The sequence below is a fragment of the Thermobia domestica genome, chromosome 8, assembly GCF_964235325.1.
Source record: "Thermobia domestica chromosome 8, izTheDome1.hap1.1, whole genome shotgun sequence".
Classification (NCBI taxonomy): Eukaryota; Metazoa; Arthropoda; class Insecta; order Zygentoma; family Lepismatidae; genus Thermobia; species Thermobia domestica.
The window spans coordinates 15,551,843-15,623,931 of NC_137461.1; the positions used below are offsets into that span (position 1 = coordinate 15,551,843).

General features: G+C 36.1%; 1 protein-coding gene across 1 annotated transcript; it reads left to right on the forward strand.

The window, feature by feature from the left end:
* The first annotated feature begins 10,868 nt into the window (after window positions 1-10,868).
* Window positions 10,869-50,177, forward strand: LOC145691798 (uncharacterized). The gene is made up of 14 exons (XM_081767112.1): window positions 10,869-10,926; window positions 12,139-12,186; window positions 15,137-15,208; window positions 21,174-21,239; window positions 23,465-23,533; window positions 24,307-24,411; window positions 27,820-27,885; window positions 30,172-30,231; window positions 39,055-39,126; window positions 41,506-41,562; window positions 43,280-43,342; window positions 46,056-46,100; window positions 48,346-48,399; window positions 49,853-50,177. Exons 1-14 carry the CDS (start codon window positions 10,869-10,871, stop codon window positions 50,029-50,031), a joined length of 1,014 nt encoding a protein of 337 aa, XP_081623238.1. The 3' UTR covers window positions 50,032-50,177.
* Window positions 50,178-72,089: the final 21,912 nt, after the last annotated feature.

Here is a 72,089-nt window from a genome sequence, read left to right on the forward strand (position 1 = left end):
ATTTTAATTATCTTATCAATATTACTGGAAGTTGTAATGGATTTGCATCACTTGCGGTTTTAGCAGAGGTCAAGGATGAATAAGGATGTTTAATCGATTGAAGGGAACCGCTTCGTGCTATCTATTAAGGTGGATCACCACCCGGAAGTCAGTACATATTTTAGCTCATTGCCTTAACTACTGCGCAATGAAACGTTTACATATTTTAAATATTGTACTATAAGATAGAGTAATGTTTCAGCTACAACACAACACACTGACTCATTTGGTTGTGTCTCCTGATATCGAAAAATGTAACAAATAAAAGAAAATATTTGAATCGTTTTACAATGAGCACACAAGATGGCACTTGCTATTAGATCTTACTAGAAGTACTCAGTTTTATGAAATGTTTATTTGTATGTGGAAAGTATTTTAAAGTAACGATCTTCTCACGAAATAGATATATTGTTTGACCGTTTTTCGTGTTATGTTAGAAATTTTATTTAAATGTTAATTTACATTTACGGAAATAGGTTTCGAGACGAAATTTGCGCAGAACGCCATACTGCGTTGTTGCCAAATTTGTACGTTTACTGTGGTACTCACAATAAGAAAATTCCTGGATTCTAGCGTTGCAGTTCGAGAAGCGGAATTACGGTAAGGGTCAAAAACTAATTTCTCTAGTAAGTATCCAAGCATAATTCGATTTTACTCCCTTTATTATCTGGCATCAGTAAACACTCGACACTATCTGGCAACGCCACACTATTCAAGCAGTGTTTAGCATAGCACTGAGAACACCTTGTGATCCATCTTAACATTTTTACTGTATAGTGATTAACGTTAAAACCGGAAATGATTTGGTATTTAGCACTTCCGGTTTGAGTATCGCACCCATCAACGAACTAGTTTCCTCACTTTCGACTCTATGTTCTTGCCAAAATTTATGGTAATCCACCAAGTAATTCTTGAGACCTTTCTGTCTCCCGCACTGACAGACAGGCAGAGTATATACATATCTTCTTTTTCTAACCCCTTTTATTTCAGGTAGTTGGGTCGGCTTTTCAGATGACTGTTTTCCACCTGTTTCAACCTTGCATCATATCCGCTGTGACACCACACCGCACCATATAATTCTTGACTCAGTTTCTCCACTTTCTTCTTTGGCAGGCCTCTGCTTCGTTTCCCATTCAGTTCTATAGCATCCACTCGCTGAGCTACGTACTCTAAGGGTTTTCTTCTTACATGCTCAAACCATTTCAGCCTACTTTGTTGTACCTTTTGTTACTACTGGTCTCACCTTTACTGTTCCCCGAATCACTTCATTCTTAATTTTGTCCTTCCGCGTGATTCCATCCACCCACCGCAACATCTTCATCTCCACAATATCCAACTTCTCTTCCTCTTTCTTGCTCATCGCCCAACATTCCGCTCCGTATAATAAGGCAGGTCTCACTACTGTTTTTTCTAAACGTTTAAGAGCCTGACATACCAAAAATATTACAAAATTTACCATTTTTCTTTTGGTTTTTTATATATATATATATAAGTGAAAGGAGATAATGAAATGCAACTTTCCACAATCACAACATAAAATATGAACCTGAAGAATTTTCGGTGTTGCCATCCGTAGAAATTACAGTGTTGCCAGAATAATATTTCCCTAAAAATGTAAGTTAAGGCAGAGACTAGAGGAACGAACTCAACTGTATTTGATTACGTATCTTGTTGTTTTGGTATCCTGTGAATTACTTTTTTAAATAACATTATTGTTTAATATTAATAACTGTCTGTTAAAACTATTTTGTTTATTACAAATTAAATACAACTATTATTTAAAAATTAGCTGACAGGATTCAAAGACAACATGATACGTAATCATATGTAGTTGATTTTTTCCCTCTAGTTTCTGCTTTAACTTAGATTTTGGGGGAAATGCTATTCTGGCAACAGTGTAGTTTCTATGGATGGCAACATTGAAAATTCTCCAGACTCATATTTTCTGTTGTAGAATGAGGGCGGATTTTCATGCAAGCGTCCGTTACTTGCGATTTCTATGTATAACCAACAGAAAATTGTGTTACAAGTAGAACCGTATTTAAATAACTTTCTCAATTGGCTATTCAGCCACATCGCAAGCAAAGAACGCAACGGATGCTTGCATGAAAATCCACCTTTACATTATCTATGATTGTGGGAAGTTGCATTTTATTATCTCTTTTCAGTTATGAAAAACAACCAAAAGAAAAATGGTAAATGTTGTAATATTTTTGGTATGTCAAGCTCGTGAAGCAGTGATCGCCAAACCGTCGTGTTGATCGCGAGCTGCTAGTAGCTCGCGGGGACATTTTCGATAGATCGCGTTAACGCTTCGGTTGGCTAACTTTGATTCCTCGAATGAACTGACGCTAACGACAGGAGACGCTGATGACAACTGCGTGTTTCTGCCGCGCAACTGCCATTGTCAGTCTTATCTCACAGTTGATTGTATACGCGTAGGGTTGTGTAAGTTATGTTTTTCGTGTGTATGTTAGACATTTGCTAACGTTATGTTTTTAGTGTGTATATTAGACATTTGCTAAACGTTACGTTTTTCGTGTGTATATTAGACATTTGCTAAACGTTATGTTTTTCGAGTGTATATTAGACATTTGCTAAATTGGATAGTTTGATTTCATATTTAGTGGAAGCATAAGTCTATAGGTAATAAAAAATGTAAGATTTGTTTTTAAGTTGGTGGTTCTTCTGGTTGGTAGCTCAGAGTAGGTTTTAAAAACGACACGGTAGCTCAGAAGCCTTATAAGTTTGGCGACCACTGATTTAAAGTGTATTGGATACCCTACACTTACACAATACTCTTGCAGCTTCACTCCATGTTTCCCAACCCCTGCTGATTATGAGCTGGTCAAGGAGACTATAATTAATGGACGATATCAAAACAGAGAAATCGTACGTGAAGACGAAGAGGTTAGCGGAAAATCATAGAGCATGGAAGATTCTCAGTGGCAGCAACTGACCGGCTAATAATGGCAGAATACCTATGATGATGATGTATTACCCGAACTCCTTGGGCCTTATGCATAGTCGTTTTGACGTATGTTTAGCATCATACTAAAGGCTTGACTACTGCAGGAAACATACGTTAGTAGAACTCTTTAGTATGACAATAATCACGCGTCACAACGACTCTGAATAAGGGCCCTTGTCTTTGATAATTTTGTGAAGTCGATATTCGAAGAAACCGTCCCTTCTTAATGCCCATCTCGCTGTCCTGCTATCTCCCAGTAAGCAAGTACTTCTACAATAAGTCTGGCCTTAAGTTTTCTTGATATACTAACCTTAGAAATCCTCTCTGCGTATGGCTTTGCCAAGTGTAAATTTTAAGTCATGCTTGACAGACGTATCCATTTAAAGGAGTTTTAAGGCTAACCTTATATTATGTACTATTATCAAGTTTGAAACAAGCTAGCTAGCATTCGAGGAACTAGCAAGTTTGCTATACCCTTGATTAACTCTTCAGCTATGTAAATGCAAACTTCTGGAAGCCTACAGACTTAACTTTGAAGTTTTGACTAAAACTATTAAAAATATACAATGCTATTAGGGCTGTGCCTGTTTTTGAGTCTTCGATCTTCGATGAGAATAGTAAACATCGAATAAACAAACAAAGTATTGGGTCCAGTGTCGTATCATGACATAATTTTTCGGTAGTTCACAGTCGTTAGAAAATTCTATTCTAGAATTCTTTCAGTATTCTAAATAAGAAAAACTAAATAATCATTATAGACAGCAAGTCGAACAACGAGCGAACGTGAAATTCTGTATGAAACTGGGCAAATCCGCTACAGAGGCACTTGAGATGATTCGACAAATATACAGCGATGCTGCAATGAGTCATTCGACGAATATCCACCCGCAGATGACTTTAGACCTGACGTTAGAACTGGCTACTAACGGCGAAGCCCCTGGGGGACAAATTCGTTGCACAATGCCGCGACTGTCTAAAGACACGATGAGCATGCACTTGGTCGAATTGCGGACCTGCTTCACCTTTCTCCGTCGTGGATATGATGAACTCTTTCTACCTAAACACTATTGCTTTATCTCAGGCTTGCACACGTATAACCAAGTTTCGTCACCAGTACTGATCCTCGACTTGAATGATAGGTCATCCACGGCACGCTGACGGAGTTCTTGGCAGATTTCAAAGAGGTGTTCGTTCTGCTCCAAGGTCAGCAACCTCGGAACAAACTTGGCAGCAGCATGACGCATGTTCAAATCACGTGTATGTGTATTCGTGATCCAAAATGCTGTTCGTAAGCCGAAGAAAAATTGTCCAACGAACTTATTCCTAAGCCGATTTGTTCTCGAACCGAGGGTTTCATGTGGTCGGCTGTATTACCTTATTTAACCCTTTAACCGCCATAAGGCATTAACGCTATGCCTACTGTTTTTATAAATTTGTGCCGTGTGGCACATACAGATGTCTCACACCTTTTGTTTCCGAAGATTATATACATGTAGTACGCAGAATCGGTCCAAATAAAATGAGGAAAATCAAATTACGTTTTGGCCCCAGGGATATAGTTTTTGCTAATACATTGCGGCAGTGAAAGGGTTAAGAGGAGTTTGTAGATATTACGAGGTTCAACTTCTATTTTTCGTTATTCATTTGATTTTTGTGAATGACTAGCAAAAATAAAAATAAAAAAATAATTAGAAGGCAACAGCTATCATACGAGTTCGGAGAACTAATCTGATCTTAACCAAACTTTGTATACCATACCTTGTAAAGTAGTCCTCCATTCCCATGATACGCACATACAATATTTTTCCGCTCAAACCCTTGGTTCCAGAGTAATTACTCATCAAAATTCGGGTTTGGAATTAGCCAAAAAAATTGTCTAAAATTTTTACTAATTGCTATTTAGAACCAGAATACAAGAAAAATATATTAAATATTGATTTTAGATTAACTGTTAAGTGAATGTAATGTGGACTTACAATGGAGAGATTTCAAAAATAAATGAGATGTGAATTTTCTCCACAGTACCTATTATTGGTTTATATTTTTATGATATTTAATTTATCCATACATATATAATTTATACGAGACACTTAATCTATAAGATGTTTATAAAATACTTTCAATAATGATGCATACCAGGGTATTTCCAAAAGGTTTTGACCTAGCGTTGAAATCAGTGCCGTATATTGGTTTGACGGCTTGGGCTACCACTAACCTTTATAACCTGTACATAACTGATACTTCTTCTTCTTCTTCTTCTTCTTCTTCTTATTATTATTATTATTATTATTATTATTATTATTATTATTATTATTATTATTATTATTATTATTATTATTAGAGTTTAGTTTCTACGTTATTATTCAGGCTTAAAAAAACAGAAAACCTTAGAGCATACTTTCCTTTTATTAAGTAGATAAATATGATTTGCTCTTTAGAAAAAACTTTTTTTTTTATCTTATTAGTTATTACGAAAAAGGATCGTACATTTCTACCTTCATGTGCTACGTGAAGTGTCCCTATATTTTGCTTTGGATAGGTGGGTAACTCTACGAATCAGAGTAAATGAAAGTTGTGCAAAAGAACGCTGAAATAGGTGATTAGCCAACGAAGAAGCCTCAGTTTGTAAGAGCCTTCGCAACGTAATGCAAATAAGTAACAGGTATGCCAACAGCCCACGAGCGCAAGATACTGTAAAACAAAATTTGTTTTGCGTTGACGCAAACCGTTAGGGAACAGGGCTCACGATGTCCGTGACAATTCCAAGCGACTTACAAAATGCACTGTCATTACTCGTATAACTTCCCTTTACCCTTCGCGCAAGCCCAAGAAACCGATTACTTTGTAGGAAGCTGGTGCTACCTGGCAGCCCGTTCGTAAGCTGCGGCGGGAGGTGGAGCGAAGAATGAGCTGATAACTACACGATTCTTGGTGAAAGAGAAGGTAGGTTTCCGCTGTGTTGCCAAGTCGAAGATCTCTTAAGAAGCGAAACAGACTCCGTGTAAAGAAACTAGCGGATATTTCTAAATTCATAAGGTTCTCACAAACTTGTATCATTGAAAGAAGATACTAAAGTATAAAATTTATCAATATAAATTAGTTTTTATTATAATACCTTTATTTCGTAATATTCTAGAGCTACCGCCTGTAGCACCGGGAGCCCATCAAATACGCCACTGGTTGAAATATAGCGCCACTTGTAATAATCCGTTCATGACATCTAGTGCCATCTATGGAAGAAATAATGTACCAACTTCAAGTGTCTAGCTGCTTCAGTTCGTTGAAGTCAGTCATTTGATCCGTTGCTGTGCGTTGAACTCGCATACTCCATGACAATGCTTCAATCTACACCACTGTAGTGCTAAATGTAGACTGTAGAATAAGTGTGCAATCTCCTCGAATCCACTGTCTTTTAGTGCAACGTGTGAAGTGGAACATTGTTATCTAGTGTGCAAGCTTAAATGGCCTAATCATTGCGAAATTAAAATGCCGCTAATTTTACAGTAATTATGTGATATCTTCAAATAGATGAAATATAATCGAAATGTGGAACAAGAGCGCGCTAGACAATATTATTTTGGATGATGTAGCGTTATCACAAGTCACCTAGTAGCTTTTCCGTTTGCAGCTGTTTAGAAACGCAAAATAAATGCCGATTTTCTAAATGGCTGGAAGTCAAACGCAGATAAGTGAGTAGTGCTAACGGTATCTCATGCAAAATAATATTGTCTAGGGAGCTCCTGTTCCACATTTCGATTATCGTTTATCTATTTGAAGATAACACATAATTACTGTAAAATTAGCGATATTTTAATTTTACCGTGAAGGTGCCTCTTAATGCACAGCGATTGATTCAAATGACCGCCTCCAACGAACTAAAGCAGCTTAGACAGTTGAAACTAATACATTATTTCTTTCATAGATGTTACTATGTGCCATGAACGGCTTGGTGTGATATTTTATTATTAGGCTGGAAAATTTTGGAAATACCTTCATATATATTTATTATTTATTTTTTTTCTTTCCATATGATTCTAAAACCAGTTGCAAGATGGATATTCTTTCTTGTGTCCATAGTGCATTTCAAGTACATCAAAACAGGTATGTGATTATCATTCTTTTTCACAGATGTTCACATACGTATAAACTACTACTAGTACATCCTTTATTTATTGCTTCTATATTTCAAATTAATAATTTTCAGTTACATTATTCAGTGGTATTTATTTATCTTACAGAATTATGTTCACGGATTTTTATAAAAGGACAAAAGGTAAAATTATTTATTATTTATGTCAGTCTTGATGCTGTAATATATCTTATAAATACGTTCATATTGTATTGTATTTCGTAAATTCAGTTCTCAGAAATTGTTTTATTATACACTAGCTGAAATACCCATTCTTTGCATAGAGGCTGTATTTGGAAGTCAACGCCTGTACGAGTATCACCATTCATCTCAGCGACCGCGAAAACTATAGATTTGACACAGTGGCGTAGCACACTTTTGCGGGCCCCCCCGCAAAGTATAGAGAAGGGGCCCTAGTTGTAAAGCCGATAGAAGTAAGATTGAAGTTTTACTTCTTTAAATCTTTATTCATCGCAAGACTTCGGGGCCCCCCCGCACTGCGGGGGTTGCGGGGGCAGCTGCTACGCCACTGATTTGACACTAATATGGGTAATTTGGGATTATTTTTTACAGGTCTTGGTATCTCCCGATGACCGCCCGCCCGCAGCCGAATGGGGTGAATTTTGAACTTAATGTGATCGGAGTTTCACCATTGATCGCAGCGACCTTTGACACTAATATTGGCCATTTTCTACTACTTTCACGTGTCCCGGTAAACGCCCCCCTGAGACTCTCCTGGTTCGAATTAAAAAAAAAAACTCTTTGTCTTGTTCTGGGGTCTGGACGAAAGTACCCGTGACCAAAATTTGGTAACTCTCAGTTCTCTCATCTGGTCCCCAGGATGCACACACACACAGACAGACAGACACACACACACACACACACACAATCAATCAAACTATTTTATTTATATTAAATTACTAACATTGTCTTATTTCGCAAAAGAGAGTGAAAGTTTTTCACTAAGTTGTGACATTTCATCAACTCCCTCTTGACTTATTTTAATCTCAACCAATACGAGCTACTCTTACACTTCCAAAGAAATATATGACATCTTTTTTTATCTAGCTTCCTCCGATATTATTTTTAAATAAAGTTTAGAGTGAATTCACTCCCCTTAACTACGAGTTCAACCCGAAGAAATAGAGATGTTTGAAACCCAGGCTCGATTTCCGTGGTAGTTCGTGCGGTTTGTATTCCTCGTTAAGCTATAGATCTACGTTTCATATAGACTCGGTGCCGAAATGACCGCAAAACTCTGAACCACTCAACCAACCGAAGAGATTGATTGTTAATGATAGTCCAGTGCAAGGAGCTGCCCTCTGGTCCGAAGAGTCCATGGTTCGATTCCATATTATGGGAGTTGTGGTGGATAATATCGGGTTCTCGTGTTTCCTTTCAAAATTTCATTTCACTAATTCATTCATAGTTACTCATTTTCATTAATAATCAACTATAGGGCAAAATTATGAAATGCAAAACTAGAAAATTCGAAGAGACAGAACGCAATGAGATGTCCCGAAAGTAGAGCACGTTATATTACATGAAAATCAAGCACCTTTTGAGAAAAGAAGTAATTAAAAAAAAAGAACTTTTTAAATGTTTGGTTAATTCATTCCCTTCTGCTTACTGATTTCAGTTCAAACAGATTATTGTACATTTATAGGTTGCTATTTTCATAGGTAGTATGCGTGCCTTTAGCGTAGGACTCTTGGGTTTCAATTTACAGTAGCAAATCTCATGTTAAGCCGCAGGTCTTTGTATCACATTGTATGAATGCTGAAAGGTACGCGCGAAAACAATAGATGTGCCGACCATGCATTGACACATTGCAGAGTGCTGCCACTTGCTTTGTTTCTGTGCTGTAAACAGTTGAAAAACAAATCGCGTTATTGTATCCCTGGCGTTATTGTAGCCAGTTACCTTATAATTAGCTGCCACAATATGAGATACATCAGTCAGAAAGATGAGTTAGCAATGAATCTTTATTGACTTCAGTTACCTAGGAGCAATGTTGCAAACGACAACTTTATTTCAGAAAAGATACTTTATAAAATGCCAACTACTTTTCACTGTTATTGTTTCTCTCTTAACAATAGTCCAATGCACATCAATAAACCGACTCTGAAGTTCAGCTCAATGTTTTTGTTTTTGCTTCTGAAAATACAGCTAACAAAAAATGCTCTCTTAGCCTTAAAATTAATTTTCAACATATACTGTATTATATTTCTATAGGCAATAATCAATAGTTTTTGATATTGAATGTGTAAAAGATCCCATTAAAGAAATATTCCTGTTCTCTGGATATTTACAATGCATGTATACCACAATTTTTCTTAACGCTGATGTTATGTTTAGCGTATTCATAATTATGGCAATTTTTTTATTTTTATACTTTAAGCACATTTCTTTGTTTTCTTTATTATAGGCACGCCAATCAATTCTGAAATAAAGGATGACATCACTACGACATTACCAACGGATTCAAATTCAACCATAGCTTCACCAACACCGGAAACAACTTTGTCAGTTAATGAATCAGATTCAAATCCACACTTTTCATTACCGCCATTGTCTACTTTGCAATTGGCTATTAACAATGAATCACATCCTCTGTTAATTGGACAACCTACAACGGAACCTGTACTCTCTTCGCAACCGATCACTAATTCTGTTACACATCAGCAGTTTATACCTGAACCAGTACCTTCTTTGCCACCAAAAACTAGCTTTATACCACATCCTAGCCCGATTCAACCATCTACGCCGGGATTTTTACCTTCTTTACAACCGACACTTAGCAATGTACAGCGACCAAACCCACCTCAGCGGCGTATATTGATTAGGCGTCCTCAGCCAGCATCATTGTCGGTTTCTGTACCTGAGTCGCTTCCTATATCACGACCTGCACTACCGCCACATCAGACAGTGTCACCGCATTCACGCCCAATTCAACGTCCCATACTGCAGCCAGGAATTCATCCCACTTCAGGCCTCATAAATAGTAAGTGCATTTTATCAAATTAGAGTATCATTAGGCCGTGTGCTTTCAACTGGTTTCAGCTGTGTAAGTGTGTGAAAGTGTTACCGCCTCTCTATTAGCACAAACATATTTTGTGTGTGTGAAGAATATTGCAAATTGAGCGAGTGGTAAATAAGCAATACAAAGAGTTGGGAAATCACTTTTAAAACTTTAGCTTAGTTAATTGACTTATCTTATGTTAATATAGAGATAAGATACATTATACAGTAAACCTTTTCAATTAAGCGTAAATTTTATTTGAATGTAAACAAAGATAAGGAATTAAAGATTCTTCTGGAATACATTTTTTTTTTAGGAAACAAGCATTTTTTTTAAAGAAAAAAACATAATTATACTCACAATCTTAGAGGAAACATAAAGTGAATCTTCACTTGTAGTTTTAAATTTTACGTTTTTAAATCATTAACAAAACATTTTGCACTTGCATTAATCAACTCAAAGCGCGGAAAGAAATTTTCACTGGTAAAAATCAATTCAAAACATGAAAAGAAATTTTAAAATGATAATGATAATAAGCCATGAAGCATAAAAGTAATCAATAAAAACATGCACGTAAAATTTACAGAAGTAATAACCAATAAAAACATGGGCAGAAATTTTATACTGATAATCAATACAAAAAGTTGGGAAGAAATCTCACATTGGTATTAGATACTGTAAAAAATATTGAAAATTTTGTGTACGAAATGGCGTTTGTGCCAACCGCTCCAGTGGATCATCTCAAATGTCATTTGATAGCTGACAGTCTAAGCTTATGGATGCGCAAGAAGTGTTGAAATTCTTGTAACAGACGTAAGGTTGAAGTTGAGGGAACCTTCCGCAAAATTATTCTACATTATATAATTTTAGAGTAATGCCACAGTGGCTCAGTGCCATAGCTCTTATCTCTGGTGCGTGGAGTCTGTGGTTCGATTCCCGGCCAGGTGAGTTTGTGGTGGACAACATCATGTCCGTGAGTTTTCTCGGGTACCCGTTTTCTCGCACTTTCTCATTCCATGAATTCTTCCATCATCATTCGCTTGGCTTTATCGTCGTCTCCTTAGGCTAACAGGGTATAATTATGGGACGTTTAAGTCCAAAGCTTAATTTCATTTCAATTTTGAATTTTTCTCCATGCCTAACGAACTCTTCCATTCGTTGGCCATCATTCTTCCGTAATGCCTACATTTCAGTCCTCGACGGCATATCTTTAGTAAGAGACTGCCTACGAGAGAAAAGTTAAGGCTGTCTCATCTGGAGAAAGAGAAAAAAAAGCTGTCCAAAGAATGATGTATCCTCTCGGAAAGTGTCAGTTTCCATTTTAAGTGCTTTATTTTGTCACGAAAATTCTGTCTCAACTCGTCCTGTCATTAACTCTGTCTTTGGTTCCGGCGTAAGAGCGTCGAAAGTATTAGAGTAGTGCAGATTCTCACTTTAAGTGTAGATCTTGTCCTATATAACCTACATGCTTACAAAGGACATACATATTTATCATTCCATACGTACAATAGTCTCTAAACGAAACATTCAATGAGATTTTCGTTGTTTATTTTTCTTTTCTCTTTCTTTTTGTAAGTGTTAAATTACAGTCTCAGAAAAGATGTCTATCTTCTACCTAAATGCTTCTTTCGACTTTTTTAACTCCTTATGTTTATTTGCTGTTTACAAAGTAAGTAACTGTGGTCGACAACATTGTGCCCGTGGGTTTTCTCAGAGTACTCTCTCGTTTTCTTCCCCATTTTCATTGCACCGATCTTCCTTAGTTTATAGAGCTTAAACGTGGGACGTTAAACTAAAAGATTTCGTTTTCATCTAATTCATTTTTTAAAAATAAATTGTGGTTTTCAAACATACAATTAGCATTTAGTGAACATCTATTTAATACGTTGATATAAGTTTGTGAAAAAAGCAGCGATTTTGCACATTGTTTTTACTATGTGCTGTAAACTTACGTCTTATTGCTTCTTATTTCTACAGGCTATCCAAGCTTAGAAAGCAGTAGCTATAATGAATCGTCAATTCTTCGTAAGTAATTTTAAAGTAATAATTAATTTAGCATCAAACTTGAAACATATATTTGAGTGTAACGCTAACAAAGAGATTTTGATTTTAACTACTTTACGTATTAAGAAACAAACTGAGCAATTCTAGATATTACTTATAGGGCGAAAATGATTGTAGCACCATTTCAAGTTACAAAGTTAACAACTGAAGCGCTTAGAGGACAAAGGTGTTGCGCAACAAATTGCAATTTTCGCTAAAATTGACTTTCACAACTATGTCTGTTAATATACATCTTTCATCGTTTCCAAATCTCTTCACTGGGACGTGGCCTTACTAAATGATGCGTTATGTAGTATGAGTAACGTATAATACGTGCACGAACCGTCACAGTTCAACGTTTCGAAACATGTAACATAACACCTCCATCCTTTAAGCGCTACAACGTTCAATAGTAATGAGGAATACAAGTAGAACTGTTTTTCTATAAATGTTGAATATCTGAACTATCTTTAATTTTTAGACCATTGACTTATATGCGGAAGTATCTTTATCATCAATAATATTATCTATTTACAGACCGCATCTCAAAAAATGACCGACAAAAAAAAAAAAAAAAAAAAAAAAAAAAAAACTGATACAACAAGAAATTTATTATGAGTTATATACATACACATATCTTGAATATTTATTGACATAACCATCACGAACCTCCAAACATTTCTACTAGCATGGCCCAAACTTCCATATACCTTCTGTGTAAAAGTCTGTCACCTGAGAATGGAGCCAATCCAGAATTGACATCTTGAGCACTTCATTGTCGTTGAAACGTTTCGATATAAGCCACTTTTTCAGGTGAATTAATAGAAAGAAATCGCTGGGGACTCTAAAGGTGATGAATAGTTCACATCAAAATCACTGAATTATCTTAACAGTACGAGCACCTATGTGTGGGCAGGCGTTGTCATGAATCGTAAATATTCCGGAGCATATGGTTCATTTTCCCCGATTTTGGATGGCACATTGCAGATTATTCAGCGTTTAGTAATATACATCCGCTGTAATATTACTTTCCGGTTCCAAGAATACCACAACAACCACTCTTTTAGTCCAGAAACCTGTTGCAATGATTTTGTGAACCGATGGTGTTTTTTAAAATTACTTTGCTTTAGGAGAACCAGTTTGCCGCCATTGCATTAATTGCTGCTTCGACTTCCCAATGGCGTACGATACACTATCCAGGTTTCATTCCACGTCACTATGTGAGAAAAGAGGCCATCTCCATCCTGTCTCCAGTGGTCCAAAATAATGACTTGCAGCTGTCATTCTTTGCTGTTTGTGAGAGTCTCTCAGCATTTCTGGCACCCACCTCGCACACTCTTTGTGGTAACCCAGCTTGTCACTCACAATTCGATGCACTCTTTTTGCAGACGTTTCTGGAAACTCTTTGTGAATTGGTGAAGGAATCACACTTTCTTGTTAACGTCTTACACCAGAATGTCCGTATGAACACTAGCTCTTCTGCTACGCTTGTCGTCATGAATATTTGAACGCCCTTCTCTAAACTTTGTACTACCCTGACGTCTGCATAACTCATAACTGCCGGTCGGTAAATAGCACATAATTCCGATGGATTTCAGCTGCATTGTGTTCTTTGGCGTTCAGAAGTCGTATGACAGATCTCACTTTACATTTGGCGGGATTTTGTATTACAGCAGCCACAGGCCTGCAACCAGAGGGGGCCTGACTTTCCCTAAACTTTTCGTCGCCCCTCCAGACCTCAATACAAAATGCTATTATTAATACAAAAAAAAAGTACTTATAAGATAATTTTTTAATGACTTGCCCCACCCCTAACATACCCATGCCCCCCAAACCTCTGTAGCTGGTTTTGGGCCTGGACAGTCATTTCACTTTAGTGCTGCCTGCACACACACACACACACAACTCTAATCGGACGATTATATCACTGTTGCAGGTACGGAATAATAGGCCAACCCATATAGTACGGAATGGTAGTACTTAAACTAAACCTAAATTAAACTTTTTGTGCTACTTAAATTAAACGTGATTAATACTATTAAAATTAAATATAACAAAAATTTAATTATTACGAATCAAGATTAAAAATCATACAATGTTACTAGAATTTTACGAAAGGAAACGTCCAAAGATGAGATACATTTCAATCTTGTAGGTCGCATTGAGGTAAACAAAATTCTGAGATAATGGACGTGAGTGTAAATCCTTACGCATAGCTTTAGAGAAAATGGAGAGAAACTAATTATATTATGAGCCTAAGAATTGAAGCATTCTAGAATGTAATATAATATAAAACGGGATAATTTTATCAGGGTTAGCAACCATGCTTATAACACTAAGGAGCACGAAATAAGCCACAATATGAATGGCGGTTTTTATCAGGGAGATGGAAGAATTTGGTAACTAAGAGGGGAGAAAAATGCTATAAGAAATAACTTTAATTTTATTCTAAATAAGTTTACAAAGAAAAGCAACAGGGATTTTTAGCGGTTACTGGTACGGCTCTTCGACAGTTGTTCTTTCAGAAAAAATGTTCCGGGGGGGGCACACGTAGTGTTCCGGGAGGCACTTCTGATACTATATTATTTATTATTATATTATAGGCGTATTATTTTGGTTTCGTCCGGGGAACACTCTCAGAGCTCCGGAGGCAGTGTTCCCCCCTTCCCAATAACGTGTCTGGAAGAAACACTGCTCTTTGATATGTTAAAACTAATTTTCCTTATTACAATTGGGTAAAAATTATAATTTTAGTACTAAGTTCTACATTTTCAAGTCTAAGGACGTAATGCCAATCTTTCACCCGCCTAATTATTGTCTATTCAAATGTCATGTTGTCTGTCAATAAATAATTACTTAAACAACTAACTAATGGAATCGTAATAGTTTAGTACATAAATTAAATTACGTATTTTAATTTACAATATTTCAGAGCTCTTCAAAGCTTTCATCAGCAACGAACTCGAATACAAATTTCAGGAATATTTGAGATCAAAAACTGTTGGTAAGTTCTTCAGAATATTTTATAAATCACCTAAATACTGTATTGTTATGTGTTATGTAATAACATTCTTGATTTCTAATTAATAGTAATATTTTGGCACTATTGTATGTACGGTTGGATCGGAAAACTTGCTAATCTCACTTGATATTAAAGAGTAATTGCTTGATGTAAAGATGACAAAACGAAATATCGTTACACTGCAAGTTCTGGAGAATTTTGGTTATTTCTGTTGAGAAAATTGATCACCAAGAAGTTTATTGTAAAGCAGGGGTGCCCACAAGGGAGGGCTATGACGCAAACTGCGTCGTTGAAATATTTTGGGGGGGTTAAAAATCTTTATAAATATGTTTGAGAGGGTGTCAAAATTAATCGAAAAGATTTTTTTTTCAAAGAAGAACACCTACGGATAGGCAATTGAGGGGGGGTGCGTCATGGACATGAGGGGGGTGGGCACCACTGTGTAAAGGAACCAATTTATCATTGTTGTGACTGATCACTACGTATGTTAATTGATTTTAATTTCCATAGAACTTGTACCTACGTTGTAAGAGCTTATTGTTGTAAGCTAGGCTAATCCTCAACTCAGTTTTATCATTGGTACGCTATCGTCATATTATTTACATATTTTTATTTCGCCTTTTTTTAATTTTGCGTATGATCGTACCAGTTTATTTCAATAATTTTAGTTTCAGACTTTTATGTTATTTTTGCTCTTAGATGTTTATTTTCTTTAGGCGATCCCAGCAAAGAGAGTTGAACGAATCTAGTAATTTTCTTTTTAAAAAAGTAAGGTAAAGCAGAAGTCTTTTTGTTTAAATATGCTACAATCTTAGAAACTAATAAAAACAGAAGATAAAAGACAATAAACACCAACCAATAAGTAGTTGAGTGCATACTAACTTAAATCTAGCATCAGGCCCGTTGCCAGCCCAAAAATTTAGGGGGGCCCGGTAGAAGTTAGGGGGGCCCGACCCAATCATATTATACTTCATCACCATATTATAGTTCATTTGCAAGCCTACCGTGAAATTTTATGGGGGCCAGCCAAAGTTTAGGGGGGCCCGGCCCCCTTGCCCCCCGTGGATACGGGCCTGTCTAGCATTTTAGATTGTAGCCTTCTCAAGTATCTAGCAATTTCATTACAAATGTTTGCAAATAAACCGATTGTACCAGGTGACTTTTTTTTTTTTTTTTTTTTTTTTTTTTTTTAACAAAAATGCAGATTTTATAAAATAATTTTCGAATGTTCGTAGCTCAAGCCTTAACAGGTCTAGGGACATGGAAGAAGCGGGACATGCAGAATGGAATAAATATTTGGAAAATATATAACTTTATGAACATCAAGCCAACCATTGCGACAGGGGTTTGGGTACAAAACCTCGCGGCCAAAACCTCGCGGACCAAAACCTCGCCTGGCCAAAACCTCGCGGCCCTAAATATCGCCAGGCCGAAACCTCGCCTGGCCAAAACCTCGCCGCCCGAAACCTCGCGGGACAAAATCTCGCCGGGCCAAAACCCCGCCTGGCCAAAACCTCGCCGCCCAAAACGTCGCGGGCCAAAATCTCGCGGGGCCAAAACCTCGCCTGGCCAAAACCTCGCCACCGAAAACCTCGCGGGCCAAAATCTCGCTGGGCCGAAACCTCGCGCCCCAAAATATCGCCATACCCAAAATCTCGCCTGACCAAAATGTAAATGTTCCAACAGATGATAAGGATGACGGTATAAAAGACGCTGTTTCAGAAGAAGTATCACGGGTATTTGACCAAGTCCCGCGATACCATATGAAAATTATATTTCTGTATTAGAGGATTTCAATGTGAAGGTAGGGCGACAGGATGTTTTTAAACTGGTTATAGGGAAAGAAAGTCTGCATAAGGAAAGTAATGACAACTAACGAGGTTAGTTTCGTGAACTTTGGAACATTCAAAAGCTTAAAATTTTAACAAAAATCTAATAATATTTATGAAAATATGAAACAATATATGAGTTTTTACGACGTCCCTTGATTATGTCCTATAGGTTAAAGGAGACTTAGATGGCCAGGATGAAGGAAATAATCGAATAAAGAAAGTGGGAGGAAACGGGAATAACCCGAGAAAGCCCACGCACACGATGTTTTGTATCTTATTATTACTATTATTATTATTATTATTATTATTATTATTATTATTATTATTATTATTATTATTATTATTATTATTATTATTATTATTTGTAATGTGGAATTGCATATTAGGAAACACATTGGGTAAATTTTAAAGAAAAGTTTCATTCGGTGCGAGGTTTTGGCACGGCGAGATTTTGTCCCGCGAGGTTTTGGGCGGCGAGGTTTTGGCCACGCGAGGTTTTGGCCCGGCGAGATTTTGCCCCGCGAGGTTTTGGGCGGCGAGGTTTTGGCCCGGCGAGATTTTGTCCCGCGAGGTTTTGGCCGGTGAGATTTTGGGCGGCGATGTTTCGGCCGCGAGATTTTGTCCGTATACCGCGACGGGGGCAAGCAAAATTAAAAATTCTCACATCTATATATAGATAGCGATATCTGTGAACAAAAAAACTTTAGATCCAAATTGAAAGTGACTATGTTTGTGACTGTTAGTCTCTTGAACCACCGGAGCGATCTCGGTCAAATTTTTGACGTAGATGCAGTTCTGGCCTGGCAGTGTTTTTAGTTATTCACTTTGACGGTAGAACTTAGGAGAGGGGAGGAGGGTGAATTATAAAAAAATAAATAAAACTTAGTAACTCTTGAACGAAACCACCAATTTCGATCAAATTTTCAACATAGATGATGTTCGGGCCTGGGATGGATTTTTGCATTTCACTTTGACGGAACAACGTAGAGTTTACGGAGGAGGGGGAGACATACGAAAGTCAGTAAATATAAAAATGAAAGTGACCTTGTTCGTGAGTTAATAACTCTTGAACCACCCGATCGATCTCAATCAAATTTTCCACATAGATGAAGTTCGGACCTGGGAAGTGTTTTATTATTTCATTTTGATGGTATAACTTAGGGAGGCAGAGAGGAGGAGGGCAAATATATGAAAATGAATAAAACTTAATAACTCTTGAACCACCCGACCGATCTCGATCAAATTTTCAACATAGATGACGTCCGAGCCTGGAAAGTATTTTTTTTTATATATATATATATTTTCACTTTGACGGTAGAATCTAGGGAAGGGGAGGGAAAATGGAGATTAATATATAAAAATAAATAGAACTTAACTCTTGAACAACCCAACTAATCTCAATCAAATTTTCAAGATACATGGTGAGGGGAGAGGGATATATAAAAATTACCGAAAATGACTAATATCAAAGAGCGCTTTAGTAATAGTAAAAATGAAACATATTACTATTTTTCCTTAATTTAACGTAGCGAAATCGGGATGCGTCTTAGATTCGAGAACTCTTAAATTCGAGTAATTATGGAGAAGTTCTTAATTAAAAATTTTATTAACGTGTTATTAAAACTACTTTGCTAGACATAAAATATTTTAAATTTTGTATCATATTCAATCATTCAGACAACAGTAATGTCCTGCGCTAGAGCGGGATGTGCAGGTGTGCTAGTTTCTATGAATAAAAATTGATAAAATTGTGCCCCCCCCCCCTCTGTGCCTGGAGAATTACGTATATGATGCACATAAAATGTATCATATATAAATATATTCCTTGGGATGTTCCAAGAAGCTTATAATTGTACTATGTTCATGTGATTCGCACAGTTCGGCTGCAGTTCCCAACTACAATATGGTGGCTCCGGGCTAATACCTAGAAAGATGCATAGCTTCAATCACTTATGTCCACAGCTCATTCTTTAATTAGCCTAGAGTCAAGTTAAGCTAACAATATGCAGTTCTAAAGCGAAATGGGTCTGATAATGAGATACTTAATAGACAGTCGGTAACATTGGAATTCCTTACCTGAAAGTGTTAACAAATAGATACTTGTTAAAGAAAATACTAAATACCTTACATACTGGCCTCTTATTTAGAACCAAAATACAGGAGCACTTACTTTGGCTCCTATGTTTTGTTTTATCTTATAATACTATACTAGTTTCTCTTTACCGACCATTGGAGCTCCGGGTAATAAATGACTTAGTTTATGCAGAAAGGAGTTCAGTCATCAAACTGGCGAAATTGAGTTAACATCGAATTTTTGTTCCTATTGGGTACACCTATCTATAAAGAGCTTCAGTTTCATTGGTTTAACAGTTTATAAACAGATGTCAACTTCGATTATTCTACTCAGCATGGGCTTGAGTTAGTGACTGAAGCCCTTTCTGCATGGAGGATTATATTTGTTTTATATGTTAATTACAATAGCTATTGATTTCGTCCCGTTGGGTTGGTAGACCTGCAATATCTTGAACCTTGCAAACAAACGTCTTAACACGGTTTTGTGTTAAAAAGAGCAAAATATAATATAATTTAAAATTACATGGATACAGGGCTTCCTCTATAATTTACATGTGCTTCAGTCAACAGCGAAAACCATTTTATTTTACCATGGCATTGAGCAAAAAAATGGTTTTCCTATACAGCATTCGATTAATAAAATGTTTATCTCCACGGAAAAAGAAAATAGTTCATCTTGATTTTATAGTTTCAAAACTGCAATGTTTTTTCTTATTTTTCTCAAAACTAAGTTTGTTTGACTGAAGCCCTTTCTGCATTAACTGATTCAAATAAGGTCAGTTATACGCGGAATCAGCTAATGATATTATGGACAGTGTTGATAATACGCTGACACGAAAAGTCCCCAAACGAGTGACGAAATCATTCCAATTTGGGTTAAAATGTTGATAACAAACTTGTGCCCGTAATACTTTCGACGCAATTAACAATCAAATACTTACATCATGTTATCTGCAAAAATAAATAAATAAATACTGTTCAATCCAGTTACGAAACTACTCATAACTTAAAAACCTAGATAAGAAATGAAGGCTGGTCAAAGGGAGCATTCATTATTAGTCATCTGTTTTATAAATTCGACAATATATCACATAACATCTCAGATGAAGGAAATAATACGTTGCCGAAACTATAACTATAACAAGAGTTGGTTAAATAAAGTTTGGTTAAATGTTATATTTATTTAAGATGTTTAAAAATGCACAAGAATTAAAAGTCCACAAACGAAACAAACTTTTCACTTACTTGACTTCAAGCTTCTACAGTTTATCTGTTTCTATTATAGTTGAAATATTTGTGTTTCTCATTGGAAATTGTGCATATTAAACGACTTTGAAGACTGGAGCTGTTATCCGTTAGAGGATAAAAGATGGATGAAATGTGGAGGGAAGCCTCCCTGTATAGTTGTCTAACTCACAATCGGTTGCGCTGATTAAAGCAAACGAAAATAAACATGTATCAAAACTGATTCTAATTAATAGTCCTTGATTACAGAAGGATAACTCATTCATAGTTCAAAAGTTTCTGGATTTGAAAAAAGTCGGCAAATTGTCACTAGAAAAATTATCAAAAATGCCAGTCAAGAACTGATAATTTGCTTTCTTGAAAGCCGAATCTCCTAGATTTAGTGAGTTTTCCTCCGGATTGGTAACACTGGGCATGGATCTTGACTTGTGGGGCCCAGCAACTTGCCGTTCAAAGGGATCACATTTGAAGATTAAATTATCTTATCCCATATGATACGATACACACCTTTAAGAAATTCTCTTAAATGAAACGAAAATATGTTAAAGCCATTGCAGCGTAATGTCTTCTATTAGGGATTCCAAGAAAAGTTTCAAGTCACGGCGCTGGTTGAAAACACGCCGTAAAGTCATGTTTTCGGGCAGCAAGTATATTTTTTATATTGAAAGAGCTGGGTCTCATTAGGAATAACCTTTGATGTATTGCCTCTTGGGCAGCTCTAGCTGTTAACAATTCAGTATTAAGGACAAGTCATGATGTGTTCAGTAAATATTGTATTTATTTATTTGCTTTTCCAGATTATGGAAATGACTCACCAAACACCAGGCCTTATCAGCAAGATGCAGTATATCCTGACTATTATGGTAAGCTGCAGTAGAAATATTCTTGCAATTTTGTGTTCATATATGAAAATTACATTTCAGAAACATTTTCCAGAGACGTTTTTTCTCGAGAAACTATATTGAGATGCTTTTCTTTTTTTTCAATTCGTTTTGTTATGAGATCAAGCAGAGCCAACAAAACAAAACTAATTAATTTAACTGGAATTGACAATATATTGTAATATACTACACTAAATAGTAAAATGTGCACAGTATACGTAAGTACACAGTATATTCCGGTTAGGTAAGTACACAGTATATTCCGGTTGCAAACGTTGGTACTGAACAGACAGAAACAAAAATCTGCTCCAAATCTTAACCAACAACTTGTTTCCTCGTATTTAGCACCACATGACTTGTAGATGTTTCCAAAATATAAAAAAAAAATTTAAAAAATTGAAGAAAAGTTTAAAATGACAATTTATTCAGTACAAATTTGAGATTTCTTTGTTCCATACTTTCCTCGGTACTTCAATCTTCTAGTAACTCTCAGCTATTTTTTCTTTTTATATTTCTTCGCCCATCTTTACAAATATTTGACTAAATAATATCTGGAAATAGTTCAAAGTTACGAAAAGATACGTTCATGTAGGCAATGTGCATGGAAAGTTGTAGTGTCACAAAATATTTTTGATGGAGTAAATTTTTTTTCATAGAAAAGAACTATAGGAAATCTTATCTATATTACTAATGTTTACTAATGGATATTACTAATGGAGCACAAGGTGGATCATTTACTCTGAAACACCTTTCTAACTTTTCAGCTAAAAGGAACAAAATTACAAGGGATAAAAATTTGTGTTTTCAAAAGGTTTTATATGGAAAGACTGTTTAGATAATAATCACAGTCACATACATAGTTTCTAATGGAGAAAAATAGGATAATGTCGTTTCCTTCGATTTGGTATATCAAACCGTTTCAGAGATATGAAAAACATACGTAGACATTGCTATACTTTTCAAGGTGACTTATTGGTGAAAAATTCTATAAATGGTTGATACTGTATTTTATTTGTTTGATATTGTAGCAACAGTTTTTGGTAGTTGGTCAAACATCAAACAAATTCAACAGGTTTTTGCAATTACATAATCTTAAGCAGTGTTGCAAATACTAATGTTTGTCATATTTATGCAACAGTTTAAGATGTCAAATTCTTGTAATTACATTGTGATAATTATGTCTGTCGAAAACTACTTACGAGATTCGATGTGATATTTATCTAATCATATTTTTGATATAAGACCTTTTGAAAACACAATTTCTATTCCTTGTAAATTTTCTCCTATTTAATCATAATATTGTCTGCTGAAAACATAATTTCTGTTTTTTGTAATTTTTCCTATTAAATTCATAACATGTTGAAAACATAATTTCTGTTCCTTCTAATTTATAATCCTATTTATTCAAATTATATCTCACGGGATTATAGTATACGGCACTAAGGTACGTTAGATGTTCAGATGCACTGTCGTCTCACAAGCATTGTTATTATTGTGCGGACTCCTAAATTTGGGTATTTGTGGTACTATAGCATCCTTAACTCATAACACTGGATAATAAATATAAATTTGTGAGTTTTCATTTAATATTGGATCTGAAATACATAATAATCTGATACAGTGCCATTTGATAAAAAAGACAACTCTATATTCAGGATGCTTAAAAATGTAGAAGGTAGTCAAGAAACTGAGTAATATAAGGCCAAGTGAAAGTGATGGATCCGGTTTCAAAAATTTATTCTGTCAAATTTAATCAACATATGTTAATGTAAGACATGTGCTAAGAAAGGTAACCTGTCGAAGTTTTCTCCAAACATATCACAAGTATTTTATGTGATGATCTCGTGTAACACGTCACACATCAAGCTGGTAGTCTATTTTCTGCCAAATATTTTGTAGCATATTACTGCCAATATCTGTAATTCGTTTCATGCTCTCTGCTGACTCTAAGCAAGTGGAAACACTATATGGAAATTAAACTTTGAAAGTAAGCCTTTCGAAATGCATGTCTCAGAATAACATGTGTTTAAGTAGATTTTACAGAATGAATTTTGAAATCCTGTCCATCATTTTGATTTGTCCTGTACTGTAAGTTTCAAACACTTTTTTTTTTTTTTTAATTTAAAGATTTACATTTCCAGGAACAGATATAAAATAAATGTATTTGTTTGTTGCCTTTCACTAATGTAAAATCTCCTCCTTCTCAGATTACGGAAACGAAGAGTCGGAACTAGAAACTCCCCGATTAATATGTACTGACGAGGAGAATGGAACAGGTAAGAAATATTATTTTTAAAAAAAATATTGTATTTGCCTTCAAATCCACACAGAGGTTTCGAAAATACTCGTCCACTCGTTGGACATCGGTAACGCAATGAAACAAGTCACCACATTACAATGAAATAGTATGTTAACTTTTAAAAGTAGTGTATTTTTTATCTCATTATTAAGAAATTCTGTAACACTACTTGTCCTGTTAAGGAAACTGGCTAATTGTTTGTGTCTAATTGAAACACCTTGTAATCTAAATATTGTTATAATAATGGATACTTAAGTGTCTTCGCTAGGAATAAGCCGCCTTCGAAGATACCATCCTTGGGGTCACTTTCATCGTGACGCCATGGAAGGATATATTTTAAAATAGTTGTATTAGATTCAGAATTCGACAATTAGTACAAAAACCGTTATTAGAAATTTATCCAGCCGTGGGCACTTATTATTAGAAGCAAGATCATTAGTTCTTCATCTACCTGTACAATCATAATCTAAACTACCCTAAGACCTAATTTCGCATTTATAGATGAAAAATTCTTTTTACGCAGTCTTTGCATTTAAAGATGAATAGTATTTATAAGTTGATTTTCATACAAGCAATAATAATGATATTTATTATGTATTATGTTAAGAACAAAGCCTATGAAGCATAACTTTCTCAGCATAGTAGTAATGATTTATTATATACCTAGAAGTTTTTTTCTCGGAGTCTGTTATGGATTAATTATATTGTAAAAATAATTTTAATTTCTATCTTCTCCTCTTTCTCCTCTAGAAGTTCCGTGTGAGTATGAAGCTGATTTCTCTTATTATCCACCTCCTGCTCCTGTTAGTGCATTTGGTATTCCAACTCGTGGCTTTCGAATAGGAGGCGGTGGACGTAAGTCTTTACACACTAATAACAATAAACTAACACATTATAGAGCTTAACCTTCCACTTGGAATGAGACCTTTGCATTCTATATGTGTTCCTGGTACTCAATTTAAAATGTTTGAAATGTATGTATCTTGAGTACTTCAATTGTATAGAAACTCAAAAGTTTTACATTCAAAACTTCTTTGAGAAATGAAACCAAGATGTTAATGTATATTTATTATTCTACATACTGTGCTCTCCTGAATTAATTTCGTTTTAATCTTTATATATATATGGGCCATAATAACACCTAGACTTTTAATAGCTTTACTCATACCTTCAATGTCAATTTTGTAGGCTGCACAAATTTGCACTTACATGGCTGCAGACCTAACTAAGGCTATAACAATCTTGCTAGTTCCTCGATTGCAAGTTTGTTTCAGGCTTGACAACAATACATACTAAGATAAGAATAGAATTAAAATTATTTTAACTGTACACACCTGTCAAGCATGACTTGAAGTTTACACTTGACAAAGCTGTACACAGAGAGAATCTCTAAGGCAAAGTCTACCACACAAGCATTCTTACACAGCCTTATTCTTATATCTAGGCTAAGCATACACGAGTTTATGCGTCAAAGCTATCTGGACTCGAACCATGATTTAAAATTTACACTTGACAAAGCCAAACACAGAGAGGATTTCTAAGGTTAAATCTATCAAGAAAAGTTAAAGGTAATCTTACACTTACTATAGTTATGCTTGCTTACTGGGGTACTTTATATAAATTACGAACACATTGAGGAGTTGTCAGTGTATACTTGATTGATTGACACTGTTTCTATTACCTTATTTAGAATGTCTCAAGAGCGTAACTTGAAGTTTGTTTCTTTTTGAATAAAAGGAGTGAATGGAGTAATTGATTTTGGCATTTATCCTCACTAAAATTACGACGTGCTCGACATTTAATAGTACACACTAGAAATACATTTAATAGAAATACAGAAGTTAAAATATTCTTTGTGGAAAGTTTCGAAACAATGTAATGGAAATAAATGGATAGTAAGGTGCAACATTAAACAAGAAATTTCAAATTGCTATGCTGTAAAACTACAAAACTCAAGATGTACCACTTCGTTTGTTCTCCGACAACTCAAGTCTCATTAGTGATTATATATTGTGTTGGAACCACATTTAAGAACGCACAGTAAGTCGGATCAGAGTCAAAGTCAGTACGCAAGAAAAAGCTCGTAATAGTAATACCTCTTAACCACATGGCCCGTGAGACTTTCCGAACATATCCTAAGGGATGTATAATGTAGAAAAAGCATACGTAACTCACGATAATAGCATATATAACCATTGCGAGACACACCAACAACACTTCGTGTAGGTATACGATCATACATACGTTGAACGTCTGATGTATAGTTTGTGGTAGATATAAACGTAGCTGGTCTTTGTCGGAACTCTGCTGGAGATCACTAGACAATACACTATACGAAGGTGAAGGTTCTTAGTAAAGCTTATATTCAGATACTACTTGACCAGAGTACAGCACTCTGAGTCATCCTGTTGGTATGGAGATATATATTGTCCTACTTCTGGATGACGTCAAGTAAAATGTCCAGGATAAGATCGGAGCACACGATTGAAGGGGTCGCGTATGTATGAACTAGTCATGCTCTCCTGAGTTCAGACGAGAAGCAAGAATATTGTCGAGTCTACAGTTTATTGCTCACAATACTATAATACGTGTATTACGAATGCAGACTCAGCCTGTATTTTCCCACTCATCCCAATTTCTACGGACAAGCACACGATTGTCACCATCTGAGGTAAAAACTACTCTACCTTCTACAGTATTATTACCCATGCCAGTGCAGACTCTCTCAACTACTTAACGTAAAAGCTACGAAAACGTGTTTAAGCATCCTGCGACAGGAACGCGGGAATACGTGAGATATCCTTCCAAGAATTGATTGTCTAGTGCTTGTGCGCTGATATAAAGAGCAGTGGTGCTTTCTATTGTACAGAGACTCGTCTTCCTGTCAAAGAAATTTGGAACCATCTTTCTGCCCACGCGCTTCTCTGTGCGTTGCGAGGCATCTGGGGACATGTCTGCTGTGGAAACCTTTTACCTTCCATCACCGATAGACCACCGACACGTCTCCAGTCATACTATGCACAATTCTACGACATGATCACACGGCCTTTCATAGCTCCACTATCAAACCACAGCTTAAAATACCAAATGACGTTGGGAAAATGTTAAATGAAGATATGTTAATATGGAAATGTTCTTTACAAGACAAACTTAACACTTTTGATAATATCGCATCCAAGATATAGTTCTTCTGACTCATCCTACATGTTTATGCCTTTAACTCAGATGAATTTGTAATGACTGGAATTAAAGCTAATAAATAGTTCCACATAGCGGAAAATAACGCACCCATTTTTACCTTTTTATTTTTTCTTTTTATGTTAAGATGGATGAGTCACAAATGATACATCTGTTTTATTTGCAGAGGAATTTTCTCTGACGCCATTTAGCGTAACCGCAGGAGGAATCTCAATCTATGTTAAACAAGGAAGGTATAATCCGTTGAAAAAAGATCCCAGGTTTGGAATAGGCATTCAGCTATTTATAAGAATATAATGTATGTATTGAATACAGGACATGCAATGACACTTCACAATCCTCACTTGCTATGTTTTTTTTTTTTCTGGTGGTAAGCAACAAAACGCAGAAGCGGTACCTTTATTTCTTTGGAGGTTGTTTAAAAATAATAGAGTTCTTGTAGTATTTTTTCTTCTTGTACTTATATAATGAATTTCTCATTTAAATCGATTTAAAGAGTGGAAACAAAGTATCTTATTTGCATATAAGAGATAGTAGATTAATAGATGACAACACCTTCTAATTTCGTCCACTTGTTTAAGTTCTGACGCGTCTTTGCAGCCAATCAAAACGTGCTGAATAACATGTAGCTTGATGGCGAATACCACCACCTGATTTTTTTTTTAAAACGGTAGTCGCTTGTGACAATCCTCGGTGAGTTAAATAAGTTTCTTTCGTATGTAACAGATAAAATTACAATGTCAAACAAATCAGTTCCATTGCTTTTGATTAAAAAAATGTCTGAATACTTTTACTCAAGGATGTCATAAGATAGAGGATCTGCCCATACGTATCTTCATCATATGAAGTCAATGAAGCCAAAAAACAACCGAACATCGTCTGAGCTGACACGTCTGATTAACTACTCTCCTTTCTGCCATGATTGTTGGCTCGAAACATTGTGATATTAGTGGCGCGGAGTGGACAGAGTAGGTGTGGCGAAGCTATGACGTATTGCTTCACGATTTTGTTGTTTGGGCAGATCCTCTATTTTATAACATCCTTGCTTTTTCTTCTCTTTTCCAGGTTTTGGAATTCCCAAAATTCCGAAGTGGTTCTCGTCTAGTAAGACGCCTGTGAAAACGAATAGCAGTAAGCAATCCTTTTGTTTAATTATTTCAGATAATTTTGTGTACAGTTTGTCGTCGACTTACAACTCACTTCGGTTCTGACTGCTCGACCGATTCGATTTAGGCCGTAAATTGACCGCGTAAATTGACCGATGATAAAGCCTACTATAGAGTACAGCAGGGTGCAAATTACCGGACAATCCCCCCCTCAATTACATTTTGATGCCTTCAAATAAATCCACTGAAATATCCTTGCCAAGATGCTAGTTTTCCTCTTCCCAAGCCATATTTAGTGATAAAAGCTTTGAGTATATTGTTAAATTCCACATTTTTTAAAATTAATTTACGTAGGTCTAATTTTAATCTGTAGCTATATTCTGAAATGAAATATGTAAACTGTTCACTTTTGGTCTCTTCTAATTTTATACTCATAGCCAAGCCAACATACAAATTTTTCCCTCTATTTTCACCGTTGCCAAGTTTAAGTATTTTACTATGCCTATAGTTGTGACTTGCAACCGTATCCTCATACCTTTCAATTCTTCATCGGATGTGAATTTGAATATACTAACTACGTATAACAAAGTCATGTATTTATTTGCAAACCTGCTTACCTGTTGTAGACAAGTGGTATGCACTTAACGTGAAGCTGTCGAGGTATGGTGTAATAAAAATGAAACGTAAAATGAAACGTATACGATAAAACGTATTAACTACAATAACTAAAATAGCAAAAGAGAATTTCGTTTTTGTAGCTAAGTTGATTAATTTAATAAATGTCTGGTTTATCATTAATCGCAGAAAATCACATGTGTCTGTGTCTGTTTTTAAATTATCCCATTTTCAGAGCTCTGTTGAAAATAATTTTATTCCACACGCCATTTAATAGATTTCCAAACCATGCTATGCAGAAGTCTCGGAAGGCTTATAGGACGGCTTTATCCGTCCATCTGTAGACAGAGTAAAAACGGGAAGAGATATCGAGATGTGATTTCTCGCAATTGATTCAGTGTCCCAAGAAGAGGTTTAATCTCATTCGTTAACTTTTCGTTCAAACGAGAAGTGCTTGAGATAAGGCATTTCCTGTTTCAACATTTAACGTCCTAGCAACAAAAGATTTTCTGCAAATATTTCAGGATATTAAAAGAATACACCATCACAAGCCGAAAATCTCTACCAAAACCGGAACCGGTTGAAATTTACTACAACTTCCGGCTTAAATGCTGATTTCCATACAGAAAAACTTTTAAGAGATATCAAGACGCAGCTTCTCGTTTCGCTTTTACAACTAATCCTCTATTTGTGGCCCCGCCTAACGATGTCGCCTTTGGTGCGAGCAGTCCCGGGTTCGATTTCCGGTGAGGGCACTAGGTCGCAAAATGTAAAAAGCTTTTTCAGGCCAGTCATCCTGAATGAGATTTTCCTGGGTTTTCCTTATTCACACCTGGCAAATGCCGGAGTGGTACCTCATTTATGGGTCCCAGGTCGCTTCCTTCCTTCCCTTTCCCTTTCGATAGTGTGGGACGCCGAGGGACGTCATCCCTGAAACGTGACGGGCTAAATGGCCATAGATGCCGAAAGCCCAGAAATCTAAATCAATACTGATTTTCGTAGATTCCCAAGAGTAGGTTCTGTCTCCTCACTTACCCAACTATTAAATTCAGAACTGGTTCCAATTAATGATTTGTAGCTTCAGTCTTTATTGCCATAGAACAAAAATAGTAGGACATAGAGTAATGGCTTTTTAATATGGATTCAGTGTCTATAAAACACGCTCTATCTTTGATCTTATTAATCTATTGAACTAGTAGTTATATATGCACTAGTACTTTAAGTTTGAGTATTGAATTACCATAATTCGGAAGTCTACCGTAGTTTCTCATAGTGAAACGAAACTCATTTATAATAATAATAACAAAAACCACCTAACCTAAGCTATACAACGGTCTTAAGTGCGAGTGGTCGGTTACGTCGGTCTAAGTGAACGATAAGCTGTTGATCTTGCATTAAAATTATTTTTTAAAATTACGCTTCTAGACACTCATGTACCGGTACAATTCTGTGCGTAGGTAATAACCAAGAGTAAATGTTTCAGAGCTCTACCTCATGCATATTAATCATGATATATTGTTAAAGGTTAATATACCATAATTCGTGGATGAAAGTATTCAGAACTTAAATGACTTTCGGTATATTATTTTCTCTGGTTTCTCACTATTCCAATGGGACTATTTTTTGTAACTTTTTAAGCTATTAAAGTAATAAAAGAAATAAGTTAATTAGTTTTAATTAGCAGTATTTTTTCCAGGGTTCTCAACACACAATAACGGTGGTAATGATCAAGACTCAAGAGCATCTGCTTTAGTTGGTAAGTATTGCATTTAAGTGCATTTTCCTATTAAGTAAACATTAATTCCTTATAGGCTATCATTTGGTATTTGCTACTTGATAGAATTTACTAGAATATACTTTATAAGGAGTTTGCTTTACTTCTTTAGGTTAAATCACAGATAGTGTGCCGTACCCCTGCCATGCTCCGTCCATAGCACGGCCGCAACCATTCACAAGTATGCCGTACCGCTACTGCTTCTTCATCATTTCCCTTGGTTCTAGTCAACTTCGTGTCGCTTCGTGTGATCCGAAAAAAGCCGAAGGATCGCGGCCGATGAGCCACGACCAAGGTGATTTCTCTTCAAGGTGGTTTGTCGGAGCACGGCATGGAAACGGCACAGGCATGACACGTCATATGTGAATCAAAAAAGACAACCCAATGAATTTTCAATGAGAAAATCTGAAAATAAACTTGGTAGATCACGGCTCGGACGGTGCGTGACATGTGAATGGCAAGTAGGTGTGAATTAATCATCTATATATTTACGCTGTCAATTCATGTGTCCATCTGTCTGGAAGACAAAACCCATCAAGTACTTTTTGATAAATGACTATGTATAGAGACTTTTATGTTAGGCAGTGTTGGGAAGTAACATAACGCAAGTAACGCGTTACTTGTAACGCGTTACTTTTTAAGTAACGTTTCCTAGTAACGCGTTACATTTTTTCCAAAGTAACTGTAACGGTAACGCGTTTCAAATTTTTAAGTAACGTACCTAGTTTGCGTTACTTTTTTCGCGTTACATTTCGGATGAGTAACTACAATATATGTACATTTTTTTCAGAAACAAATGTTTCTTTCCTGTAAGTGAATTTCTCAGAATGAAACAATCGAGCGTGAACTACGTTATGTCAGTGACCGACAGTCACAGACACACAGAGAAACAGATAAGTTCGTAGTGCCACTTGCAGTTTTTTGAAGATGAGGACAGCCTTAGGGAAATCACGTGTACTGATTGCAAGCACCTGGAAGATTTTGTCGTAGATTTTGCCAGCTCCAAATCAATACATTCAGTGAGTGAACTAGAAGTGAAATGGTGTCGGTAGTCTATTTTACTTTGATTGGTATTGTTTTTATAAAGATGGAGAACGAAAATATTTTACCGTTCGCACATTTGAAAGAATACTTTTTTCTTAAGAACTGAGGATGATGGTGGACAGAATTTAAAAGTAAAGTGTCTGAAGTGTCACGGCAGAAAATATTTATCAACAACTAGGGTGCCATAATTAACGATTTACAATAAGGGTTTAATATGAATAAACTGTGTTCTGATGAGCAGGACTACTTTTTTAGTAGAAAATAGTTTGCTGATGGTATGCGATATTGGAATTCTTTCAGATCAGTTTGCTTATCCTACAGTCCAGTTGATTATAGAGTAGTGTAATGTTTCTCTATAGTCTTTATTGTTAATTTTACATAACAACATTGTTATTATTATAAAATTAGTTTAGCAGAAATGTTAATAAGCAACCACTTTTCTAACGCATAGGGATGAGCACGAGTCAAGCTAAAACTCGACTCGACTCGCATTCAAGTCGAGTTTCGAGTCAAGTCAAGGGTAATATCTTCGAGTCGAGTTCCGAGCCGATTCAGTTTTTCACGTCGAGTTTAGAGTCCAGTCGAGTTCGATACATGGCTCGTTCGTTTAAGTCGTCTTGAAATCATGGCCTACACTAGAAAACGAAAGCCATGAGAAATGTAAGCTAAACAGTAATATGGAATACTTTTATTGTTGCTCACGAGAGGGGACACTGCTCGCATCTCGTCTCGTCTCGATAGCGAGACCACAAGAGATTTTTTATAACAAGCTCAGCTCGGCTCGGCTCAACTGAGAAGATGGCTCGAGCCGGCTCACTTGGGGTAAACCATCGGCTCGAGCTGGCTTGGTAGGGATGAGCCATTTGCTCGGTTCGGCTCAACTGAGCCGAGGGCTGTAGCCGAGTCGGTTGGGTGAGCTGTTGGCTCGGCTCACTTCTCGGTTCGGGTCGATAGTGAATGAGGTGTGAGCCGAGCTGCTCGAGTCCTTGAAAATTCTAAACCCGGGTCGAGCAGTTTTGAAGATATTTGGCCAGTGACCTATAACTTTTAACATTGTTTGGCTCGAGCCCGAATACTCAACCTAAATTCAGAAGCTCGTGAACAATGTCCTTGAATCCTAGACTTCACGACTACCGAGGATGGCAATCAATTAGTTTTTTTAGTATTCAAATACAAACCGCCTATCTTTCATTTTTATATACAATGTTGTTATAATAATAATAATAATAATAATAATAATAATAATAATAATAATAATAATAATAATTATTATTATTATTATTATTATTATTATTATTATTATTATTATTATTATTATTATTATTATTATTATTATTATTATTATTATAGTGGTAGTAATAGCAGTACGGAAAATTGAAGTCATATTTTTTTCACATTTTTAAAGTTTCGGACCTAAAAGTAACGCGTTAGTAACGCGTTACTTTCGAAGTAAAGTAATAGTTACTTTTTGGGGGCAAGTAACGCGTTACTAACGCGTTACATTTTAAGAGAAAGTAAAGTAACTTGTAACGCGTTACATTTTTACAAGTAACTTACCCAACACTGATGTTAGGAATATATTTCGTTGATAGTGGTATTGTTCAATTTGGAAGCGACAGAAACAAATCACTTCCTTTTTTTTCTTTTGTTTGCTATAGAATGAAAAACGGTCATAAACAACAAGTAAAGATTTTCTGCAACCAATTAAGCATTACAAAGATATATTCTATCCTTCTAATCTCTCTACTTAAACTGGAAATGGTAGAAACCTACCACAACTTCCGGTTTCATTATTACTTCAGAAAATATGGCTTATACCCTAACCAAACTCTATCATTTGGTGTACGTATTGCACTCTTACTTGCTTTTATTTTATTTCTGGGAAGAAATGAAAGTTTAATTATTAAATATTTACAACTATTATATTTTAAAAACATTTTTATATGCTCTATAAATTCGGAACAACAATTCCATATTTTCGCACACTATTTAAGTAGTTCTGTTCCTGCTGTAGCAGCGTCATAAATGGAAGCTCATTCCTGCTATCTACACACACATTTATGTAAAAATAAGTTGGAAAGCAACAGCGAGGTCATTCAGAGTTGAATTTCGCCGCATGATATCGCTACTATTAGTTTGATATCGAGCAAAAGATTGTTTATCAGATTTTGTAATTAACTTCATTGCGATTTCTTATTTGCTTAACTAGGTGACCTGAAAGGAGACGATTAATAACAATACATTAGTTTTAAACACGCTTCTTTCAGAAGTCCTCTATTATGGTGAAGTTAGAACAAAGCATTCTAACTATGGAGTTTGTAACTTTGCATTTGTTGAAGAAATGGATTTAGTATTTGCTGATAAGATAAGATGAGACGAGACAATTCTTCCAATAGAAACAGATTCAAGTTTCAAGATAACACATCACTTTCAAGGCACCCTTTAGTAACCCTGCGTAGCGTATTCGCTAACGCTATCGGTTTTGAGGTAAATAATCACGGGTCCGATTCCCAGTAGAGACATTCCGTCAAAGAGGTGTGGAGTGAAGTTTCTCATGGCTTTTACTCATACACACTAAGCGACTACAGGGACGTACCTAACATAGAGCTCCCAGATCATTTACGTTCTTCCCCATTTCTTCCTTCTTTCCTTCGTCTAGTAGTGTGCTCACCGAGAAACGTCTTCCCTCATATGTGACGGATTTAATACCACAAATTGCAGTAATGCCGCGAAATGTGTATAAGTAAAATAAAATAATTCAAGACACCATTTTGAGATAAGACAGTCTTAACTATTGTCTCCTAGGCAATCTTAATTGAACAGTTTAGAAAATCGGCAGCCTTAACTCTTATCTCATAGGCAATCCTAATTGAACAGTTTAGAAAATCGGCAGCTTTAACTACTGTGTCATAGGCAATCTTAATTCAACACTTTAGAGAATCGGAAATTACTAATAGAAATACACAGGGTGAAGAATTTATACTGTCCAACAGTGATAATCTAAACAGGGAGACAAGCAAAACTTTGCTGGAAGGAATAGGAGGAGACACCTTTGCACATAATAGGCAACAACACTCAGTGAACAGTGTTGTCAACCCGATATAAAGTTTCTTTAAAATAACACTACATCAGATTATTCCATATTTCAAGTCTACATGTTAAATAGAAACGTAGACTACCACAATCCTGGGGGAGTTGCTGGACTCCCAACAGGCACCTTCGCAGGTGGCGGATAGGGGAAAGCCTACCAGATACAGTGGGTACCGGAAATTTCCTGGGTGGACCAAAACCAGCACTGCTGCCTTGCAGTTAATGGAGAGATCCACAAAGGCTAGGGGAAGAGGACCCCGAGAGAAAACTCCTGGTCCTCCAGGTTGGGGGTTGTGCATAGGGCTAACGACCCAATCACAGAAAAATATAATTCGTTCAGAAACAGAAACCAGAGCCTCGGAAAAATGAGAAGGATTCAATGGATATTACTAGGAAATGGCAGAAGGATCTGAGTATAGCGACGTGGAACGTCCAATCAATGTTAATACCAAGTAAAGCAGAAGAAATAGCACGAGAAACAGTCATGAAGGACATAGATGTTATAGCACTTCAAGAGATAAGATGGGCAGACACGGGAAAAATTAATAACGAAAATTACTTTACCTACTACAGCGGAACACAAGGAAAAACTGGTCAATTTGGTACAGGCTTTATGATAGCTAAGTATGTCAGAAATAACGTACTGAAATTTTCAGCAATAAACGAGAGAATAAGTAAACTAACTTGTAAGGATGAAAGGAAGATTCAGAAACATCACCATCGTAACAGTACATGCCCCAACAGAAGACACAGACACGGCAATAAAGGAAGACTTCTACGAGAAACTAGAAGAGACGTGTAACAGGATTCCCAGATACGACATAGTAATAGTAATCGGAGATTTCAATGCAAAAGTAGGAAAAAATGATGCACGAATCAAAGTTAAAGAAAAACATTCACTGCAAGAAGAAGGTAACGACAATGGCAACCTACTCATTCAGTTTGCAATAGAGAACCATCTCACAATTAAAAGGACATGCTTCCCTCACAAGAGAGTACATCTAGGAACGTGGGCGTCACCGGATGGCACGACGGTCAATCAAATAGATCATGTTCATAGATCAGATAGATCATGATATATCATAGATTAATCATAAGATAGATCATTAATAATAGACACTCCTCATCTATAATGGGCACAAGAAGCTACAGAGGATACAACTGCGACACAGATCATTATCTGGTCAAAGTTAAACTTAGAGAGAAGAATAGTAGGAAATTGGTATATAGGGAAAATAGGAAAATAAAGTGGAACATAGACCAACTAAAAATCAGGAAAAAGAAAGAGGAATATAAACGAAGGATAAGGATAAAATTTGGCACATCAATCAGGAGAACAAAGAATATCAACAGTGCAAGAACAATGGAATAAAATCCAAGAAATAATAACAGAAACAGCAGAAGAAACGGTAGGACGACGGAGAAAACCAAAAAGACAACAGTGGCTCCACGAGGAATGCCAAGAGGCAATAGAAAAGAAAAACGAAGCAAGAAAGAAAATGATACAAAGATCAACGAGAGCAAGCATAGAAGAATATAAAGAAATGAGAAGGCAGGCAAACAAACTATGTAGAAAGAAGAAACGAGACATGGTGAAACGACGAATAGAAGAAATTGAAGAGATGAGTGGAAGAAACGAAACAAGGAAATTATACATAGCAGTCAAAAGCATGAACAAGGGATTCCAGTCACAACTGATTGGATGTAAAGACGAAAAAGGAAACATAATATCCGATGAACAGGGTACCATACAAAGATGAACGTAATACTTTTTAAAAGTAGCTAAATCCAACATCAGAAACAGAAGAAAGAGAAATACTACAATTGAAAGTAATGGAGAGAGAAAATATCGTAGAGCATCAACAAGTAGAAATACCAAGCGATGAAGAAGTAGAGAATGCTATCAGAAAACTTAAAAGCAACAAAAAGCCCGGAGAAGACAATATAACAGCGGAGCTAATAAAATATACGCACAGAGTTGATGAAGGAAATAGGCATCATGATCAGACGAATCTGGGAAGAAGAAACAATACCATCAGACTGGAAAGTGGGGATACTACGTCCAATACACAAGAAAGGAGACAAAACAGACTGCTCAAATTACAGGGGAATAGAGCTACTGAATACAGTCTATAAAATATTTACAAGCATACTTAATAACAGAATAAAGAGATTTACAGAAGGAATAATCTGAGAGTACCAGAGTGGATTTAGAATAAACAGAGGGACTACAGATCAGCTATTTGTGATGAAACAGGCAATAGAAAAATGCAACGAACATGGAATAGATATACACATTCTGTTCATAGACTTCAAACAAGCATTCGACAATATAGATAGAAGTGGTCTTCTGCAGAGACTAGAACATTTCAAGATCCCTCCGAAACTGAGCAACTTGGTTAAAATTATCCTGGAACAAACTACAGCAAAAGTGAAAATAGAACACAGAAGAGGAGAAGAATTCGAGTATAAAAGGGAGTAAAACAGGGAGATGGGCTGTCGACAACATTATTGATAATAGGCTTGCATATTGCAATACGAGAAATAGATAAAAGAGGCACAATTAAAACCAGCCAAATATGCGCCTATGCAGATGACATCGCCATCTTGACGAGAACGGAATACGAACTCAGGAAGCTATACAACGAACAAGAGGAACTAACGAATCCACTGCGCCTGCAAGTAAACATTGAAAAAGCAAAATACATGCAGATAACATCAGATAAAAATAAGAGAAGAAAGGGAAGGTTTGTAATAGGAAACAAAACATTTGAAGAAGTAGACAGATTTAGATATTTAGAAGTGACAATAGACAACAGGAATAACATGACAGCTACAATCAAAGAAAGAACTCTAGCAGGAAACAAGGCGTATTATGATAATGCGCAAATACTCAAAAACAAAAGCATTGGCAGGCAAACCAAGATGAAGACTTACCAAACGACAATTAGACCGATAGTCATCTTCAGCGCAGAAATATGGACGTTATCTAAAGAAAACGAAGAAAAACTACGAATATTCGAAAGGAAAGTAATTAGTAAGATTTTCGGACCAATCAGAGACAATAACGAATGGAGAAGCAGAACCAACAAAGAAATAGAAGACATCTTAAGAGGAGAAGATATTGTACGGTTTATAAATGCGCAACGGCTGCGCTAGAGGGGACATACAGAAAGAATGGAAGAAGGACGACTAGCAAAGAAGATAATACATGAAAAGATATTTTCCAAGAGAAGAAAACAAAGATGGTACGAGGATTTAAACAAGGATCTGAGAATATTGAAAGTTAAGAACTGGAAAGGATAAACAAAGAACAGAGAAGAATGGAGGCGCCTGGTGAATGAAGCCAAATCCCACCCAGGGCTCTAGAGCTGTATGGTAAGGTAAGTAAAACTAATCAGTGTTACAATCTTAGGACGCTATAGTATTATAAGCACCCAAAGTTTGGAAGCCTGTACCACTGTTACAGTGTCACGTAGACGGACGTTGCAATACACATCTAAAGTATCTTAGTGCTGGATTCCGTGTTCATAGCATGAAGTATTTCGAATAAATAGTAACAAAGTTACAGTGGGTTGAAAATTTGAATTTCTTTGAAAGGTGTTATTTCGAAAGAATGCATATAAGTATCATATGTAAGTGTGTGTGTGTGCGTTTCAATAGACAAACAAAACATTCTACCGTTTACAGCAATTAAACGTTTCAACCGTTCTGAGATATGACACACATAGGTAAAGTTTGCAACATTGCTTTAATTATGTAATTATGACAAAATTTTAAGTACAACTACTAAAATCTATTGCTATAATGTAATAAAAGAAAGGGAAATCCACAGCCATTTTAAATATTTTTTCACATATACGCCATTATAAGCACTATCGCGATCTTTTTAAATGTTTATAATATCTCCGGAATAATTTGAGATATCGATGTACTGTAAATCGCAAAATAATTTGTAGGTCCATTGCAAACCATACAACTACGTAGCTATAATACTTACCTAAGCATTTAAAAAAAAAGTAAAACCTTTTGCAAAGCATCAAATATTCCACAACTTGTATCTTCGTTCCTATTTATTCGAAACATGTCACAACACGATCATGATATTCAACTCTAAAGTACTTTGAGTGTCCATTGCAACATACGTGTCTGTTCTGCAGTAAATATGGTAGAGATTTCCAAACTTTGGATGTTTGTGATACTATATCTTTCTTAGTATGCAACAGTGTATAATGATTGTGGTGTTTCAGATTTTCGTTTAATGTGCATGTTTGAAATATGTAATAATCTGACAGAGTGCCATTAAAAAAAGATAACTTTATATTTAATTGGCAACACTATTCCATGGGTGTTGCTCCTTAATATACACGAAGATATCTCCGTCATCATAGTTATTTCGAGTAAATTTTCGCTTCTTTCCCTCTTGCGGTTCTCCGTTATGACGGTTGGATATTATAAATGCTTCATCCTGTATAGGTTTAAATGTGAATTTTAAAAATTTTACTTTTATCTTTTGCTATGCAGTAAGATTCGTATATGATAACATAAATGTAGTCTATGTAAGATTTCTATAATTGTAAAAAAAAAAGTAATTTCCTTCACTATTACTATTTGACCTTGAACTATCAGATAAGAATTTTATTTACAGTTTTTCTTAATTTCTTTAACTAGATGGAATAATTGAATTTATAACGAATTCAGTTGGTGACAAAGCGAAAGACAAATTGGAGTCGAAATCTGAACGTAAGTAACTTATTTTCTTAACTTACTTTTTAGATTTTCCTTTAAAATTCTACAGAATATTCAAAAGCTCTTTGCGTTTGGTAAAATTATTGTAAAACAGTAGTGTGGCCGCACACACTGTTTGCAATACTAAAAATGTTGTAAAAACTATCGTTTTGTATAGTACAAGTATGTATTCCATTTATGGGTGATTCGAAGCAATACTAGAAAGAGATAGTAATTATACAATTGAGGTTACCCAAACTAGTGTGGGAGCGGGATCAACGAGTCGCCCATTACCTGAAGTTCGCAATCCTCAATGAAACTTAGGCTCGCTTGATCTTATTCTCATTGTTAGAATGAAATGTTCATTTACTTCTAAATTATCGAATGAAGTGTTGCTTGTGTATATCAGAAATATTTTGTGTGTTTATGAAAAATGAATTTGGTTTGTTGATATGCGTAGAACAAGATATTGAATTCTTGAGAAATTAGTGATGGAAATCATTAAAACAGATTATAAGTTAAATTATCCCCATTTATTTTTGTCTATATGAGTTTTCCAGTTCCAAATCGGCTCTTGCCTATTTACAGAAAATCCCAGAAAACCTGGGAAAAAACTGTAGGATCTGCATGTTTTGTAGAACTGGAAATACTTCATGTAAAAAACCTGAACATCCTAAAATATATCCAGTTCTTCAAAACGTATCGATCCTACAGTTTTTCTCGGTTTTCTGGGATTTTCTGTACAAAGACAAGAGTTGTTTTGGAACTAGATAATTCAATTTCTTGTAGATTCTTGAATAATAAATCTCTTAATTTGTAAAATAGAAATAGTAGATTTTTTAGTATATGAATTTACTGACCGGATAACCTGTCTTTACACCATTTAGCTAATATAACAATTCTGGAGCAATTACATTTTCGCTACAGATATGAGTAAACCAGAATTTCTATCCTTGGTTTGTCATTCAAAGCCAGTAACCTTTATAACTGATACACGAGCCGTTGTCTCCGCTATTCATGCGACGTATGATTTGATAGCATCTTCAGTGCTGGAACCATATGACGGATCACTAAGAATTACACGTAGTTAGAACGGCAGACATTAGCAGTAATCTTCGATGTTTGCAAGTACCACAATTGTCTGTTCGGTAGAAAATTTAAAATAGTAATGGATTCTCAGCTAATCAGGTGGATCTTAAGTACTAAAGGTCCGCCGGACACTGCTTTGCCACGGATGCAGGAATTTTTTTTTTTAAACCTTATCGAATATGATTTTGATACTGTGTACAATAAGAATGTGAAGATGGCCAATTTCCTTTCTTTTTTTCCATTATCATGTATCCACAGAAAAATACGATACGGATCATTCAGTAATATGTTAGTGAGCTGCACTACTAGGTAGAGTGTTCTAACGAAGAATGAAGTGGTACAAAAATCAAAAAGTGATGTAATACTTGAGTAGGTTAGCTGTTGGTTATTGAAAGCTCGATCTAATAAATTAACCGATTATTTAAATTCAGAAATCCAGAAGAATTTAATGATTATATAATCATTATATTCTTCTGGATTTCTTAATTTAAATAATCGGGTAATTTATTAGATCGAGCTTTCAATAACCAACAGGAACCTACTCAAATATTACTTTACAAGATTAAAATGGGCCACCATATATATATATATATATATATATATATATATATATATATATGTTGGTTTTTACGTACTGGACGTTTTATCTGATACAAGCATCATGTCTTGGCGGTCATTATGAAAATTGTGACCCATATGAACAATCTTTTGCCACAACGCTGTTTAGTATATGAAGATCTATCGAACGAGATATCAATTGACCCATATTTTAGTTTAAAATTCCTAAGTTGGGCCCTGGACTTCTATGAAAGGCGGCCCTGGGGGCACCGCGACAACATTATTCGATTTGCCCTATGGAATTTCCTATTTGATTTGTTATTTGGTTCATTTATGTTCAGCCGTTTTCATATTAGTGGTACTGGACCTTTATCTGATACAGGTAACATATCTTGGCGGCCTTTTTGAATACGGTGACCGATATGAAAAATCTTTTGCCACATCGCTTTTTAGTTTTTAAAGATCTATCGAACAAGGTGTTACTTGCCTCATGTTTCTATTTAAAATTTTAAAGTTGGGCCCCGGGCCCCCACGAAGAGCGGCCCTGGAGAGCAGCACAACATCACCATTCGATATGCCCCATGTTATTTCCTATTTGAGTTTTTGTTTAGTTTACTTATGTTTAACCGTTTTCTAGATATTTCCGTAGAAAGATTAAAATGAGCCACTATATATATATGTATATTGAAAATCTTGTAAGTGGTATTATATCTGTTTGTAACTCAGTAATATGTTCTTATTTTGCAGAGGAATCGAAAGACAAACATGAACACAGTGACTTCTCTAAGATTTTTAACATAACAGGTAAGTACAATACATTAGGTGTGCTTTTCAGTGAATTAACATCACTAAAAGTTAATATTTTATCGCTTCAAACTAACAAAAGAAAACTTACTTGAATTTCTAATTTTTGTATGTAGGAATTAGTACCATTGATAAATTTTCATTCCCCAGTTTCTAGGAATAACATTTTAATGTTTTATCTATATGATTTCCTTCAAGAGTCACCAATATATTTCTCGTTATTAAAATCATTTTTCACAATACAGTATACAACAATTCTACTTATAGAGTACTAATCTAAAATCTATGTACTTAGTAAGACATGAAACTGCGGTATTAAAATTGGTGTATGCGTTAAAAAAATATTAATTATCAGCTTACGTGTTCGTTCGTAGCACAGATTGAACAGCATACAACCTGCAATACAGCAGAGTAGTGTGTGTTGTATAACTTCAAGGCTTATGACATATTCTATACTTTGGAACCAGCAGAATATCGATCCCACTTCGAGTGGAAAATCAAAAGAAAAAAGGCTTCGTACTCGATTATATTTGGTCATGTGTCAGTGCACAACATTTGGTGGCTCTGGGTGGCTCCTTTTATGTGAAAATCTAATGACAGACACAGACAAAAACACACATTTTTTATATTAGTACACTAATTAAGAATACGTTCTATAGTTGATAGGAAACAAGAAGATATGGGAATCTTGAAAAATAAATCTAATTTGAATACTATACTATTAATACTATTCCAATATTTTACTACGCTATACTATACTATTCTATTAATTATGGATAACATTCCCCTGAGATCACGGTAGCCCTGTGATAGAGCGTTTACCTCATGGTGAGGTCCTTGGGTTAACACCACCTGATGCCAAGTTGCTTTTGTGGCAGGCGGATACTGTGTGCGTAACTTTTCTCGGGGTTCTTCTACTACCTTCATTCCACCATTTCATTCATTAACATCTATCACCTTCTTTAACCTTGAAAAATAAACATGGTACGTTCAACTTTTTAAAAAATTGCTGCATTCGAATTTTTAAAGAAGAATCTTGCTTTCGCAATTTTCCTCCTGAAAGATACTAAAGCTGCGATAAGAAGCAGTTTCTGAAATCAATATATAAAAGTTAAAAAAAAAAAAAAAGAAAAAAGAATGTGCATAGAATAAATTCTGAAAATCACGGGCAAGAGTTAGTGGGAGGCTCTCGATCCAAGGCAGAAGAACGTTGTGCACAGTTCACAGAAGTATTATAATCTATAGACGTAAAGAAAAGCTTACAATTCATACACCCCCGTGCAAAACTCAAAGTATTCTAGTATGTTTTTACGTTAGATTATGGAAAGAAGATATTCATTTTTTATTAAATTATCACATTATTTTTGTACATTATCCTAGTTTCTTGTTTATTTCTCGATCTAAGATTGACAAGCAGCCGACCGACTTTCCACTGCTCTGCTTGTGACGTCGAAAGAAATGACAGCGCCACATTTTCACAATTTTGTCCAAAACTGATTACTTGTTATTTGAATTTGAACGGAAAATATAGAAGGAAGTATGTCTGGATATTTCTAATCTGCGATAAAACTGTGTATACGTTAAACGTAGAAGGTGCTAATTTTAGACATTTTTAAGGTTATGAAATATTTTATCCTTACAGCCTTACCGTCAATCTGAAGAGAACATAACTTCTAATTCGCTATAAAGGAATTATAGGATTTTATCCTTATTTCAGATGTGGAAACAGGAACCTCAGCCAATAGTACAGACCTCGCTAAATATGTGTCAAGAATTGTCAGTAAGTATTAACAAAATCGATACCCATGCTTTATATTTAGTGTAATATAGAATATTCGTTAAGGCTTATGGTAATAAATTTGGGACCCCCACCAGCTTACGAAATACCATCACGTCACCAGCGGCTGTGTTTGATGTATTAGGTATTATATCTGTTTATTAGCTATCGTCAAATACCTTAGTTTCCATTCAAGGAGAAGGTAATCAGGCACAGTTTAATCAAGTTTGTATCATTCTTTTTGACAAAACATTGAGTTTACTCGACTATTTCAAGAACAGGAACCCACAAACAACCATAGGCTATGCATCAGTAATATTCACCTGATTATACCTATATGAAAGGAATTGCAATAATTCTAGTTTTACGTGCCGCCCACTCCATATACGGTGTATACGAAGTGGTCTTTTGTAGATATTGTAAAAAAGTAAATATGTTACTGAAAATAAGGCATATAACTCTGCTTTATCAAACTGAATTGCATTGTGATAAATAGTAAGAAACTAAATATTTGCAGGAACTCTTTAAAACTATGATGGCCACTGTAGTTCCAAACATAACTAAACACAGTAAAAGTCATGCAAACTACAACATTAATTTAAAACACCTTTCATTGTCAAAGCTGCCAACTACAATTAATAACTTATAACTTTATTAAAGTAGAACATCTTGTTAAATTTTCCGTTCCAAACTACGTTCCAAACAGTACTTAAGGATCAGTGTGACTAAGATCCTCATATAGAGAGTAAAAAAAGGTTTATGTGATACATCGAAATATGAACTAGTTACATACAACAATTATCTAAAAGATAGGGAGAATTAAGACAATGGGATAATATCTTCCATCCCTTATCCGACAGTTTCCTGTATGGAAAACTGAGAACTGTTCTGTATTTCAAACAGTTCGACTAAGTTTCAAATTTATATTTAATCTTCTCCTTTGCCTTATTTTCTATGTTTCTTCCGTGCTAAGGCATTAGCAACATCAACTACTAAAGTTGTGTTTTGTGTTAGTTCTTTTGTATACCTTTCGAAGCATTTTTGGTAGTGAAATTCACAGAAAATTGCGAAGCTTAAAGTGAAGAACTTGTTTGAAGTAGTCAGAAAGCTCACAGAAGATCAAAATCAATGCTATAACTAAAAGCACAGCAAGCAAAGCTTGACACAAAGATCACTGATATACTTAAGGCTGTAGAACTGGTGATATATCAAATACAGGGTCTTCTAAAAGTCCTGCAAAAAAGTAAAAAGCTGTAACTTTGTAACCATTTATTGTATTTGTACAAAACGTTTAGTAGACTAATAAGAAAGTCTGAAATTTTGTTTCCAAGCATTTTTTTCAACGCCAAACCTCCAGATGAGCACCATTTGCGTCTAAACATTGCTGAAGTCTTTTCGGGAATCCAAGAATGGCATTTCACAAAACTCACTTCTTATGTCACAGTCTTCTTCCGTCAATTCTTGTACAAGTTTCAACTTGTAAGGCTTTGCCTTTATTTTCTTACAAACGATATTGTGTAGCGTTGTCATTGGCACTCGCAGCTCCAAGGATCTGCGTTTCAATGATTTCTTTGGACTTCGCAACACGCTTTCCTGCACGGACTGAATCACATCAACACTGGTTGTTGGCCTTCCGCTACGAGGCAAGTCCAAGACACTTCCGGTAGCTAGGAACATATCGTACCATCTCTTGATACTTGAACCTGCAGGTGGTTGTTTCTGATATTTTTGTCGGAATTTTCTTCTCACCAAAACACTAGATTTTAACTCACAAAACCACCCCACACACTGCGCTTTCTCTTGAGTAGACGCCATCTTCGTCACGTGATTTGCGGTTATGACGCTAACGTTTACATCCGCTCATTGTTGCCAACAAAAATTTTAACATTTCCACTAAACATTATAAACAAAATACAAAATTGTAAGTAGTACTTTCAAAGTTACAGCTTTTTACTTTGTTGCAGGACTTTTGGAAGAGTCTGTACATTTGACTTGTCAGACTTCATTATGTTGGACTGGAGTGAAAGTAACATAGAAAACTTATTGCAGTTGAGAAGCTCTGTGTTGAGCTCTACAGATTCATATTAAGACCCATTGCTAAATAAACCCAAGCCTGAAACGTCCAAAGATTCGCCAAAGATTTCGAAGAGAAAGAAAAACCAATGATTGTCTGTTGTTGTAAAAGGTTGATGATAAATAAAAAAAGCAGAGAAACAAATCGGGAAGCGGCTTCGTACGATCGCCAGTAGGAAGGAAGTTCTAAATTGTTTTCGCACTGCTCAATAAGTGTAGCGACCGTGGAAGAATGTTTGGAAACTTTCCAATTTTTCATGCAGACCCAAAAAAATGGCATTGACATACATGGTGAATATATCCAAATTTATGCTATGAAAACAAATCGTTGCTTTACAAATTCAAACCGGAAGATTCGATATAACTCTGAACCGAAGTAAACGGGGTGAAATTGACGATAACTCTAGATAGACCATTGGATGGCCTCTAGAATGTTTTATTTTGTTGTCCTAATTCTCCGTACCTTCCTTGGATAGTCGTAATATACACTTAAGATTTAGAAGTGGTGATAGTCTAACCAGGACCGACCATCTCTAACCACATCTTAATTATATTCATGTCATGTCTTTAAAGAAATATTTGTTGTGTCTTCTAAAATCTCACTTCATATTACTGATTTGTATGCTATCTCTTGTTTGTTTAGATTACGCAGCACAAGTCCTTCGAAATCTCTGTCAATCTCAAGATGGTAAGTATGCTAAATATTTGGGTTAAAACTTGGTTTTATTTTTGTTTTATAATCATGTACTATGTACAGTTATTTGATGTTGAAATGGTTGATATTCACTAATTAATGAGCAGTGATGTAATGCTAGAACTTCTGATGGATATATGATCGATTGTATTTAACAATATAGAATTTACCCACCCAATGTACCCATCCTCGCTCTTTTGTAAATTTAAGATGGTTATATACTGGATCATAAAAATATTAACTATGAATTACGCCTGATTGTATCACTGTTAATCAGCACTGAGGTTTGGAAAATAAGGGGTGAATACTATTATGAGAGGGAATCAAAAAGTTCGTGCAATCCCCTAGAAGAAATTCACGCGGGAGAACTCTGACACCATAATGATGAAAAATGAAATGAAATCTTTAAGTTTTACGTCCCACGTTTATGTCTGATAGGCTAGAGGAGATGGCGATGATGAGAGATGAGTGAAATGGTGGAATGAAGAAAGTGGGAGGAAACTGGAGAACCCCGAGAAAACCCATGAGCACGGTGTTTGTCCACCACAAAGTTCACTTGGCGGGGGCTGGGATCGAACCCGGGACCCCAAGCACCAGATGTGAACGCTCTACCACTGAATCACCGCACCCCCCACCATCATGATATTAGTCGTTCTCTATGTAGTTACCATGCCTGGCTACACATGGGTGGAATGAGCCAACAACAGCGACCGTTTTGTGACCAATCCATGATATTGCATCTTCATTTCCTTTCGTAACTTAGTCAGGAGATGGGAATACTAGATTCTAGTTTGCCCGCGTGGTAGGTAATCTGGCATGATGACCCCTTCACAGTCCCAGAAGACGGAAGGCATCACCATGGTGGAAAACTTCTGTGTTCATTCCTTTCAAGGGGTGTGGGAAGATTGGTGTTTCCATTCTTTACTCATTTGCTTTGTTTCTGGGTCTTAAAGATAAATCCAACTTTCATCCATTGTCAATAGTCTACAAAAAAAGTCCTCTTCATATACTTCACAGCGAAGCAATATTTTTCTTGCTGCGTGCTCGCGATTTCTATTCTGGTTGACACTTTCTGAACATGCAGCTGGTAGTGAAATTCCAGGAAGACCCATAACTAATACCTATTGCACACAGTTTCAATAGATAACAGTTTCAATAGTTATCTTCCTGTCTTCCATTATGATCTCAATTTTCTCCATCGAGACGGCATCATTAGTGAAAGATGGTCTTCCAGATGTAGAGGCGTCCGCCGGGAGTGGTCCTGTGTTCAGTTTGGAATTGCCGTGTCCACTTGGATACCATCTCATAGGATGGGCTTTCATCTCTGTAGACTTCTCTAATCTCTTCGTGGATCTACTTTGCTAATTTCTCCTGAAAATGGAGAAACGTAATAGCGCTCTGTGCCTCAAGATTGTCAATAATCGCACCTCCAGTGATTTGCCTAAAAAAAAAAATAAAATAAAAATGTGTTGTTCAAACGAGTACAGAATTAGCATGGTTAACATACAAGGACCTAATTATAAATGCATGTCCGAGGAGGTTCGTAGTTCGTAACCTCCTAGTTGATTGCACAAACTTGATGATATCCCCTCTTATTAATATTCACTAAAGATTTTGTAAATGTGGGATCTTTTCTTATAAATTGAAATGAATATTTTTCATAATTTTTTGTAATAAATATGTTTTTTGATATCTGAAATGGTGAATATCAACTTTTTTGTGTGAATTTTTCCTTCAATCAATAATATCATCTCGGTAAAATCAATGACTCTCGAGGAAACTCACATAGTTAAAAATTACCCTTTAATCGTTTCATATTAAGATAAGAAAACGTACTTCGTGTTCTTGTATGACTTAAATTTTATCGATGTCTCCTTCCTCAGGAGCCGCCATTCATAAAGCTCATATCTACTACAATTATTTGACAACAATTATTTTGTGAATATAATTTTTCTTATAATGCTTTTGTGTATCTGTATGTGTTACCTGGAAGCATACCATCTCCTTACATCAGTAGCGAATACAGAATTTCATTGAGGGCAAGGATTCAAGCTTCCAAATATATACCAGTTGAAAATTTTTGTATGCATATCTTAATAGGTTAAATGTTTAATTTTACATAATATTTTGTGGAAGAGTTAGAGGAGTGTAAAAATTCAGAAATCCACCATTTTCGTACATCACCACCTTATGTTATCAAAGTACATTAACATTTCCATTTTGTTCTTCTGCATCGCAGGAAGTACACCAGAAACAGGCGAAGTAAAAGAGGAATCTGGAAGATCTGCTGTTGGTAAGTTGTTCTTTTATTCTCGTGTTCCGATTACTACTGGAAGTTTTGCCCTCATGAATGTATTTCGGAAGACATACTTAGCACCCAGTAAGGTGTGATTTGTGCATCGTAAACTAAACTCGGAAATGTTTTCACACTGTACCTGTCCGAGAGAGAAGAAACCACAAGAAATATTTGATGGATCACTATCAAGTTTGCCTAGTATATAGCGGATCAGAGGTATGACTCAAGGCCTTTGATACAGGGGCGTCATTTAGGAGGGCAGGAGAAAACAATTGGCCTCTCGCAAGAGTTCGAGAAACTCATATACTTTAATCGATCGTCTACTAATATACTAGTACAAAACGTGAAAGTCTTATGTCGGTGGTTCTCTTGCCCCCTCAAGCGAAGTCTGAAATGACGTCCCTACGTTGATGTAGGTTACGTTCAAACCGGAAGTGGTAGAAATCAACGGTTTTACTGCTGATCTACTGAAAACGGTAACTTACAGCAAGAGGCAACTTCTTGCGATGGATTTAGCGCTCCAATACTCCAATACTAACTAAAACCGGAAGTTATAAAAATCCACTACAGTTTCCAGTTTAAATATTGGTTTACGATAGCAAACGTCAGCAAGAGAAGGGAAACGCTTATTGGGATTTCCAAGAGATTTAGCTATCTTCTCTCTTAACTTTCTATTCAAACCGGAAGTGGTTCTAATCAACCATTTTCGTTTCACGTTGATTATAAATACTATAGAGTGAAACCAACCATAGCTGGCGAGAAGCTGCTTTCTTCTATTAGCTAAGGTCAATTCGCATATAGTGTGCAGTGCCACTCTGCAATGCGACGATCACGAACTTTCATAAATACCATGTCGTGCCGTGCCGTACCACTACAATTTTGTACACCATTTTCCTTGGTTCTTGTCAACATCGTGTTACTTCGTGTGCTCCGAAGAAAGCCGAAGAATTGCAACCGTCGAGTGACAACCAGGCTGGTTTCTTTTCAAGGCGACCTGTCGTGCCACAGGCACGGTGCCGTTATTTGTGAATTAGAAAAGACAACCGAATGAATTTTCAATGTCAAAGACTGAGAAAAAAATAATTCTGTTTGCGTATAGTATTATGGGATGGATTAAGTTCGTAATCCGTGGGTATACTGTATTATTGTTATTTCACTGTCTTTCCTAGTTTTCAAGTTTCTTTAAAATATAATTTCCTCATACAATTATATTTTTTTCCTACTTGATTTGTTCATAGGTTTGCAGTACTTTCTTCTCGCAACTAGAACATAGAGAACTCTAAACAATTTTTGGCAGATTCCGTGGGTTCGTAGTTTCTAAAAGATTCCTACTTAAACTTGTTTTGAGCAAACGTGGATCTATTGTGACTCTCTCTCAATCCTTCAATTATACTTTTCATTTTTTTCCAGTGATATACAATCTCTAATTTCTAACGTATCTTTTTTTCAGGTGAATTCATGTTGGAGGTTGGTGTATACTTGTTGGTGTCAACGTTAACACTTGTTCTTGGAAGTGCTATTACGTTTTTAATCAAATCCTTTTGCTGTAAGAAAAAGACTCAGGACGAATCTTCAGAAAACCCAGAACAAGAATCTAAAAGAGAGACAGGAGTACAAGCAAATGTGTAAATGGAAAATTCATCTATCAAATATATATATAAATGTTAAACTTTTAAACGAGCAAATTTATTTTTCAACAAATGCGAAACAGCAAAATTATGGCTTAGTAAACATTTTATGTTTGCTACAGGAAATCTTCAGAAATAAAATGACATAGTGCCATGTGAGAACTAATAAATTTATACTGAATAGGCAATACTGCATTTCTTATGGCGTTGCTAATAACGCTTATGGATAGCCAGTGTAATATAAAGTGCATTACCAAATTTTCTGATTGTATATTTCAAAATATTTGAATTTATCTATAAGTTTTGCTATTGTTTTATGTACGAATATCAAAATATTAATTGTGCCATAATAACAGCTATAATCTAGCAGAACGTCATATGTTCAAGAAATCTCTATTAGGTTCGAGGAAACCTGACCCGGGCGTGTTCGAGAGGCCACTGTAGCTCAGTGGTAGAGCGTTCACTTCTGAGGATTCAGGTCTTTGGTTCGATCCCAGCTCGCGCCAACTGAGCTTTATGGCGGACAAACACTGTGTCGTGGGTTTTCTCAGAGTTCTCCCGTTTCCTCCCACTTTCTTCATTCCACCGTTCCAGTCATTTATCTGATCATCACTGTCCCCTTTAGCCTAGCCGGCATAACCATGGGACGTAAAACTTTCGCTTTCGGGCTTCGTAAAGCTTTTGGGCGCGTTCCATCGTGAGATTCGACTGCGTTTTCATGACAAGGTCCTATCCAGTACGCTCATATCGCGGTCATTTAATTATACAGTTTGTAAGAATAATGACAGGAAAGTGGGATACAAATTGAGAAAAACCAGAAAGAAACTTGGGATAAGTTAGGCAACACAATCAAAATTTATGATCTATGTTATAGATTTTCGGGAAGTTATATGACAAGTTATTTTTCATTTGTGTAATAAAAGGAATGTTATTCATTAAGAATAAATGTCTGAAGGTTAGATAGCTACTGAAAAATTAATTTGTAACCTATCAAAGCACGAAGTTTAAGAATTTCGTTAATCATGACCACATTTATGTATTAAGTTATTAACGAATTGATCCCCTTAACGAACCCATAGGTAAGTGAGTACTATATTCAGCTCAGATAATTTCTCCAGCTATCCATTGCGAAAACCAGAATCGAAACTTTGCTGACGTTCAAGAATTGAAGTGTGGAGAAGCACATGCACTAACATCACAAACTTCTAATGCTCATTAGCGTCAGCATATGTTTACTGGCAGAAAGTTGGATGTATGTCCTACCTTAAAGGCTAGCTCTTGAACATTATAATTTAACCGTAGTTGTAGCTTGGACAGCTTCTAGTTTAAGGACTGTGGTGGACCGAAGCCAATCAAGGTAGATAAATACTAAATTCAAAATTTTATTTCATACGGTACAGGCGTTATTCGGAATCCGTTTCGGACAAACTCACAGGAGTCGTCCGAAAACATCTGCAATTACTATTGCTGTCCTTTCATTCTTCAGCAAAAGCCTCTAGTGTAGCACACGACGTTTCTCCAAGGAATGCTGAGAGGATCGCGCTAGCTTAGTGGTAGAGACCTCACTTTAGGTCCGTCAGATCCCCAGCTCGCTCCAAGTGGACTTTGTGGAGGAGAAACACTGTGTGGTGAACTTTTTCGAGTTTTGGCGTCCCTTCCTACTTTCTTCATTTCACTATTTCATTCATTATCATCATCATCGTCTCCCTTAGCTTCGGTGCATACTCTTGGAATGTAAAACTAACAATTTCGTTTAATTTGAGGAAATGGTGGAACCTTCACACAGAGAATACTTTCCGTTAACAAGTGGCGTCCATACAAAATTCAGATGTATCAGTATCCGAAAGAACAATCCAGATAGTTGGACGCAGTTTGCCTAATGGGCAACGGATGAACTAGCAACCAACCTATATCTCCCCGTCAAGTTCTGTTTTCAGACAAAGCATTATGCGTAAACGGAGACGTCAACAAACAAAATCACTTTTACTGAACTGCAAATCCCGTGTTGGATTGATACGTCAGTGATGGTTGGTAGCTAAAAGATTATGTTGTGGCGTGGTATTTTTGGCACAAAGATCGTTGTTCAATTCTGTACCCACGGAACGCTGAACATCAACGAATACTTGAGGTTACTATATGAGAATCTGTTGAAGTCAGTTTTGTCTTAGGACGAGTCACATTCAAAGTTCTTTTAGCACATTGAAGTTCATTCTCATTACAAACGTGGTGTGCGGAGTTATCTGAATGGTTAGTTTCCTGAGAGGTGGATCGGGCATTAGATCGGTAGATTGACCACCAAGCTCTCCGGATCTCTCCTCCCTAGACTTCTACCTGTGATGTCACCTTAAGATTATGATGTACTCCTTCAAGACCTGGAATTTACAACGTATTGAGAATGTCTGTGCTGCCGTGCGAAAATAAATATTACTACTTGTGAGTCAGGAGTGGAAGTGGCGTGTGGAACACACCATTGTTGCGCAGGGTTGTCATTTTCGGAACATGTGGAAAGATCATTAAGAAGAAACAGGTCATAATAAGTAAACGGTTCGTGATATGGCAAAATGTATAGTGCCATTGCACTCTTGAAATTAAACTGCATATAAATCATATGTCACATGCCGACCTTCCCGTTAAAAAAATGTTCAATATATCACACTCTAGTATGGAGGCCATCTTGGTTACTTACTTGTAACTCAACAGCCTACTCTGCGTCAGGACTGTTACTTGACCTTTCACCCATTCAGTAATTTAAATATTGTTTTTATTTCTTGATTTTTTTTCAGATGTGGTCAAAAGATTTCCAAAACTCACAGCGATATATATATATATAACAAACAATAAACCAGATTATTCAAATATATTGTCCCTTTGTCCCTGTAGTTTAGAGAAGAAGCACACAGTAATACTACAACAAAATATATGCATCACAGTAGCAACTGGTCACCAAACGTTTCGTACTATTGTCGATCCGTGTTTGGCCCACAGTAATAAATTCGGCTCACTATTGTGACGGAGACGGTATGCTTCTGGGGTACAATACATACCGTAATCAATATTTTTTATTTATTTATTTATTTTAGACTGTGAAAGGAAAATGTGGCACGAAGTACATGATACTTTTCAGTCATGAAGAGGAAACACTAGTTCAAATGTATCATCCTGTTAACGATATTCTTGATTCTAATTGCCTTGTACTTGTCGCAAATTAGACAAAACCATTGAACTCTTCCAATTAAAACAAGATACATTCATTCTTTGTACACGCGTCAAAAATCAATGAAAAATTAATTAGAAAGTATTGGTTTCTGTTTATTTTGCAACTTTATGTCACAATAAATGAGCGTAATAACTAGAGAAAACACTTTGCAAATAATAAGTCACGATTTCACTTAACATTTTAGAGTAATCTCGTTTGATTAGGTAGGTGTAACGAAAACCCATTGAGGAAGAATTAACAGAGGTTGAAATGAGAAAAATAATAATGAAGATAACGAATGGTATCCTGTACGATACAAACAAGCTATATTTTTACTGTGTGTGTTTGATTTAGAAAAAAAAAAACCGTTTCACTTCTGTCAACCATAATTAATTGGAATAACTCAAGGGAAACACATGCCATGCTTCGTAAAATGTCGCGTGTGTTTTATTACAGAAGTTGCCCTGAAAAATTTTATTAAACTTGGCTCTCTTTACTGAATTAAAGAAACAAAGAACCGCATTGAAAGTTATCATAGGAAGCATACGCCATACCTTATTAAGATAAAGAGGAACTATATTGTACTCTGGCTCATTGCTACAGTGCTCAACTCTGATGTAAGGAGGTCCTTGCTTCTGTTCAAGGCTAGGTGAATTGAGTTTGTGGGCAACATCGAGTCAATGGAATTGCTCGGGATCATTATGTTTCCTTCAACATTCTCACTCCACCATTTTTATCAAAATTGTTCAGTTTCTTTAATCATCTGTCTCCCTTAAACTAGAGAATATAATCGTGAAACGTATAACTAGGAAAAGCAGAAAATAAATATGTGCCAATATAGGAGATTGAGTCTCGTATATATGCCCAGCTTTCAATACATAGACTACCATCTAAACCGTATTACATTCAATCACTCATGTCCAAAATTATTGTCGCATGCCTATAAATGCGTTGCTCTAGGAATATAATTTGATAACGAATTCGCCCGGTATTTCTTATAATGTTAGTATGTGTATAATCGGTAAAGACATGCATGTGGCAAATTTCTTGTCAAAAGAGCAGTAAATAAGAACAATAAAACGGAAATAATATTTTCATGTCCATCTGGCAACATTTTATTCTACTCATTCTAATTTTTGTATTTACAATTCTTTTCCTATGAAATTTACCACAAATATACAGTTCCCGATTATACACGTAGTATCGGTATTAAAAGTACCCTGCAAAATCATTATCAAATTATATTCTTACAAGAAGACAATTATAGATAAGCGACAATCATTTTGGACATGACTGTAAATGGCTTGCAATAAAGATAATAATACCGCTTCCAGTAATTTGATATCTTAAGCCAGGGAGAAAAATGGATAAAGTATGATATCTCAAGTTCTGTCCGTAAATTACAATAAAGAATGCATACACACATTCATATAGGACTAAGAAGCTAGGTAAACATAGTTTTTAGCGGTAGCCTACTAAAAATAGTTGTCTATTACAAAGTAGTCTGAGTTTAGAATTTTATTACACTTTTCCGTAATAAATGATTTCGCAGTCTTGGAGTCTTAAATTTATCATTGCAACATCAATTGATTCCCATTGTTTCTTGGGAAATGTGAGAAACTCCATACGTTCACCTGGATCTTCACATTATATCCAATAACAATTTGCCATTACTGGAGTGCAATTTAATGAAACCGTCTGGACTTTAACATTTAGGAGAAGCATCATTTGGGTTTAGGGATGGTACCGAGACCGAGACCGAGACAGACCTCTATAAATCGAGACGAGACCGAGACGAGACTTAGGTCAGTCTCGAAAGTCTCGGTCTCGTCTCGAATATTAGCAGATACTAAAATTGCCTTCACTCAAAATTTCTTTCGTTGCTGTGTTAGATAATATGAGAACGGTTGACTGATGTACAGTGACGTATTTAGGGGGTGGTTATTGGGCTCAAACCCCTCCCAAAAGAAATTTATGATCATTTTTTGCATTGCACGTACAACGCAAATGTTTCTTACTCGTTCTTCAAGCCGCCCCCGAAACAAAATCCACTGCTGATGCAAATAGAATTCTCTCTCTCTCTCTCTCTCTCTCTCTCTCTCTCTCTATATATATATATATATATATATATATATATATATATATATATATATATATATATATATATATATATATATAAATATATAAGGTCGCGGTGCCCCCCAGGGCCGCCCTGCATACGTTCCCGGGGCCCAACTTTAATTTTAAATGGAAGCAAGGGTGAGTGGTGCCTCGTTCGATAGATCTTTAAAAACTAAAAAGAGTTGTGGCGAAAGATCTCTCATATCGGGCACTGTATTCAAAATGGCCGCCAAGACATGTTGCCTCTATCAGATACAGTAAAACGTGCAGTGCACTAATATGAAAAGGGTTGAACATAAATGAACCGAACAAAAACTCAAATAGAAAATGTCATGTGGCACATCGATTGATATTGTCGCGGAGGCTTCCAGGGCCACCCTTCATGGGGGCCCAGGGCGCAAAATCAAAATGGTAAATGGAAACATGGGGTGAGTGATATCTCGTTCGATATACCTTTATAAACTAAAGAGTGCTGTTGCAAAAGATTGTTCAATGTTCATATGGGTCACCGTTTTCAAAATTACCACCAAGACATGGTACCTGCATCAGATAAAACGTCCAGTATCACTAATATGAAAACACCAGAACAAAAATTCGAATAGGAAATCACAGAGGGTATTTATCATTATATAACTCGGGAATGTTGCAACAGTCGAAAAGATGATTAGAGTGAAAGTGCCATAATGGAAAGGAAGAAATCTAACTTCTAGAAATTTATCCTAACCTCACTCCGTAAGTGAGTGAAGCGGGAAGGATCGGTGAAATTGCAAATGAGAGCCTTAGTTTTTGGAAATTGTATCTACGAAACAGAGTTATTTGAAATGTGTTTTTATAAGGGATAAATGTCTCTGTAATGGGATAAAATCAATGAAGAGCTAAGAATAGAAGTCAATGGAGAGCTTTTGTGAATGCGGCATTGAACCTCCGGGTTCCATAGGCCATACATTTAGTTAGTTAATGGGATAAAGTATGTGAAATTCTTGTTAAATGGTATCTTCCATTTTGATTGCAGGCAATGGTTTGATGCAAAAATGAATCAACTGAAATGCGAAACAAATTTGTCGAACAATGCAATTTTAAAACAATGTTTACAAACGTTGGTTTTGTTCAACAGTCGTCTGCATGATATTGGTTCGCTTCTTTTCTTTCTATCTCTTCTTGCATGTGATAGAATATGAGTTTCACTGATATGTCCACAGTTACATTCCGGATAACTTTCAACGGTAATTTCAGTTGTGATCCTTTGTAACGAAACGGTACATACTGATGCAGATTGTCCCCAAAATCTTGCACGCATTGCGTTAAATTATCAGGAGCGGGCAAAATGTTGTTAAACTTGAATTTCACCTTATTTTTATTCACCTTATTTCACTTTATTTTTATTCATTATAGTATCAGTCATTTGTACACTCAAATGTTTTAGACAAACCATATCTATTGCAAATAAAAGTGAGGTTCTCATTTGAGATTTTACCATTCATTCCCGCTTCACCTACTTACGGATAGAGATCGGAAAGATAATTTTCTATCATTTCCTCTTGCATCATGTCAATTGCACTTTAATAATATTTTTCTTCGTTGCATTATACTCCAGCCGTGAAATTATAAATACCCTCTGTGCTTTCCTATACGAGTTTTATTCTGTTCATTTATCTCCAACTATTTTCATATTAGGGGTCTATTGGTACTGGACGTTTTATCTGATACAGGCACCATGTCTTGGCGGCCATCTTGAATACGGTGACCGATATGAAAAATCTTTTGCCACAACGCTTTTTACTTTTTAAAGATCTATTGAACGAGGTATCACTCGCCCCATGTTTCCATTTAAAATTTAGTAGTTTGGCCCTGGGACCCCATGAAGGGCGGCCCCGAGAGGCGCCGCGACAACACCATTTGGTGTGCCCCATGGCATTTCCTATTTGAGTTTTTGTTCGGTTCATTTATGTTCAACCGTTTTCGAGATATCTCCGTGAAAAGATTAAAATGGGCCATCCTGTATATATATATCGGGTGTTGCAAAATAAGTGTTACAACTCTTGGGAGGTGACTCCTGCCACTGAGACAAGAAAAAAAGTTCTCTTCAACTTTCTGCTATCGGACATAGTTTCAGATCTACAAGGTGCCGAAAGCGTGGAAATATGACTTTCGGACGCCAATAGTTCGGAAACTATCCAACATACAGAGGGCGGGTAAAAAATTCACTGAAGAAGTCATACCTGCTCTATTGAATTTTGTATGTTTCACAATCCTACCGTGCACGCGCAAGGGATTTCCCAAAGGAACGTAGGGAGTCCCGGATAATCTGCCAAATGAAACTTGGTCTAAATGGATATGAATTGATAGGGTTTCTACCAGGTAACAATAATTCGTTTGTATTAAGTCGATATCTGGAACAAATACAAACTGGCGGACACCTTCATGCTCCTTGTGTGTGGTTGCATAATCGCCAGGTACAGATGCTGGCCAACAATGACGTTCTGAGTATTAAGAGTACCGAATTTGTACTCAGATGCTCTTGAAAGACATCTGGAGTGTCGGTAGAGCATAACAGATGAAGCAGGGTGATTCACATGTGTGGAAACACTTAACGAAAAATGCCCAGAAATGCACTTATACTCAGTAAACGTCAGTTCAAAGCGTCAGAAATGTAAGGATTATCGTCCAGAACATGAAAACCATTGCCAATTCACCAATAATATTCCTTCAAACCGATGCAATATGATGTGCACGGTTGCATGCCAATAAGGATGCAACAACTGAGGCCAAGATCAAATTGTGCAATTGGACTCACTAAGAAACTGGGTAAACTAAAGGAATGTCACTAGTGGGATCGCATGATCGATATTGAAATGTGGCCAATGTGTGTGTTGATATCAAAATGTAGCTAATGAACAAATGTCAACATGTCCCACTACTGATGGGACATCATCCCACGTGCGAAAAATAGGAAACTTACTAAGTAGTTACAAAGTAGTAAGATGCTTTCAGACCTACATTATTACACCACTAGAAAGAACATAGTCTATTCAAAAAGTATTGTTAACTCAATTTCGACCAAAAAGAGACTTAGCATAGTCTACCTCTGTACACTTTATATATATATATATATATATATATATATATATATATATATATATATATATATATATATATATATATATATATAACTTTTACTAGGTAAGGTAGGGTAAAAATGGATCCAAAATTTAATGAAAGTCGTAGAGCGAAAAAATATATATATATATTTGACTATTCAATCCATCATGTTGCAGCAAAACTAAAAAAAATAATACAAAAGAAAATTAGAAAGTTAAGAATCACTTGTTTTGGCGAGTGAGAAAAAATAGATACAGATAATTCGAATTACCTATATACTTATATAATATGTATGTTCAAGTTTCGCAAGTAATTTTCAATCATTATAAAATTTCAACGTAATGAACGCACGATTAGTTTTCTCGAATAAAGATTACATGCACTATTGAGAGCTCAGAAATATGATTAATCTATGCTACGGCACTGGATATGTGCTTACGTAATGCATTACAACATTATGAACTTGTATAAGAAACAGAATGTACTTAAAATAAGACGCAAACTATGCGAAACATCGGACTTTGAATCTAACTTGTTTTGTGATCCAACTCGAGACCTCACATAGCAAAGATGAGTGTAGTAGCTCGCACCAAAAGGTTCAGGATGTTCGTGTCATAAAGTGTCAATTAAGCACGGAGATGTGAAACGGTAATAAAGCATTTCATCAATTTGAAACAAAATACTATATTGTAGTAATAATTTACCCTATTTGTTAAGATAATGAACGTTATATTCTGTTTTTAAAATGACAGTCAATGCAGAATGTATTAAATAATAAATGAGAAATTGTAAAATATAAATTTCGGTACGATTTAATACACCTACATTCGTGCTGCTATGTGTTGCGTTATCCGTTAGGTGGTATTGGAACAATTCTGATTCAAAGGAAGGAAATGAACTACTGTATAGTACTGGAGTTAATTTAATAGAGTTTAATTGTATAGGCAGTTCTGAGGCTATATGAGAGAAAGTCTATTGCTCAAAGTGAAATATGGGTTAAGGGTTTTAGGATGATATACCCACTGATCATCGAACCTGGAATACACACATGGAAAGCATTAGCACTAGCAAATTAGCTATGAAGAGGTACACCATACCATAATTCTAAGTCAAAGTGAAAGGAAAAAATAAGCGGAAACGACAGACTATACGAGAATAATACTTTCACTATTTTAATTTCACACTATTTATTTCGAGACTTTCGAGACGAGACCGAGACCGAGATCGAGACAAGCATCTGTTGACCGAGACGAGACCGAGATTGAGACGGTGATTTTTTATTCGAGACGAGACCGAGACCGAGACCGTTACTTATCAACCGAGACGAGACCGAGACTGTACAAAGTCTCGTCTCGTCTCGTCTCGATACCATCACTATTTGGATTATCTGGAAATCTTGCTGATTAGGCGAACAACAATTGGAAAGTCCCTCGTGGCTATATGTTTAACATATTGGGTTCGATTCCCGGTAGGAGCACATATGATTCACTTTCCAAATTAAACTTTCGGTTGAAGTAACATATGAGGCACCTAGTATCAAAATCCACCACATCCATTTCCTTAGTTTCGAGTAATTTTGCAAAACGTGCAGTGAAGCTCCATATACACGAATACAAAGACCCATATTTAAACTAGTTTTTTGTTTTTTTAAGTATGAAATATTAAGCTCTTAAACAAAATTCTGTTTCCATAGAATTCCTTTAGATCAAACATATAACAAACGATATATAACTCAATTTCGGTAAAAAAAAAAATGGATTTGGCGGCTTTTGATCAAGGGCGCCTCATATTGCCCCGCTGAGGAAAAGGAACTTAAACTCCAACGAATGAAATGGAAAAAGAATTTGTTTCATTTGGTTCTTCATAAATGAGTAAAACAATAATTGATCATTTTTAATGTTGGCAGATGAGAATTACAACTGTAAGAACCTCTGTGAATTTTGACAGATGAGAGTATCAATAACTTTACCCCCTCTGGATATTTATAGGTGAATACATAACAATTACATCCTCTCTTTCTCTATAAATGGGGGACTATGAATAGATTTAGGGTATTTCGTCAAATAATCACATCGTCAAAATAAAGTTCGTCAAATAATCACATCGTCGAAATAAAGTTCGTCAAATAATCACATCGTCGAAATAAAGATCCACTGTCTCGAAAGAAATGGATGCATCGTCAAACGAGGAAATGGTCACTTCCTCAAAAACGTAAAACGGCCATACTGTCAAAAGAATCTATAACAAACTCAAATTGTTGCATCATCAACAGGAATGGTTACTTCGTCAACAGAATTATCGACCATTTCGTCATACGATCATTTTCTAAAAGGGTCACATTATATATATATATATATATATATATATATATATATATATATATATATATATATATATATATATATATATATATAACGGTAAATCCATTAAGAGATAATGCACTGTAAAGTAATGGACGTATCGTCAAAAGGAACACTTCGTCAATAGCGGGCACTTTGTCAAACGGTCACTCCATCGAAATATCACTTGGTCAAACGGCGACTTAATTAAAAAGACAATTTCTCAAATGTAACTGACTATGTGTCCGTTTCTTTTGAGTATATGACCGTTTGACACAGTGGCAATTTCCTTAAAGGATATAAACCTTTTTAGAAAGTCATTGCTAGATTGATGACTTTTTCACAAAGTGTATACTCTATCAAATATGTGGTTGATTTGGGTTTCGGCGGGAGTGATCGTTAACTGTTTTTGGTGATGTGTCGTTTCTATTGATAATAGATTCTTTGATGAAGTGTGTTATTATTTTTCTTTGTGGAATAGTATATGCCACGTATTACATAAATTACGCACGGTCTTTTTGTGGTTGAAAATTGAATAATACGAGGGTCGGCTGATAAGTTCTCGGCCCGAGCCCCTTCCGAATGTACTACCCTGATGTAATTGATGTCATGTGAACTGTTGATCTTTTATATGTTTAAGTACCAAATTTCAAGATTCTACCATGAACGATTTTTATTTTACAGGTAATTGAATGAACCATGGCGGAGTCAGATGTCAAATTCACCAAAGAGGAGTTGCGAGGTGCAATGAAGTTCTTCCTGCAACAGAAGTCGCCCAAGGAAATCCATGGTTGCATGCTAGACACATTGGGTGGATAGTGCCCTTCATACTCCACTGTGAAGAAATGGTGTACGAACTTCAAGCATGGTGAATTTTAAACAGAAGATGGTGACAGGTGTGGCAAGCCAGTGTCAGTGTCAGCTCCGGAAAAAGTGGACCAGATTCATGACCTGATTTTGAGCAACAGACGGATTTCGCTTCAGAAGATAGCTGACAAAGTGCACATATCCAAAGAACGTGTTGGGTCAATAATCCATGATCAGTTGGACATGCGCAAGCTTTCTGCGAAATGGATTCCGAAATGTTTGGACACGGATCAGAAACGCGAACGTGTGAGATCATTGCAGGTGATTTTACGGCATTTTGCAATCTCCAAGGACGATTTTTTGAATCGGCTTGTTACCGAGGACGAAACGTGGTTACATTACTTTGATCCGGAAAGCAAACAGCAGTCATGCGAGTGGCGCCACTCAGGATCTCCAAGGCCCAAAAAATTCAAAACACAAAAGTCCGCAGGGAAGGTGCTTGCCTCAATATTCTGGGATAAGGATGGTGTTTTGCTTTCATACTACCTTCCAAAGGGCCAAACCATAACTGCAGAGTATTACTGCAATCTGCTGGCTAAAGTAAAGAACGCCATTAAAGAAAACCGCCGGGGAAAGTTGACACGAGATGTCTTGTTCTTGCAGGACAATGTTCCCGTCCACAAGGCTGGGAGAACAATGGATTTTCTGAGGGACCTACGGTTTCAGTGCATTGACCACCCACCTTACTCGCCAGATCTTGCCCCTTCTGATTATTATCTGTTTTCAAAACTCAAAACAGGCCTGAAAGGACAGAAATTTCACAATGATGAAGAGCTGATAACAGCTGCGGAAAGCATATTTTTTGCAGACCTGAGAATTTTTTTTTTTTTTTTTTTTTTGAGGGGTTGGAGAAACTGCACCATCGAAGTGCCAAGTGTATTGACCTTCGAAGGGACTATGTTGAATAGCCTCACACTTTCATGCTTGCATCTCAAGTCCTTCTAGTTCGGGCCGAGAACTTACCAGCCCACCCTTGTAATATATAGGAAATCAAATTGTAATTAAACCTATTACTTATACTTCTTAACATAATTCCGTTAGTGTTATGTTAAATTTTTGAGTCAATATATGTAGAAACGAATTGTCAGAAACGCGCGTTGTCAACTTTCAATAATTTAGAAATATATTTTATTATCATAAATAACATAAGAAAACTGTAACCATAGCAAGAATAATATCCATTTGTATAGTCGTTACACATATGTACTTCCTTCCTGCACGTGGAACATCTTTACTGCTGAAGGTTGACGAAAATTAAAGGAAGCGGACGACGTTATAAGAGGATGTGCAAATATAAAATTTCACAAGGCCACCAAATACTTTTCTATATAAAGTACAAATAATTCCAATTATTGGACAGAACTTAGTTATCAAGTTAGCTAACTGTATCGGCATTTGTTTTCAAGCAATCATTTGAAAGAACATAAGAAGTAAGTATCATTATTTTCCTGAGGAGAGCTACTTACGTTATTCCTTTAGTGTTATTTGTGAATTTGCTTTAGGTCATTATACAATATGAAGAAAGACTGAATCTAAAATGACACCCGAATCATGAGCGCCCTAAAGGGAAAAGCAGTCAGAGTCTATTGAATTTCTGCAGATTCCAATTTTTTTTTAATTAGCACTAAATTAGCAAAAGAAAATAGCGTGTTTCGTATAGAAATAATATGGTGTTTTCTTTTCTTAAGGCTTGCAACTTGTATGACCAAAACAAAATTAAACATGAAGTATTTTCATTAGAGATGCAAAAAAGCCGGCTTTTTTGAATCGATGGTTTTTTTCACATAAAAAGCCGGCTTTTTTGAAAAAAAAACGAGAACTTTGGAAATTTTGGCTTTTTTCATTTTCATGATTTTTCTATCTAAATAGCTTTCTTATAGCATATTTTATAGTTAGATAAGAATTCCATGACCTAAATGCCATATTTCGCTCTAAAATTCACCATCAAGATGGATGGAGCACATGTTTTACGAATTAAAGCTAACATGAAGAATGTAGTATTTGAGGGCAATTTTAGAGGCTATTTAACTTTATTTTAACTTTTGAGTTATCGACATTTTTTCTTCTCGCGATCATTTCAGTTTGTCATATGTGTTTCATTTCTAAGAGCTTAGTACTCTAGCTTCTAGCGCAAAAGTTAAACTTACGTTTTTCTATATATCCGTCAAAGCGTACGTTTTTCAATATATCCGTCTAACCGTACTTCCACATTTCTGTTATACTGTAGCTGTGCAACGATTTAGCAATAATTTTCCGGATACAACCTTGAATACTAATTTATACAAATAATCAGTACCGAATTTAGAAACGTACTTTGAGACGGGTTTCTCTGATTGTTTTATTTTCTAAAATCTCCTAATTTTATTTGGGAGGAGCTTGAAGTTTATGAGTACAGGCATAACTAATACTGTATTTCGTTTCGTTTATATATTTAGCGATAATCTTCCGGATACAACCTTGAAGATCATTTTATACTGAGAATCAGTGGCGGATTTAGAAAAGTATTTTGGGAGGGTTTTTTTCTTACTAATGTTTAGTTTTTCTAAACATTCGTAATTTTCATTTGACGGCAGCTTAAAGTTTATGAGTAAAAGCATAACTAATAGATATTTCGTTTGTTTTAGACATTCCGTAATTTTGGGGAACAGGCTTCAGTCCGAAAGACCGCCCCCCCCCCTAACCCTCGCAAAACCGTCACTGCTGGTAATTAGTAATAATAACGATTTAAAAACAATAAGAAATGAAATCAGCCAACTCACAGTACACGCACTATTTCTACTTCATAGATGGAATGAAGAAAAGTTTTGTCAGAATGGTCGAATGCTGAGTTGAATTCCGGACTTCTCGATAGAAGCGCAGAAAGCTCCAGTCAATCATGTTTGTTGTGCAGTTGTATTTATCTTAACTTAAATATATTCCGTAGTCCTTTTTTTGTGTGTGTGTTGGTGGGGTGGGGAGAGGTCCATAATGATATGAAGGGTGTGAACCAAGAACATGGTAACTAACAAATTTTCAATTGCTGAGTTACGCAGCATCAGATAGGCAGCGACGCACACCGCTTCGTTTAATCCCTCATGTATAGACTTATGTGAAAAATCAGCTTTCCGACTTTCAAAATGGATTGTGCAGCAGAAAATTTCTAATTTCTTAAAATAGTAAAATTATGGGTTACCATGTTCTTATCTCACACCCTTCATGTTCAATCCCTCTTGTTAAAAATACAGAAAACTTGAGGACTGAATAAACCGTGATGGTGCTTATATAAAACCGTAGAATTTCAAGAATATACAAAACCAAAAGCTCTAGGTGTGCAGCCTTTAAGTGTATCATATAAATCTAAGTATTTTTCTTATGTTTTATTTTAATTTTATTTTGTTCCAAAAAGAGGGTATGGAATATTTTGAAGTAAAAATACTACATAGAATTTTGCTACTTATTTGAGTATTTTTTTAAAAGAAGTATTTACTTTTAGGGCTGGCTCGTTTACACCAGCTATTTTTCTTCTTTTTTTAAATAAACAACTGGTTTAAACCGAAAAAAAATAAAAGGTACGAAAAATGCGAATCGTGTGAACTTCATGGTGACGTTTCCATACATCAAACCATCTGCATTAGTTTTATTTCCTTTTCACCTTTTAATCAAGGTGTCCCATGTTCAATTCTCGGTCGAACCACAACCCTTCTTTCATGCGTAAACAAAGTAGCGGTTCGGATGTCACTTTAAGCGAAAGTCTTCTCCTTGATAACCTCGGTATTACGTAAGGATGTTAGGGCCGCGGTGGCTCAGTGGTAGAGCGTTCACCTCTGGTGCTTGGGGTCCCGGGTTCGATCCCAGCCCCCGCCAAGTGAACTTTGTGGTGGACAAACACCGTGTGCGTGGGTTTTCTCGGGGTTCTCCCGTTTCCTCCCACTTTCTTCATTTCACCATTTCATTCATCACTCATAATCACCGTCTCCTTTAACCTCACCGGCATAACCGTGGGACGTAAAACTCAAAGATTTCATTTCATTTCATTTTACGTAAGGATGTTAAGCCTGAACATACGAAACGAAACTAAATTGTATATTTCTGCATGCCTGAATTCCTGTTGTTTTATAAAGAAGGCAAGGTTGCTTAAATATACTGATATAAATTGACAAAATTTATCGATTGCCTACGTAGCTTCCAAAATTAGCTTGGATTGTACTTTCAATGATATGTACGCACTAAATTTGTAATTTAATACCTCAGTTTTAGCGCTACTGATTATGATACGTTGACCTTTAAATTTTACATGCAAACCAATAACAGGATTTTTTCCGTTATTATTTTACATTTAGAGTAATGACGGGATTTTCCCGATGGCTAGGGCAGGAGTTTCTCAATTTAAGAAATTTACTGACCGGACTTCTTTAAGCTTATGTGACCTCTTCCAGCATAACCCCGTTGTTGCATAACAACACCAAGGCGAAACAAACTTATTTCTGTCAATATGTAATATAAATACATAAAGCAAAATATCTAAACAAAAAAAAAACCTGGTTTAAACCAAAAAAGCCTAGTTTAAACTCCCCCCCAAAAACGGGTTTTTGGCATTTTCAAAAACAACCATGGCTCTTGCCAACCCTGCTTACTTTTGTATGTAGGAGGTTAAAAAAAATCTTATTACATATATTGGTTAATCCTTTGGAATTCATAATGTAAATATATTGAGAAGTAAAACTGTTTGAAATATCTTTTCGAAATTCATGGTTTATTTTCGAGGTTTTATATTATTATCGGCATCAACCACTAATTAAATGACTTTTTGTGTTGTAGAGAAGCGAAACAAAATCTGGTTTATCAATTTAAAGCAGAATTTTCAAAAAAGCCCAAAATTTCCCAAGCAAAAAAGTTTCCTCCTAAATTTCCCGAGTTTTTTTTTCCAAAAAAGCCGTTTTTTTTCGAGCCCTTGCATCTCTATTATAATTTTCATTAATGGTGAATAATAACTCTTGGCACATATATGCAGTGACGTCGTCAAACTGGTAGTTTTGAGGGGCTAGAATGTTGGAGGTAAAACTTGAAGGGTAAGGGGAAAAAACAAGGAAACCGTGTTCAAAATAAATAGGGTTGAATTACAAGAACGGCCGTTTAATAAAGGTAAAAGTTATTGTTCATTCGTTATTTTACGCAGTGAAATAGTACGAAGAGTCACCAACAGATAGGTCAAAGGACTCATTAAAGCACGCACATGGACATTCCTTGTTTTTTCCCCTTCCCCTTCACTTATAATAGCAGTAGTAGTGGTCCCGTTATGTCCAGCCGAGTCAGCAAAAATTTTCTCGATTCTGATTGGCTGAGAGAGGTCACGTGACGTTAGGCCCCGCCCACGCGGGAAATTCAAATTTTCAGGTCACGTGGTATGACGTCATGAGTCACCCTGTGGGGAAATCCCTCATTCTCTTTTATGACCGGGATTTTTGAAATTTGTTCCCTTTTACGGGTAAGATGAGTGTTTATGATTGGTTGACAAATGTCACATGATCTTAGACCCTGCGATATTTGAAATTCGTTCCCTTTTACGGGTAAGATGAATCCTTTTGGTACCCCAATGCTGATTGGTTGATAGAGGTCACGTGATCTTAAGCCCTGTGACTTTTGAAATTCGTTCCCTTTTTACGAGTAAGATGAGTGTTTTGGTACCTCGATTCTGATTGGCCGACAGAGGTCACATGATCTTAGACCCGCCACACACCCCATGAGTGAAATATAGAGCGATATGTCGGTGATCACCCTAGACCTGTATTTTAGAATTTTGTTCCCTTTTATGGTTATCCTTAAAGTTCCCATGGAGGGTTCAACCTCCTCCTTAAATAACCCTTTTTGGGTATCATGATATTGTACTGAAGTTTACATTAAATATTATCGTTCTCTTTGACAGATAAGATGATTCTTACCTTGATGGAGATCTTGTCCTTGAATTAGTAGCCTATGTCTCTGGAAGTAACAATGGTGAAAGAGGGGTGTCGCTTGTAGATTTCTTATAACACATTGTTGTGAGTTTAAGCGATTTATTGCTCAGTAAGCGCTTCATTAATGGAAACAGTGTTGCCAGATTTTTCTTACCTAAACTGCTCCGATTCTTTTCGAAACGGTTCCGCAGAGTACAAGAAATTTTAAACTAAAAAATTTTTCGAACTAAAAAAATTTCAAAACTAAAAAAATTTTAAACAAAAATTTTCAAACAAAAAATTTTCGAACTAAAAATTTTGAAACAAAAATTACAAAATATTTTCGAACTAAAAATTTAAATAATTTTTTTTAACAAAAAATTTTAAACTAAAAACTTTCGAACTAAACTTTCAGATCAAAAATTTTCGAACAAAAAATTTTCGAACCAAAAAAAATTTCAAAAAATTTCGAACCAATTTTTAAAAACAAGTTTCGAACTAAAGTTGTAAACCACATCTAAAAATTTTCAAATCCAATTTTTTTCGAACTAAATTAAAAATCAAATTTTGGACACTAAAAAAATTCTTTAATTATTTTTTCGAACAAAATCATGTAAACCAAATCTTGAATATATTTTCCACCTTAAATTTTCAAGATTACCATGATTTGAAAACAAGTGTTCAGGGTTTCAAGAAATAATAAAACATTTTTTTTTTCAACTTGTTGTATTTTAACGAAAAGTATGTGGTCTTCCTATACATGTTTATTAACATAATATATACAGGATCTAGTTTAATGAATATGTTGGACGTATCATCATCTTCGAATCTTGTAGCCGTATCCTGTAAAGAAAAAGAAGAAACGACGGATTACTTTATGAATTCTTTTTTCTGAAACAATAAAAACGAGTCAATATTGATAAGAGAGAAATAAAACTTACTCGTAAATGATGGATCTGTTTAGGTTCATCTTCCTCCTCGGGTACAGGATCACTGCATTTTTTTCACTGATGGATGTTTATGAACTCTTCTGGGTACTGCATTTTTCTTGGTGTTGCTGCTTTATGGTCAAGGTTCCCCCTTGGGTACGAGATTCTGCATTTCTTCCACTGATGGTGTTGTTGATGGTTTATGAACTCTTGTGGGTACTTCAGTTTCTTCTTGGTGTTGCTGCTTTGTGGTTAAGGAGGGAAAGAAGAAAAGGAAAAGAAGAAATGGCGGCCTTATTGGGTATTTACAGTTTTTTCTTCTTCATCTTCTTTTTCCAGTTCCATCTTCTGTTTTTTAACGTACCCGTACGGAACCGTATCATAGGAATTGAATTCTTTAAATCGACGTTTTGTGTACTGGATACTGTACATTTTTTCTTCTTTGCGTGTGACGATGGTATGGTCTTTGGTCCTGCATATCTTATGGGGGATAGTGATGGTGACTTGTCCACGGCATTGATTTGTAATCATTTCTTTTAGCGTGTTGAAATTTAATTGTTGTCCTGCATTGTAATTTAATGTAAATCCTCTAATTTTACATATGTAACTGGTGACGTTGGTATCCGGATTGTATATTTCTAGGCTGTAATTTTTTGGTCCTCCACTGACAAATGTCTTGATGTATGCTCGTGGTCCGTAAGATTCCATCTCGTCCGATAAGCATCCCAAGTACGTTGAAGGTTCAATGGTTGGCTCCCCGGGCTTCTCCGTAAATATTACAGAATCCGTGTCGAAATATAAAACACGTTCCTGCAACATTTCCAGGTACTTGTACAGTTCCAGACGTGCCTGACATGTTGTAAATGCACCTAACACGACATTGGTGTTTCGGTTTTGAACAGGCACATGTTCATTGTACTCCCAGAACGCATACAACATCGTATCATTGATGGGTACAATTTGATGGAGTTTAATGTCGGGGGAAGTGAGTTTTTCATAAAATTCTTCCGGCCGATCAATAATTGTGGTCTGGCTAAAGTTTGTACGCTGGCAAAGCTTTCCCCATAGAGAGTTCCCACAAAGCTTAGATAAACTTCTTCGTGCAGGATTATTTTCAATTTTGGACGGATCCAATGCAATACCTTCACGCTCCAGGACGGTTTGTATGAACTTTGATTTGTCTTCTTCGGTCACACAGGAACTAGGCCAGCCAGACGCTTCCATTTTTGATTTTAAAAATGTATTGATATATTCCGTGAACAAGCCACCTGTTTTCGTGATGGGATCATATTGTTCAATGTCATAATCCCAAATTTCAAAAATTTCCACTGGTTGATATCCTAATTCTACTGCTTTCTGGATTTCATATGATACCCATGTTCCAGTGAGGCATCGCTCCTGATCGTTGTGTGTACACGTTGCTGTAGGGTCTGGGTTCATTTCTTCGGCACACGCAGCACACAGTGGAAAGAGTAGTTTCTTGTTACATCGGTAAGGCAGGAGACCATGATAAAGATGTTGACTTGGTAATATCGTCATTTTGATCAGACCATTGACTTTATTTATTGGTGGTATATTTTCATCACCCTGTAGATAAATTCGTGGATGGCCTACAGGGTATTTAGCACACTTATTTATGTAAGGATAAAGCGAGACAATATCGAAATATTTTATTACTTCCCCCGCTTTTTCGTCGACTTGGTGGTACAATTTCACGCAATTGGTCCTTCCTCCAAAAAAACTATCTCTTGGATTTAATGGTCTGCGGTTCATGTACGGGTGATTCTTCAGATACGTCGCCATTGCAGGATTTTGTTTTAAGAACTGATTAAATTCGCACTCCCACATTTCATGTACAATGTACCCCAATTCACGCAGTCTTGCATTTTTTCTTTGCGTTCGTTCATAACGGAATTCCATGGTGTCTTCTGGATTGCTGTAGATGGGCTGATTACGGCCTGTAGTAAAACATACTTTACATCCGTGATAAAAGCAGCCGGCATGCTCGTAGACGTGCTCCTCTAACGTCTCAGGATCTTGGTAGTAGCCATCAACATGGAATCCCGCAATAAACACTTCTTTTTGTCGGGCCGCATGTAAGATTTGTTTTTCTTCGGTTTTTTCAATGTAGGCCAGCCATTGCATTGCAGCGATCGATTGGGTACTTCTCCATCGATAGCCATGTGCCGGTAGAATTCCTATGGTGTTGGGTTTAAGGAAATTCCGGCGGAATACTAAATTGGAAGCACTTGCAATCGTGATCGTCTCCAAGAAGGGATTCACTTTGGTTTCTGTTTCAAATGACGTCATAAACGAAACGCATGCTTGTCGCAGTACATTGACATCTTGAATACAATACTTGAGAATTTCTTTCTGGAAATCAAACGTGTCATTACGATGATCGTTGTACCACTGCATGAACTTGTTTCTGTCTTCGACGGCCATTTCATCTGCACCATAATACTTTGTTTCTGGAAGTGGTCCAATATACGATTGATTCTCCTTGGTGTTGAAGAAATGCGGGAAGTAGCCTTTGGTTGCGGGTAAATTGAACGCTTTTGACAATTTACTTAATGCCATAGGTAGGAAGTTCAACGAGTCAATGAACGTCAGATTATTCAACGTTAAACTCAGTATCTTGGTCCCATTTAATATAACGTCAGGTCTCCATTGGCATTGTTCTACCATGGTCTTTAGGATAAAATGCCCATCGTATCCCTTAGCGTTGTGCGCGAGGCAGAAAATCCTATTTATATTGGGACGACGTTCCCGCAAGTACTGGAGAAAATCATAAACTGGATCCTCTCCTTGGAAAATATGCTGGCGCTGACCACACGTACTGCAAGACTGGTGGATATTATTGTTTTCAACACATGCATAACATACTTGTTGTGCAACCAATAAATTTGGAACGTGTACATACGTATTATCGCCAATATTTTTGTCCTGCATAGATTCTATATCATAGAATATCAACAAGGCTTTCTTTGCGTGCATGAGTGAAGGAACACCAGGTTTCAAGCATTGTCGATCAGGAAGCATAAAACATTGATGCGATCCTGGAACAATCTTCTTACAAACATTGCAAAAGATCTCATTACAATCATGAAGTCGTTGTCCAGTATGCACAAAAGAATATACTCTGTAGCATTTAGTACATTGCTTCACCATTTTGCATACAGGTTCCCCACGATGATATACAATATTACGATGATTGTTAAAACATTCTTCGCCGTAAAATTGACGATTGCAGTCTTTGCATAATATCGGCGTTTGATTCTTGTCGCATAGTGGTCTCTGTAAACATTTGGAGCATGTTACAGGACAATTTTTCACATGTCTGTTACGTTCACTATACTTTTTATGGCACGCCTCACAGTAGAACTTGGTTGCAAAACAAGCAGTTAAAGATTGGATGATGTCAAAATGGCCAGCCAAACAAATCAAATTTATGGGAGTGCGATTTTCATCGTTGGGCCCCTCGTACATGATGTCACGGCCTGTGAAACTAGTATACACAGTAATTTTATATTCTTTGAGGTATGCCTGGAATTGTCGAATTTCATTTACACTGGCACCATGATCCAAATTGACTC

Bases quoted from the DNA above. Each gene is read 5' to 3' on its own strand.
- LOC145691798 (XM_081767112.1), top strand. From the start codon at position 10,869: ATGGCGTTTGTGCCAACCGCTCCAGTGGATCATCTCAAATGTCATTTG. The intron at 15,209-21,173 runs GTAAGTTCTTCA...TTGCTTTTCCAG, and splicing joins TTTGAGATCAAAAACTGTTG to ATTATGGAAATGACTCACCA. The intron at 46,101-48,345 runs GTAAGTATGCTA...TCTGCATCGCAG, and splicing joins TCTCTGTCAATCTCAAGATG to GAAGTACACCAGAAACAGGC.